Consider the following 72,089-nt stretch of genomic DNA (forward strand, 5'->3'; position numbering starts at 1 on the left):
GTGAAGTACCAATCATGCTGCTTGAACCTCTCCTGGAAGCTGTCCACACCATTAAATGGTGATCCTGTGTATGGCGACCCATCCGATATCTCAATCGGGTGGTTTGGTGTACCTGATGGTGGGAGCGAAGGGTCCGTCTCTCGTCTACGTCCATCTCGTGACCACCAGAAAAGTGGTCCTCCTGTCCAAGTGGGTTATGGCCCCACTGGCTCCTCCACATAAGCATTAGGGTTATACAAACCCTGGTAGGCTGGCGCTGGATCTGGTGCGGTGACTGGTGCAAGGGTATGTAGATCCAAGCGAATCATGGGGCCCGTTCTCCGAATGGGGCCAAACGAGTGGGGTAATGACGGAGAAGTGCTCGCGGAAACCGAATTGCCTAGCAGGCTCGGCAAAAGACCTCCAAAGGTCGTTGGCGCTGTGTTGGTGTGTAGGCAGATGGGGCCCGCCTATGCGAGGGACCAGCCTCATGATCGTGCGATGTAGGAAATCCTCCACGACCTCTCATCCTTGGCGGCATCCTGATCCTGTCAAAATCAAACAAGTTGCACAACAATATATGTAAGACAATGCATAATAATAGAAATAAATTAAACGAAATGTGAACATTTCCTAAGTTCTTTGTCTAGACTCGAAAATCGAGGAATGTGCAATTGTGTAACTGAGATTAAACACAAAAGACTAGTGTTTAATTCACTCAGCGTTGGCTCTGATACCAACCTGTCACACCCCCAATTTCCACGTGTCACCGGTGGGCCCGGTGTGGGGTACAGTGACGTAGTTGGCATCGTCATAGACAATCAACACAATATAATAATGCACAGCGGAAGCAGAATAGAAACATTTCAACTTTTAAATAAAGTGTAATAATAAATATCACAGTAGTTGAAATGGATCCACAGGCGGATCAAATAAAAATAGAAACACATAGTTCAACAGATAATTGTCGTCCGAGTTTGCGAGACTATTGTGGACGCTCTCTAGGAAACAGCCAGCCTATTTCCGTATAGTACCTGCACTTAATCTTTTGGGAAAAATACGTCAGTTTACACTGGTAAATACAAATCAACCGACTCATTTTGAAAATGATTTAAAATTTATTTAAATGCACAAGGCATAAATATTTTATTAACTTGGGATAATTATATAATATAAACTTGTGAACGAATTACATGCACTTATATCTCTGGTGGCCCGGGATCTACTGTCCGGGCTAGAGATTTAATTGACACACCACATTAAAGAGTTATACACGACGGGTGTACGCCTACACCCCGTGCTCTGGTCGTGGCCATCTCGTAAGAAAATGCCAAGGATATCCGGGACACGGTCAATAACCCCCCAAAGCCTTTAAGTAAGACAAAACTGTTTAAACGAAGTCGCACAAGCTATTCAAGACTGTACACCTATAAGGCGCAGGACTTGTGCGCCCGATCAAGCGGTATTTTAAATACCGTACCCCAAGCCCGTATAGGGAAAATAAGTCAAAATGTATTTACCTGAGCAAGTATAAGTCACAAATGATAAGTGTTGGTAGCTTTTACCGGGCTTCCTAATCTGGAACAAAGGTTTATATTTAACCTATTAGATTCCTAACGGGTCTTTTATTTAAGCCTAAGCTTTGACCGGTTAGTTTTAGGAATGATACGGTTTACGCACGATTAAGCGAAAGACTGGATAGAATGTGATTTAGACCCGACAAGTTTGAATACTTGTATAATATGGGTATACTAAATACATTCTGGATTTTGAAACAAAAATGATATCGTTTGACCCGTTTCGGTCAATTTACGCAAACTAGTTACGTAAACCGAACCGAACGCGAAAAGGGCGATACGGGTAGACCAATGATTCAAATGCAAGTTCCCTGATGTAATATGCTCAAAATATGATATTATATCAGTAAGTTATGTTCTATATTGCCCGTAATAGTTTTAAACCCAATTTATGCCTTAGAAGGGCATTTTGGTCATTTAAAAGATAGTAAAAGGGTAAAATTAGAAATCTGAGTTTCGGGTCTGGTTCATACAGTAAATATATTTAATATAACATATTATATCAGTAGGGTATGACCCATATGTCAAATTTATCATTTAAAACCAAACTATGCACCGTAGGGGTATTTTAGTAATTTCACAAGGGCTAAAAATGCCAAAACTGGAAATCTGAGTTCAAAATATTATACTTACTGTTTTTATATGAAAATATGTAATTTACATCAGTAGGTATAAGTCTTATAGGTTTAAAACAAGTACAACGCTTACTATGCGCTAAAAACGCTAAATATGCGATTCAAGGGCGTTTTCGGGTTTTCAAATAAAATCTGAGATTTTTATATTTCCAGAATACTTAAAATAATTTATTCATCATATAAAATCAGTAGAAAAAGGTTTCGGGTCAAAAGGATGTGTAAAACTCATTTTATGGCTAAAACGGTCTAAACCGACATAAGCCGAAATGACTAGGCGACCTAGGATCCGTTCAGCCAAAAATTAATTAAAAATCATCAAAATTCCCAGAATATTATAATACATCAGTTGGTAAAAAGTTTCGTATCAAAACGTGGCCAGAAACGGGTTCTACGCGAAAAGGACCGTTTATGTAAATTTATAATATAGTTTTACGCTAATGGCCATAACTCGCAATCTGGACCACCAACTGATCCGAAATTTTCGGTGCAAGTTTATATAATAAAAATAAAGATTTCTATCCTTTCACTTTTCCAAAAATCCCGTTTTAAATCAAAAAGGGCAAAATAGTCAACTTTATGCATAAACCGGAAACATGCATTCGAATAGGCTAAACATAGACTCAATCAAAGAAATTCCAGAAAGTTTAACTAAAATAAAAATAGTCAAAAATACTTTCCAATACAGATCTCGAACATGCATGTATGAATCCGAATCGATAGTCTACGAATTAATCGTTTTACAAGACTTTCGGTTCCGATTCGTGGCTATACTATAGATCGTCGAGTTGATGATGATTAGAACACATTCTTATATGTATTACAAGTCATTTTTAATGATCAATCAGTTTGCATGTCATCTATATCATTAATCATGTCATTTTTCACAAAAATCGCTTCTGTTGACTTTTTAGAAATAGGTTTGACTCGACATTAAGCATGCATGTAGTGGGAATCAGTTAGTACCCTTTAGAGGGTTTGTTTCCCACATAAATACCAATCTATAACAAGTTTCAATTCGAGAAATGACTGAAAGAAATCCGTTTAATCAGAAAGTCAAAGGTTATGAACACCCAGTTTGACTTTTAGCAATAATCACTACAAAAATGGATTAAAGAACGAATTGAAGGCTTACAAGAGTCCTATAGATGTTTAGTGGACACTAGAAGTCGGCCTTGATGATCAGATTATCTCCAGAGAAGCTTTGAGAGCTCTTGCAAGTCTTGGTGTTCTTGTTCACAATTGCAAATGATCCAAAATGAGGTGATGATCTGATTTATGGCCATAAATTCGAGGGTACTGTGGATGTAGGCATGCAAGGCTTGTTATTGGTGCAAAAGGAGGTGCAATTGAGCTGTTTACCACCCAAAATCGGACCCAAACCATCCATATTTGCGAATTCTGTCGCTGGGCAACCCACGCGGCCCGCTTGGGCTTTCCCAGGCGGGTCGCCTGACCCTGGTTCAGCAAAACAAGTTTCAATTGTTGACAGCTTTGACCCCTGAACTTGTACGTGATGTTTCGGCTACTTTTCTCGACCCGTAAACCCCCAAACTTGGTTTCTAAGAACCTTAGGACTTTTACCAACATGGTAATGCCCTCGGATAACTTTGCGCTCAACCGAAAAGCCCTGAAATTCGACGTTGACGCTTTTAGTCCCTTAAGTACGGTTTTGGCCATAACTTTCTCATACGTTAACGAAACTTCATGAAATTTTAACCACATATTCTAGTGAGTATATTTTAGCTATAAAAAGCTCCGGGTCTGCCAAAAGTTCACTCAGAGGTATAAATTGAACATGTTGACACTTTTGGCCCCTATAGTTTACAATACTTCACTTTTGGGCAATTTCCGCGTCGTATGATCCATGAGCCATCCGTTTAAGGTTATAAACATTATGTAGGGTTATCATAGAGCCTATTTATCCATTGTTGACACTTTGGACCCTTACGTTCCATAGTTTTCACTGTTTGTCACTTTTAGTCCCTCTAAAGTATGTTTTCACATAACGGAACCTTATGACACGTGTCAAGACATTATTGGGCGAAATTTTTCGAGGTGTTACATCAACACACTTCCTACATGAAACAGGGAGTTTGTTGATACACTTTCTGCTTTCAAGACGTGAAGACTTTGAAGATCCCCCGACATTGAAGACTTGAAAGGACGTCAGAGACTTGAAGACACGAAGATCGAGACAAAGCTACAGCCAAGGGGGAGTTTGTTGGTGCACTTGTGTCTGTACTTTGTCTGTCTTTTGTCGTGATATAAAACGATGTCTTTTGTTAGTCTTGTAAGTTTGACCAAGTCAACCATCCTCCTGGTTTGACTTGGCCAAACAGTTAGAACCTGGTTGTAATATGTTTGTGTCGAAGGATGAGTTGTCGAAGGATGAGTCATCGAAGGATGAGTCATCGAAGGATTGTTTAGATCCTTCGATGAACTCGAAGGATAAGCCTTCGATGGATTCAGATCGATAGATGATCTTTCGATCAGTCTATCTGATCCTTCGATCAGTCTATCTGATCCTTCGACCAGACGATCTGTCATGGGTATATATACTCATGTAGTGTTCACTTCAAAAGGAGACAGAGAATACATAGTGAGAACAGAGAGAGCATTCTGTTGAGAGCACACACACACGAGTGTTTTAGAGGGTTTGCAAAACACATTTGTAAACATAGCTTTGTAACCGAACCTTTCATTCGTATTAATACAAGTGGTGTTAATCGGTGAAGATTGTGTGTTGTGTTTGTGCGTGTTCTATCTCGGTTTGCCTTTCCGGTTGGATTCCGCACAACCGGGTTGGTTAGTATACAAGGATTGGATGACTAGATCCTCCTAGCCGGACCTACAATCTGAAGCCGTTGGATCCATGTTAGATCTTTGCGCTTCAAATGTTGGTCGAGACTCCCATTGCCTTCATACTTGTAAACAAGTATCTTCTGCCCGTTTTCATCGCAATACCCGAGGAGTGAGACAATGTTTTCATGCTTAGAGCATTCACATTCTATCCATCAAAATATGTGAGGGGGAGTTTTTATATTATAAAGGGTATAAAAAGTGGTTCTGAGTGGAGGAGAGAGAAAATGTTACTGTTCATCTGTATATTTGAGGGGACACTGTTCACCCACTATAATTTTTTTAATATATATTGAAAGTGGTTGTGAGTGAAGGAGAGAGAAAAATGTAATGATAATATTATTTAATTGAAAAGGAGAGAGAAAAAGTATTTGTTTTAGTGAAAATATATTGATATATGAGTTGTTTTTTAGTGGAATGTATGTATAATTTGATGGATTGGATGTGAATGCTCTTATAAACTGAAAGTAAAGCAATCTCTGTTTTGAATTCAGGGTCTCCTTGCCCTTTCCCTGGCCCTTCCCAAAGATACAACATCTTTATGGCGATGTTGCCATGTTTTACAGATACGCCTTTATATACCTTCCCGAACCCGCCCTTTGCAACGAGATTCTCCTCCGAAAATGCGTTAGTTGCATCTGATAATTCTTGGAGAGGAATCCGCAAGTGATTCACTTCTTCAGTGGAAGACATGAACTTTGATTTGGATATGATGAAACTCTTGAACTGAATAAAGGGATTGAAGTTACAACGCTTAGAAGGAGCTGAAGATGATTTTGAAACTGAAGAGAGCTGGCACTCTAAGGGGAGAGCTAAATAAACTTGTATAGATGAACGCGTTCTGATCCAAAAATATAAAATACATAGGTAAACGCGTTTAGTAATATAATATCCAAAAAAATAAAATACAACGCGTTTAGTAATATAATATATCCAAAAAACAAAATACATAGATAAACGCGTTTATTAATTAATATAAATCTATACTAGTGTTTAGGATCCGTGCGTTGCGCCGGGCTATTAAACCGAACAAAAAGTAGATGTAAAAAAGTTGAATTATGCACACGCGTTCAAGTGTGTTAATTCGTAGAAATTACATTAAAACGTAAAGCATAGAAAATGATAACTAACTCGAATTAGAACCCGCACATTACGACGAACCGGTTAAACCGAGGAAAAATAGACGTAAAAACGTTAAATCACAAACACGTTTTGCAGCGTGTTAACTCACAAATTGATACCAAACCGTAAAACATTCTTATTAGTAAATCTAAAATCAAATATAAGAGTTATATGGTTATTATAATTAGTTTACTCACATTATTATAAACATATGGTAAACAAAGGGGTTAACCAAGAGTTTAATTATTAGTGGTTCATCAACTTTTACTAAAATAATATAAAGTAGTAAAAAAAGGAATACTAAAAAGCACACACAAAAGAATTTTTCAAATTAGTAGTGGGTTAATTTTGTAATGTTATTTTCAGAAAACTATAATATAAATCTATATTTTATAATGTTATTTTCAGAAAGCTAAAATAAGACTAAAACAAACTGGTTGTTGAAATGTCGATTATACAATGACCGGTTCAAACACCTTCACACAATAAGGTTCAGTCAGTAATACAATGGAAACATGATGCGGGTAACCAATTTACAGACTGCGGTTACTGATGGAATTACCGGATGATCACCGACTAGGAACGTTAGCAATGGATTACCCACGGACTTTAACGCTAGTCACTATGGCAATATCACCACGGTAGCTTTGATCAACAAACATGCATAAACTCTAAAACATACGTTTTCCATGCTTGCCTCTATTGAGATAATAGTCATTGGCGAAGCTTAATATTTCCGACCGAGGGGGCGGAAGTCACTGGACCTAAAAATTTCTATAAAACCACGGGGTCTAAAACATATATACCAAAAATTTATATACGAAAACCACATACTCTCCACTACTGAGCGGAAAGTTCAGGGGGTCGGCCGCCCCTTAAAAGCTTCGCCCATGATAATAGTCACCATGGTAATCAGGGCTTTGGTTCACAGGATGCCGGAGGTTTCACCATAGATTTTGTCTGTCGCCGGCGGGAGATAATTTGTGAGAATCACAGGGCCGTAAGTGGTGTTGTTTGAGGAAAGTCAAGGACGGATAAGGTGATTTAGGGTTAAATGACAATTTTTGCCCGCACACCAACGGTGAGCGCCTTACTCCTAAACGGGATATTCTCATGGTGAGGGTACTTGATTGACTAATTTATTTATCATTGACGCGACCTGATATTAGTTATGTAGTTCAGTTTTTGAGTCAGTTCATGCATAGTCCGTGTCAGTTACATTTGAACATTGCGTTGCGGCTGTTAAGATATCTGAAACAGTCGCGTGGTAAAGGTATAGTGTTTAAAAGAACAAATGACATGAATGCATCTGGGTTTGTTATCAGCCTGAGCCAAATGTATTGTGACAAGAAAATCTGTCACTGGTTTGGAATTTTTTTGGGAGATACACTTGTTTCTTGGAAAAGTAAGAAACAAAGTGTAATTTCTAGGTCCACAGGGGAGGCTGAGTATCGAGCCATGTGCTCGGCTACTTGTGAAGTAATGTGGATTTTGAATGTTCTTCAAGAACTTAAGTTAAAATCTGTTTTACCTGTTAAATGTATTGTGATAGCAAGACTGGAATTTCTATTTCACAAAATCCTGTGTTTCATGAGAGAACGAAACATTTTGAAATAGACTTGCATTTTATGAGAGAAAAGGTTGCAAATGGTGTTGTTGAACCTAAAAAGGTTTGCATTGATGATCAGGTTGTTGATATCTTTACAAAAGGACTGAGTGTTGTGAAACACAATGTTCTTTGTGAAAGATTGGGTATGATTGACATGTTTGCCACATGAATTTAGGGGGCATGTTAAAAGGGCTGAATATGTTAAACTTTAATTCTTGTGGCTTTATAGCTTTATACCTTATACTTATGTTTTTTCTATTTTGTGAACAAAATAGAACTGGAGGGACTGTGATGAAAAAGTATTACAACTGGAGGGATTGAATATACAAAATCTCAGGGGGTCCGATCATCTCTGTCTATTGTTTGTTAGATAATCTTGATGGGTCGACGGGTACGGGTCATGAAACGGGTCAGCAGGTGTCTTTATGGGTCAAGTGAACAAGAGTTAATTTTAGTCATGTGTTTTATTAGTTTGTTGAGTCAAATGTGGTGGAATAAGTCTATCTAAACTTGGTCATGCAAGTTTACGTTGAGAGTAGTTTGTTTAGAGTTTTGTTTTAAAGGTCAGTGTTTTGTCCGGTTATTAGGGAGAGTCTAGTGGTAACTTTTGAATAAGTCTTCTATTGTTTACGTTGAGTGTTGCATGTGATTGCCTATTTAAGGCATGTGGAGTCATTGAATAAAGTAACCTGTTTCTTGTTCACTTTTCTTCTCTGCAAATTCATACCCATTTCTCTTTCATATATTTAAGTTTACAAACAGTAAATACAACCTTCTATATTCAAGAGTGTGATCGGGGTTTTAATCCAACATTTGGTATCAGAGTTTCGGCTCATACCCGGGATCGTGAAGGGTTCTTCGTGAACCGTAGAGAGAGTCGAACAAGGCACTGTGTGAGCCAAGTTCATGTGAAGAAGACAACTTTGTGGTGTTGTCTAGAGAGAGAATCGTAAGACAAGCTGTGTGCGAATCAAAGTTCTGTGTGAACTGGAAAAGAAAACCTACTGTGTGTAGTTGATCGAACCTTAGTGGTGCTGTGTGAATCGATCAAAAAAAAAAAAACAAAAAAAAGAATCTGTGTGACTCAAGTGTCTGTGTGAGAATATTAACGAGATCTGTGTGATCCGAAAAATAATTCTGTGTGAATTGGTGAAGATCTGTGTGATCAAAGGAAAAAAAAGGAGTTTTGTGTGATTGAAAAATTGAGGGGTGTTTGACTGGTGGTGAGGAACTGTACGGAAAAAAGTAGGAAAAACAACATTTATTCTATATTGCTTTTCTATTTGTTTGCTAGGTTTGAAAAAAAGGAAGCAATGGGAGATAAGAGTCCAACTAATGCAATTGTACCAGCAAATCACCAAACTAACGTTGCTTTACAGTGCCCGAAATTAACGGACACAAATTACACTTCGTGGTCGATTTTGGTCGAAACAATCCTACGGGCGAATGGTCTTTGGGAGGCGATAGATCCGGTCACTGGAGCTACTGTGGAAGACAAGAAAAATTACACAACTAAAGCCATAATTTTTCAGTCTTTACCGGAGGATGTTTTGCTTCTGGTCGCAAAACACAAGTATGCAAAGGACGTGTGGGATTCAATCAAGGTTCGTTATCTAGGGGCTGATAGAGTTCAGAAAGCTCGGCTATCAATTTTAAGAAGCGATTTGGAAAAGCTGAAAATGAAGGAGAGTGAGACACTAGACGAGTATGCGGGAAAGATAAGCGGGATTGAAGCGAAGTTCAAGAACTTAGGATCAACTCTTGAAGACGCAACTATGGTAAGAAAGTTGTTAAATTCCGTTCCTAAGAAATATATGCAGATCGTGGCGTCTATTGAACAGTACTCGGATGTCGATACGATGCCGTTTGAAGAGGCGGTCGGGCGATTGAAGACGTACGAAGAAAGGCTTAAATCCCATGATGACGAAGAAAATGATCAAGGCTAATTATTGCTTACAAAGGAAGACTGGGAGGAAAGAACTAGACGGGGTGATTTTGATCAACCCGGACAAGGACGTGGTCATGGTCAAGGTAGAGGTCGCGGTTATGGTAGAGGTCGAGGTGGTCGGTTACAAAGCAATGAAGATCGAAAGGATCATGGTTGGTATAGAGACAAGCGAAACATCAAATGCTATAATTGTCAAGAATACGGACATTATGCGAGCGAGTGCCCTAAGAAGGAAACAAAAGAAGAAGAGGTGAATTTGATTCGAGATGAAGATGAACCGACACTACTCTGAAGAAACGGGTCGACATCAAGATTATGGGGGTGAATGTTAGATAATCTTGATGGGTCGACGGGTACGGGTCATGAAACGGGTCAGCAGGTGTCTTTATGGGTCAAGTGAACAAGAGTTAATTTTAGTCATGTGTTTTATTAGTTTGTTGAGTCAAATGTGGTGGAATAAGTCTATCTAAACTTGGTCATGCAAGTTTACGTTGAGAGTAGTTTGTTTAGAGTTTTGTTTTAAAGGTCAGTGTTTTGTCCGGTTATTAGGGAGAGTCTAGTGGTAACTTTTGAATAAGTCTTCTATTGTTTACGTTGAGTGTTGCATGTGATTGCCTATTTAAGGCATGTGGAGTCATTGAATAAAGTAACCTGTTTCTTGTTCACTTTTCTTCTCTGCAAATTCATACCCATTTCTCTTTCATATATTTAAGTTTACAAACAGTAAATACAACCTTCTATATTCAAGAGTGTGATCGGGGTTTTAATCCAACATTGTTGGAGGTGCAAAGTGAAACTCTATTTGAGGCTGGTATAAAAGGAGAAAAGACTTTCAGTTTGTGCATTCTCTTAGTCATATTTTTCATTCTGTTTTCTCTCGTTCTTGTTTTAGCCATTAGGGTTTGTTCATTGTTCTGAGTTCTTGTTGATCACCTGTTTTGATCATTAGTCTGTATTTTCATCTTGTGATCAACTGATTATCATCAGTTGATAGTGTGTTTGTAATGGTATTAAGATCTTACTATCGTAAGATCTAGGGTTTGGTTTGAGGATTTTTGGGTTGGTTAATAATAAGATTTCTCCACTGGTTTTTGTCGTTATTTCCGCTGTTCAATCTTGTTCTGTGTTGATTTCATACCATTTTACACATAACATCTTGTGATTTTGATCCAATTACTTTGACTAATTTCAAGTTTGTTTGACCCGTTAGAGACAGAACACAGCCCATGTTGACCGAATAACTTTTGACTCATTTTAAGTAGAGTTAATTACTGTTTTCGTCCCTATGGTTTGTTAAAATTTTTATTTCAATCCATTAGTTTAAAAACTGCGATTTCAGTCCCTGTAGTTTCACTTGCGTAACCATTTCAGTCAACCTTGTAACCATTTCAGTCCCTGTACTAACAGAATAAATGGATTGAAGTGGTTACGAAAGTGAAACCACAGGGACTGAAATAGTTACGAAAGTGAAACCACAGGGACTGAAATCGTAATTTTTAAACTAATGGACTGAAATAGTGATTTGACAAACCACAGAGACGAAAACAGTAATTAACTCTTTTAAGTAAATGGATTGTAAATGATACCTGATATTTAAAAACAAGAAGTATTTTAATATTTTTGGATTTGACTATATTGTTATTTGCACAGACTTGAAGAAAATCATTTATCAGGCTCAAGCTCAGGAGGTTTGCGCTCTCTAATATTTTATACATGGAAAAAAAGTTACGAAAATATAATATTTAATCTCCTACGCGTTTCTTGTTTTGCAAGTTGAATCCATTGTGCTGAAAAAATATGGAAGGGAGGCTTATAGGATATTTAGGTTGCTCTCTGAACGTGAACGACGTATTGAGACAGATAAGGTAGTCAAATCTTTTGATTAGTGATGTTTCTTTTTTTCGTAAATAAGCTCGTCTGTCGTTATGCCTTTTGAAAGATAACCAGCAGTATATTTGTTAAAAAGAAAGATGCACTGAAGATTCTTTTTCAGCTATGGAAAGATCCTTATTTGAATCTTGAGGCACGTACTGTCTTAAAGCTTTGTCATTTCGGCCAAAGTGTTTTTAGACGTTTAAGACCTCTTATACAGCTTTATAAATAATAATATATATTATTATATATAAGAATATTGTTTGTATAATCCTATTGAATATAGAAAAACACCAAAGTATCATGCATGCTGCCCTCAATGTCTTTTGTTGATTTGTTTCAGAGAGTTGAAAACGAAGCTCAGAAAATGGAGATTATGTTGTGGGAGTTGAATAAATGTTCCGTTTGGGAACAAGTTTTAGATGACATGTATCATGCCGCCCTCAACTTAAAACTTCGCCTTCTACATGAGCTTGTCATGCACAAGATGTATGTATTCCAACTTCATTTTCCCCTTTGTTTTTGTTGATTGTAAAACTATTTTTTTTTTTGTAAAAAGAATAAGAATAGTGGTGGTAGTGGTAAGAATAATAAGCTACGTTTTCTTTAAAATGCGTTTGCAGTTACTTCGGGTGCTTAAAGGGAAAAGCTTTAAGGAAGGAGACGAAGCCACGAATAAACACAGAAAATACAGTACACCACAAATGGAAGGTTCTAGAATCTTATTTTATGATTCTTGATGATGCCATCATGCTATTTCATGACTTTTAAGTTTTAAGAATGATGATAGATAGTAACCCTGCTTTGTTTTTCATAATTCATTAGTTATATATTTATTTATATCTAAACATGTGGTATATTCAATTGGATGAACTTCTCTATTTCTACATGTGTTTTCATTATCCAAGGAGGCACAAGCTTTCAGCTTGTGAGGTGCTAGCTTCACATACACAAGGCATTTTGTACTAAAAGTTAGGGAAAACAGTAGTCAAATTTTCCTTTTGTTACCGCTAATTAAACCTCTCAGAAGTCATTCGACTTCCCTTGACTGTTTCAATCCCCCGTCGTTTATGTTGTCTTTATTGATTGGTATTGCAATGAACTTTTTGGGGACAATTCTCCGGTTTTATGTTTAAAGCATTTATTTTGAACAGTTGAAGAGTCTAAATGATCTGTCTAACCCGTTTTCTCTTTTGGGTTGCGTTTAGATTCATTCATACATGTAGTTGAAAAGCTGATATTTATTTTGTTTGCTTCATTGCTTATTGTGCTGGATCAAATGCTATGTCCCTCAATCCTCTTTTCAAGATTCACCGATATTGAATCAATCGAACACACATCTGACACCTGTTCCAGGAACAATTTCTGGTTTTTATCTATGTTCCATTATGGTTTTTTGCATCAAATAAAAAATAGACTACAAAATCAAACTTAGGAAATTACATAATAGCGGTAGGTTGCCTTCTTGTGTTGCTTTAAAACCTCAAGCAACTTATCCTTCTCCTCACCCGACAAGCCAGCAGAAATGATAACGGGCAAACGAGACTCGCCATCCAAGAAAGCATACTCCAAATGGTCTGGAAGCTCTTTAAGCTCAACGGAAGGCGGGTCCTCAATAAAAGGGCATGCCTTTGGCTCGACATCGCGATCCGCAACCTTGAATACCTCGGGTCACGGGGGAGACACATGACCTATCAGACAGGCCATCTCCTCGACCAATCGGTCCACAATAGGTGAGCCAAAAGACTCCCCTCCAAGCAGTTATGTGTCCAAAACATCCTCCTCGAAGGTGTCATGAAGATGATTACTCACATATGTATATGTATCGATAGTCTCAATGAAGTATAGTGTATCATCCTGACTCTGTGGGTGCTGCATGGACCTCCCAATATCAAAGGTCACCTCCTCATCATCAAACCTAAGAGTAAGTCTAACGGTGCAAACATCAATCAAGGCCCTAGCAGTGGCTAGGAATGGGCGACCTAAGATAAGTGGGACAGTTTTGTCCTCGTCCTTGTCTAAAATCACAAAATCGACATGAAACACAAACTTGTCGATTTTCACAAGCATATGTCATGTGGTTTATGCTAGCTCCAAGGTCAGCTAAAGTATTGCTGACAGACAAACTACCAATTAAGCACGAGATCGTGAAACTCCCGGGATCATTCATTATCTTTGTTAGTTTGTTCTGAAGAACCGCAGAACACTCCTTGTTCAATGTCTCATGCGAATTATCCTCAAGTTTGTTTTTGTTAGATAAAATATCTTTCAGAAACTTGGCATACTTAGGCATTTGAGCAAGTGTCTAACCATCTTGTGGATGTTATGTGATAGTTTGACTCTTGAGATGCTAGTTGGGAGCTTGGAAAAGAATGGGTCAAGTGGGTCAAAGACACGAGAAGAATGATCAGATGCAAGGTAAGTAAAGCTTACACCTCCTAGAATAGAATCACTACATAAGTGATAGGAACTATATGGTTAAGAACGGTTGCGGTTAAATAGCAAAAAATGTCAAAATGAGACCCCATGGTGTAAACCATGAAACGAGTCAAAATGGATAATATTATAGACGAACTATTGTTCGTGACAAAGGAGAAATGTTAAGATGAGACCCCCTTGGCGAAAGCCATGAAATGGGTCAAAATGGGTGGAACTACTGAAATAATAATTTGGTTATAAACAAACAATTTTAAATAGGACCCTATGGCGTAAGTCATAACGAGTCAAATAAGTAAAATGACAACTAGATCACATGATGGTGATTAAACAAAGAATTATAGAAATCGGACCCTATAGTATAAACCATAACGGGTCAAACGAGCAAAATGGCGAATAACCATATATCAGTTATTAACATAATGAATTTTAGAAATGGGACCCTATGGTGTGAACTATAACGGGTCAAACGAATAAAATGGTAAGTAATCGCGTATTAGTAATTAAATGAGGAGTCTTTTGAAGTAAGTCCCTATGGTAAACCATGACGGGTCAAATGGGTAAGATGGTAAGCAAATACCTTTTGGCAATAAAAAATACTTGGTTAGATTGAAATGCTAAAAGGGTAGGACAAGAATGTGTTAAATGGACAATCAAGTCAAATGGGTCATCACCATTTGAATATGTTATTTAATGCTTTGTTTGTTAAGTTTCATACTTACCTGTAAGCATAATGTATGGGCATGCATTGCCATGAATTAGAAAATAAAATTCGCAAGATATTGCTAGCGGGTCAATGCTTTGACCCACGTCAAATATGTGTAATGGTTATGCTCTTGGTGAGGGCTTATGAACCGAATAGAGTTGGTTGAGTCAAGGGTGGACACTAGACCACCTCAAGTGAGGTATGTCTAGTATTCAGGTAAAACGACCATTAGAGCCAAAGACATGTCCATGTGTTGATGCAGATTTTGTGTCCGATGCTTGTCGAATAGATTAGTTATTATTTTACGCTGAATTTGTAATAGTTAGTGAAACGGTCTATCGAACGTGTATAGACCCGCTCGTTTGAAGTGGTCAAACGAGAGGGTTATTCGTTTGACCGTGTGTGTTTGCTAGACAAATTATGGTTGTATAATGTTTGGTGTCGAAGGATAAGGCATCGAAGGATTGTGTATATCCTTCGATGAGCTCGAAAGATATCCATCGAAGGATGAAGATGGACCTCGAAGGATATGTCATCCTTCGAGGTATATGTGTATCTTTCGAAAGCTGAATGATCGACAGATGATCTATCGATCAGTCAGTTTGATCCTTCGACCATACAACCTGTGTTGGGTATAAATACCAACACTTTGTCATTTGCAACATAAGAGAGTGTAAGAGTTTGAGAGGAGGTTTGAGACCTCACCGGGAGAGATCACCACTTGGTCTCTCCCCGGATGTATACTTCTTTGGTATTAGTTCGGTTATCATGTAATCGGGCCGACTTGTATTGTTTTACTACCGGATTAATACAAAGTTGTTTGTTTATCATCTCTAATCTCTTCCGTCTATGAACATAATCATGAAAATCACGGTTTTGATCCCGAAACCCGGACCTACAATTGGTATCAGAGCCATGGTGCCCGATTTAGTAAATCTAACCGTTTACTAAGTCACATGTGCTCTAGATTTGTGATTTTTGTGCTTTTTGTTCAAGATGTAAAAATGGTGAAAATCAAGAAAAACTCAGATCTGGACCCGAATATTCAGATCTGTGCTGAAACGAGTGTTGGGTTTTATGTTTTTCACCTAAATATTCAAGTAATCATCATCAAAAATTGTATACAAAGTGTTTCATCAAATCTGCAAATTTACACAGCCTCCTGTGTTCTTGATGTTCTTGACATCTTCATACCCCTGTGTTCTTGATGTTCTTGACATCTTCATACCCCGAAAGATGAAAGAGATTCAGTTGATGTTTTTCGAAAGATGAAAAATGTATCGAAAGGTCATCTTGATGCTTTCGAAGGATCATTGTTTTCCGAAGGATGATCAGATGACTTCGAAGGGTCATCTCAAATCCTTTGAAAGATCAGATGACTACGAAGGGTCATCTCAATTTCCTCGAAAGATCAGTTTTGTTGTGCTTCGAAGGATCAACATCAACAACTTCGAAGGATCTTATTGCCCCTCAACAACTTCGACAGATCACCTTTACCCCTAAATAACTTCGAAAGATCACCTTGTTGTGTATCGAAGGATCATCATCTGGATAGAACAGAATCGGAAGATCAATTTTTTTTTGTTTCGAAGGATCATCATTTTGTTCATCGCAGAAAGAGAGAAAGAAGAATGGGGGCTGTACATGAGTGATGTCGGATGGTGATTTTTTTTAAAAATTAGGGTTGTTGACTTTTGAGGAGAGAGACTGTGAAAGGGTTGGCGGCTGTACCAGGTTGCAATCGACAGATGAGGACTGTTTGTGGTTGTCTAGGTTTCCTTTTATTTGGGCCCAGTTATATGACCACATAAAAGCAGACTAGAAAAGTTGGGGTTTGATGGGTCATTGGGCAGCATGATTGAAAATAAGAATGAGTGTCTTTTGGGCTCATTTTTTTTATTGGAGCCGGTTCTACTCTTTGATTTAAATTCATGATTTTAAATGTTTAGTTGAGGCATTTAAAAGTTGAATTTAAATTCAAAAGTTGTTCTAAAATCATGATTTTAAATTCAATTTTTTGAACAAATAAAAAAAAATTGAATTTAAAATTGTGGTTTGGCATTGGATAATGGACCGAATGTGTAAGTTGCAAAGTGGGGGTCAGGTATTCGCGAAGATTATTTGACCGGGCTTCTAAATGTCGACGCCAAATCCGTACGGGTTCGGAAGCGCGCGGGATGATGCGGTATGATGAAAACAAAAGATGATGATATTTTGAAAATTGTGGGGTAGTCACGGTTACCGATGCAAATGGCAAAAATGGTGACGCGACTATAATGGGCCAAAAACAACACGGTATGTTCGCTTCCGCACGTCAATATTTATGATTGTTACCGGTTATTCGTAAATGTTCGAAAGCATTTTGTTTATTGTCATATTCTCGCATTTGAAAACGAACGTATGAACCTAGAACGTCAATACCGGTCCTAACGAGTTCACAAAGTCTTTGGAGGGATACAAGTCGGATCCTACGGGGTACTAGGCGAAATTTCTTTATCAACTAGAATATGCAACGAAGAAATATTTTTGTTTATTGTCATATTCTCGCATTTGGTAACGAATGAATGAACCTAGAATGTCAATACCGGTCCTAACGAGTTCACAAAGTCTTTGGAGGGATACAAGTCGGATCATACGGGGTACTAGGGGACGTTCTTATTCAACTAGAATATGCAAAGAAGAAAGTCGTTTTCGTGAATTTTCGGAACCGAGAACATTCAATGAAGATTGATGACAGTTCCGCTCAGTGGAGGGAATTGGTGAACATTTAAAGATAAATTCTACTCAGTGGAGAGAATTTGTTATGTGAAATAGACGACAGTTTCTTTGAAGTGGAAAGAATCTGTTAAGGTTTAGAGATTTTACCAAAGAAATGGGGGGATAAAAATTTTCATATGTTGAATTTCTTCGGTAAATGTCTAAACGCAATCATAGGTGGTAGAGTTTGTGATTTTCTGGTGATACAAACGGTTCTGCGTGGAATGTTTTGCACAGACACATATTTGAGGATTTTAATTAATTCTCCAGCCAGCGTGAAGAGTTTTGCACGGAAACATACAGGTATCTAAAGTCGACAGTAGTGTCAAAGCGGTGTTTACTGAAGACCTGGGGAATCTTTATGGAAGTTGATAGTTCAAGGCTGAAGACCTGCAGGATTCGGTTTTGGGTTTGATGTTTCTTTGGGATTTTACAGGGATTTGGGGGTAACTCAATTCGTTGAGTTTGCAAACGATGTACTTGGTCAAGCTGACTTCCTGAGTACTGATGCTGAAGATCCGTAGTGCATTACGTGGTCAACTTCACAAAGGCGAGACTGTTGGTGCACTTGTGTCTGTACTTTGTCTGTATTCGGTCTGATATAAACGATGTCCTGATTTGTATTGTAAGTTGACCAAGTCAACCATCCTCCGGTTTGACTTGGACAACATTTGAAAGATGTTCAGATCGAAGGATAGCCTCGAAGGATACACCTGATCCTTCGAGGTGATCGAAAGATATGGTTCGACCATGGTTCGACCATTAGACCTCGAAGGATGATCCTTCGAGGTCCATGCTGATCTTTCGTATGAACTGTGATCGATAGATGATCCTTCGGACCATCTATCAGATCCTTCGATCCAGACCTGCTGAGCTGGGTATATATACCCATGCATGTGTTGAGTTTCGGGAGACAGACACACAGACAGAAAGAGAGAGTATTCTTTGAGAGCATTCTGTCCAAACTCACACACACATCTTAGAGAGTTTATAGAACACTTCTGTAAACATTGAGCTTGTAACCGAACCCTCATTGCATTAATACAAGTTGTGTTAATCGGTGAACTTGTGTGTTTGTTTCTCTACTTGCTACTAACTCGGTTTGCTTGCTAGCTTGGATTCCGCACTCGCTAGTAGGTTTGTATAACAAGGTTTAGGTTCGTAATCCTCCGCGAAACAGGGACCTTCAAGTGGTATCAGAGCTTGGCTCTTTACCTTGTTTAAAACCGGGTTTTTACAAGTTTTGGTGTGTTGAAACACTTGGTTTTGCACCTGTTTTTACTTGGTTTCTTGCATTTTCTTTGAGTAAAAACGTGTCTAAACTAACCGGGAGTGTTTAAAGTGGGGTTGGGTAACTTGAAAAATTGTTTTAAGTGATTTTGAATTTTCCGGCTATATTCCGGTTCAAAATTCCGGTGACTGGTGTTGTTGTCATTTTTGGCAAACTTTCAAAGTTGGTGGTGAAAGGACAGCCTGCACATCCTTTCTGCCGAAAGTTGACTTACCTACCCATCACCTTTTCACCAACCCGTCACATCTGTGTCAGTGTGTCAGTGCCCATTCGAAAGATATCCTTCGACTTCGAAAGATATCCTTCGACATCGAAAGACCATCCTTCGATCAGTGACAGCTCGATAGATAAACATCTTTCGAGTAGTCCTTCGAAGTTCGAAACATATCTTTCGATCAGGGAATCTTTTCGAAAGATAGTTGTTTTATCTCGGAAGATAAGGATCTTTCAAGTGTGAATCTTTCGAGATTTTGAGTCTTTCGAAGCCAGTGCTCGAAAGTCAACAGTGATCCTTCGAACACTGTTGATCATTCGAACAAGTGTGATCCTTCGGAAGGTAGCTATTCGAAAGATAAGTGTCCGAAAGATAGGGATTGACTCGAAAGATAAGGATCTTTCAAAAGGGAATCCTTCGAGTTCTTGAATCTTTCGAAATTATTGTTCAAGACTCAACAGTAATCTTTCGAGTACTGTTGATCCTTCGAACAAGATTATATCTTTCGATTGTGATCTGTTTATTGTTAACAATTTTCTGTGATTTCAGATCTTTCGACCAGGATCTTTCGGTTGTGTATCTTTCGGATCTTTCTTACTTAGCATTTATTTTGCTTATCTATCATGAATCCGAGTTGGTGGGGAACTCCGGCTCCAGACAATGGTGAATATACAAGATCAAATGTCACTCCTTCATGGTGGGGTACATCGGCTCCAGACGATGGAAAATACACGAATACCAGGTCATCTCCTTTATGGGCCGAGTCGCCGGTATCGACATCTTCTCAGGGAAATCAATGGGCTTTGGTATCGAATCAAACTCCGAGCATTCAAAGTATTCTACTAAGCGAAAGTGAATCAGGAAGTTTGAATCGACCTCCAAAGTTGATGCATTTGAATGAATATCCAGGATGGGTTGAGAGATTTAAAACATATGTTCTTGGTCAAAATACGGAACTGTGGATACGTTTCACCACAGATTTCGATCAAGCCATAGAGGTTGCTGCTTCAGATTCTACTACGTTTGCTGATCTTCCAGAAGATAAAAAGAAAACCTATGATCTGGAAAAGAAGGCATACGCCATTCTCACTCAGGCGTTGAGCAAGGATATCTACCATCAGTTTGTCAGCTTCAAGACAACAAAGAAGTTATGGGATGGATTGAAAAACAGAGGAGTGGGAAATGCAGCAACACGTCAAATGCGTCATGATCTTCTCAAGAAAGAATTCGAAGGCTTCACTTGTATGGATAAGGAGTCCTTGGGAGATATGACAAGCCGATTTTATCATCTGCTTACGGAATTGGATAATTACAGTGTAGTGACAACTCAAGCTGAAGTTGTGAAGAAGTTTGCTGATGCTTTGCCTCCTCAATGGAGTAGTTTCTTGGAAATCCTGTAGTACAACGGGGTGTTGAGGACCACTAATATCAACGAATTCGTTCAACTGTTGGAAAACAAGGATCAGGAGGAAACATTGAAGGCGAAGAGAGTTCCATTGCCACAGAATCCAGAAATGTACTGTGGAACTTCCAATTCTTCGTCTGCAAGAACCGGTTCACATGCTCCACTTCAAACAGCGTTTGTCACAAGCACAGATTGTTTTGGCAATCCAATACAAGTTCCTGTTAAGCCACCTCCCACCACAGACATGTATGGAAATCCAATCCAACCACCTCCACCTCCTCCTGCTCAACAACAACAACGTGCATGTTATGGAGGAACATCATCTGCTGGTCAACAATCAAAGTCAAGTACAGTACAGCTCGACACGTCAAGCTTCTCTAAAATCAGTGTAGAAGTGGCTAAGGAACACATGGAGCTGCTTAACACTGTAGTGAGCGCGTACTGTGGGTTGATAGAAGGTCAGATTGGCAACATTAATCTGACACAAGAAGATTACAGGCAGATTGATAAAGAGGAGATGGACTTGATGGACATCAAGTGGGCCTTTGCGAGTGCTGTGAGAAGAGCAAAGGATTGGATGGAGAGTACTGGAAGAACCAGCTTGGAAAGTAAGCGAGATACCAAGTATGGGTTCGATAAGCAGGCCGTTAAATGCTTCAACTGTGGTGAACGGGGTCACTTTAAACGGGAATGTACAAAGCCAGCCCAGCACGGGAATCAAAATCCCTTCAGAAACCAAGGCAATCGGCAGAACAGAAACAATGATCGTACCATGGTACCCGTCAACAACCAAACCAACCGGGCACTTGCGGTTCAGGTAGATGAAGGTTGTGACTGGTCAATCCAGTTGGGTGGTGATGCTCCAGATGGAACAGCATGTTTTGCTCAGATTGTGAAGGAGCTAGTTCACACCAGTGGTGGAGAATCTTCTGCCAGTGGTGGTGAATCGTCTGAAGATGAAGACTCTTCTGGGTACAGCAGAAGTGTTGATGAAGAATCATCCAATTCTGGTGATGATCATGTGGGTGAGACATCGAATGCAGCAATCGATGCAGATATTGATGAACTCTTGGAGGAAGCTGCAGCAGAAACTCAAAGAAGATCTATTCTGGTGGATCAAGCTGCTTATACTTCGTCTTCTCTCCATTCAGCCTTTATGGCTAATGTCGACGGTTCATCAAGTCAGGTATGTGTCGATGAACCCACTGCTGTTAATTGTGATGAATGTGCTAGGATGCATGCTAGATGTGCTGAAATGGAGAAAAGTATGTCTGAGTTGCAAGGCAAACATGATGCTTTACAAGCTAGTTTGTTTGACTTGCAAGACAAACATACTACTGTGAATGAGAATCTGAGTGACTTGCAAAGTAAGCATGACGCTTTGCAAGAAAAATATGATGTGACCTTTCTCCACAATCAGAAGTTGACTGTGGATCTCTCTAAATGCACAGAAGCCAACATGTTTTATGAAAACCATGAAAAAGAATTTAAGTCAGTAATTGAAACATTAAAGAAGGATAAAACTGAACTGACTAAAATGGTTTCAAGAAAACAAACTGATATTAATTTGTATATATCTCGCCTTGAGAGTATGCAAAAAGAGATGGCTTGTGTGAAAACCGAAAGTGATGCGATCCAACTCAAGCTAGACAGTTATTTGAGTTCTAGCTATGTGTTAGATCACATCATTGACGTTCAGAAGGAAAAGAGAGATGTCACATGCATTGGCTACAAGAAGTGTCCACCACCAGTGAGACATAATTATGATGCCATGCCTGATGAAGAGGACAGGGTTTTCTTTGAACCTTCTGTGCCTCTAGATGTTAAGGAGTTTGCTGCAGGACTCGGATACCAAAAGGAAGTATCCTCAGATTCAGATGTGTCAGCAGATACATTTGTGAGTGCTGAACAGAATCAAGATCCTCCAGTTGTGATTGAGGATGCTGATTCGTCTGATGATGAATCTGACGATACTGTCCCAGCAAAGTCTGATGCGGTAGTCAAAAATGAGGACATACCTCTTGAGAATCACATTCTATGTGATCCCCCTGTTCAACCCGCTAAGACTGTTGCAACTGAGTCCTCATCTGCAGGAGAGCCGGAGAGTGTGAATTTGCTGTACACTCTAGTTGGTGATGATAAAATTTACTCAGACAAAGATTTTCCCATTAAGAATGTTAATCAATCCTTAATCTGCAAAGTCTTTGAGAATTCGACGAGTAAGTTCTTGGGAAAGGCAGGACCTAAAGTTACAGTCACCCAGTGTCCTCCAATCCCAAAGGCTGAAGTTCGAAAGCAATTTGGCAACAAGAAATTGCCAACAGTGCCAACACAGCAAAATCACACCAAACCCAAAGATAAAGCACCGGCTCCAGTGCAAAAGAAGCCGAACCAAAAGAAGAAGAAGAATGTTAACTTTGTGAAATCGACGGGAACAGACAAAATTGAGAAGTTTGAAAATCAATCTAACTTAGATTTTGTCAAGAAAGCTTTTGTCGAGAAAAGAAATGAACCAAGTAGTTCAAAACCTAGTACCTCGGGTTCACAAAGTTCAACATCATCGGCTAGACGATCACATGATTCTTCGGGGTTTGTAGAACGAAGATCATGTTTTGAGTGTGGAACCATTGGGCACATTATTAGAAACTGCCCATATCTTCATAAGCAGAAAGGGAAGGTTGATGATCCCCGTGGTAAGACTGACCGTAAGCCATCTGTTTCCACAAAACAAGATCCCCGACTTGTAAAAGAAAGGGAAAAGAAACAGAAACGGCAACAGGTCAAGAAAATTGAAAAAGCGATTAAAACCGATGTGGTTCATAAACAATCTGTTGTTGTAAAACCAGAAAATTCTAAAACTTCAAAACATCAAGAAGTTAAAATTTTAAAGAAAAACACTGGTGAAACCAAACAGACTTGGAAACCAAAAACGGTTGTTGAATCAGGGGGACCATCACAATTCACCAACCATCAAAGACAAGAAGTTATTGTCATTGATGAAAATGGAAGACCCAAGACCACAATGGCTTGGGTCCCCATCTCCAACTAATTCATTTGAGTTCATGTGCAGGGTGCTTCAGGAGGAACTATCAGTAGTCATTGGATTGTTGATAGTGGGGCATCCAGGCACATGACAGGCGACATGAAGCTTCTCTACGACGTTAAATCTATTAGAGGAGGTTATGTTGCTTTTGCTGGAGATAAAGGAGGATACATAACGGGTGAAGGAATGATATCTAACGGGATTGTCAGCTTTGACAAGATCAATTTTGTGCAACAACTTGATCACAATCTTCTTAGTGTTTCTCAAATTTGTGACAAGAAATTTTCAGTACACTTTGATGCTAATGGATGTTATGTGCTGAAACCCGGCTTCAAAATTCCAAAAGAATGGATTCTCTTGTCGGCTCCAAGGATAAATGATTTGTACGTCCTTGACATGAGCCAGGCTATTACTACGTCTGCACAAGCAACTTGTTTCGTTTCCAAAGCCACAGAAAAAGACACTATCTCTTGGCACAGACGAATGGGTCACATTCACTTACGCAAAATGAATCATTTGGTTTCAAATGAATTGGTGAATGGTGTTCCCCTCAAAAATTTCCATCTTCAAGACATCTGTGTTTCGTGCCAGAAAGGAAAGCAAACAAAGAAGAAGCACCCTACAAAGAAGATCAACACAGTGGCAGTTCCTCTTGAACGTTTGCACATGGATTTGTTCGGTCCTGTCAAGCACAAGAGTATTCGAGGTGATCAATACTGCCTCGTGGTTACTGATGATTATTCAAGATTTTCTTGGGTTGCGTTCATGGCACACAAGAGTGAAACCTTTGGTATTATCAAAAACTTAATCATTCAGATTGAGAATTTGTATAAGTTGAAGGTTAGGCGGATACGTAGCGACAATGGTACTGAATTTAAGAATCATTCCATGATGGAGTTCTGCACTTCAAAAGGTATTCTTCATGAGTTTAGTGCAGCTTATACTCCTCAACAGAATGGTGTCGCTGAACGTAAGAACCGCACATTGATCGAGACTGCTAGGACAATGTTGGTAGAGTCACAGTTACCCATTCCATTCTGGACTGAAGCTGTGGCCTCTGCATGTTACACATTGAACAGAGTCCTTACAGTCAAAAGACACAACAAGACCTGCTTTGAGCTTCTTCAAAAACGGAAACCAGATTTGTCTTATCTAGAACCGTTTGGAGCTCCATGCACTATCATCGATCCTAATGGAAAGTTTGGGGCAAGAGCAATTGATGGATACTTTCTTGGGTATGCCACTCCCAACTTACGAGTCTGGAATCTAGAGACTAAAAGGGTCGAGGAATGGTCTGAGGTCAGAGTACAAAGGCACACTTTGCCAGTCAAAAATCCGGGTCAACCTTGGATGTTTGAGTACGATGACTTCTTCAATTCGATCAATGTTGAAGCCGTTGAAGAAAATGCTGCGGCTAGGATGTTTTTCGAGAGTGACAATGCAACAGTTTCACCGGTGGTTCGTCCAATTCTTGTGAATCAAGAACCATCCTCTTCGGTGAACAACAATACTCTCAACAATGAGGATTTTCATGATGCTGACGAATTGAACGAATCTTCAGAGGATGATGAATTTCTAGATGCAGATCAAGAAGCTCCTACAACAGCAGTTCATGGTACTTCAGAGGGTACTCCTCCAGTGGAAACACATAGAACAGCTGAGACTACTGCATCATCCTCTTCGTCAATTCCGGGTCTTGAATTGGTTGTTGATCTTAATCTTAACAACCTGGGTATAAATGTTCCAGTTCCAGACAATCCAGAAACAAGGATTCATAATACCCATCCTCAACAAAACATCATTGGAAATGTGCAAAGTGGCGTACAAACAAGAAACATGTTGCGAAACAACAACAATGCAGGCTTGTATGCAGCTATTCGAGAATCCGGGCAACAAAACGACTGGTCCTTCGCGTGTTATGTCTCACAAGAAGAACCAAGAACGTGGAAAGAAGCCTTGAAAGATAATGCTTGGGTTGAAGCAATGCAGGAAGAACTGCAACAATTCCAGAAGCTGGGTGTCTGGAAACTCGTAGAGAAACCTGCTGGATACAAGAAGATTGGTACCCGTTGGGTTTTCAAATGCAAAAAGGATGACCGCGGAGTTGTTATCCGAAACAAAGCACGTTTAGTCGTTCAAGGTTTTCGTCAGATTGAAGGGATCGACTACAACGAAGTCTATGCACCAGTGGCACGTCTCGAAGCAATTCGAATCTTTCTAGCCTATGCGTCCTTCAAAGGATTCAAGGTTTATCAGATGGACGTGAAAAGTGCATTTTTACATGGTGTGGTTGAAGAAGAGGTGTACGTCGAACAACCTCCAGGTTTTGAAGATCCTATCCATCCCGATCGGGTTTGGTTGCTCAACAAAGCTCTCTATGGTCTTCATCAAGCACCACGAGCTTGGTATGCAACCTTATCACACTATCTGCTGGAGAACGGTTTTCGTAGAGGTCTTATCGACTGTACTCTTTTCATCAAGGAACAAGATGGAGATCTTCTTCTAGTACAGGTATACGTTGATGACATTATTTTTGGTTCTACTAATGATGTCTTGTGTAGGGAATTCGAGCGCATTATGCAGGATAAATTCGAGATGAGTGCTATGGGGGAAATGACCTTCTTCTTGGGCCTACAAGTACAACAAACGGAGTCTGGGATATTCATTCATCAGACTAAATATGTTGGTGACATCTTGAGCCGGTTCCAGATGTCTGATGCAACGCCCATTGGTACCCCATTGCCAACTAATCACGGAATTACTCCAGACTTGAAGGGAGAAGCTGTTAGCCCTTCTATCTATCGCGCCATGATCGGATCTCTCATGTACCTCACAGCATCAAGGCCAGACATAATGTACCCAACGTGCCTGCTTGCTAGATATCAAGTTAACCCGAAGGCCTCACATCTTGCTGCTGTTAAAAGGATTTTTCGTTATTTGAAGGCGTACCCTGACACCGGTCTGTGGTACCCTAGGGATAATAACTTTGAACTGGTAGCCTTCAGTGATTCTGATTTTGGCGGATGTAAAATCGACGGCAAGTCCACAACGGCTGGATGTCAGTTTTTAGGAAATCGCCTAGTCACATGGCAGTGCAAGAAGCAGACGTGTGTAGCTACATCAACATGCGAAGCTGAATACATTGCTGCCTCAAGTTGTTGCTCCCAAGTTCTTTGGATCCAACAACAGATGCGGGACTACGGTTTTGAATTCCTAACTACTCCTATTTACGTTGATAATTCTGCTGCTTTAGATATCACTAGAAATCCTGTGCAGCATTCAAAGACCAAACACATCGAAATCAAATATCACTTCATACGTGATTGCTTTGAGAAAAGGCTAATCGATGTTGTTAAGGTCCACACCGATGACCAACGTGCCGACTTATTTACCAAAGCATTTGACAAATCAAGATTTGACTTTTTATTATTGGTAAACGGCATTAAGGTCAAGCAAGAGTAAAACCAACATCGGAAAATCATTTTTGTAAATACCTTTGTGTGTTTTTTAAATTTGTCTTAGTTTATTGATTTTAGGGGGAGTAAATCCAAAAATCTGAAAATCCAAAAACATCGAAAAATTTCAAAAACACAAAAACAATAGAAAAACAAAAATGAGTTTCCTGGAGAGCAAAAGAGAAAATGATAGTACATCAGTGGTCTATCCAAACCTCTTTAAACCTTAAATGAAAAACGATAAGCAGCTCTATATAAGATGTATCGGTAGGCTCACAATCATTTTAAAGTGTGCAGGGTGATATAAATCTTAATCGACTGAAGATCAGGTGGGAACCATTCATTGGCATATGGTCTTAGTACCGAAATTTCGTTTGATAGATTGCCGAGGTTCTGAGATATTCGGTCTTTATGCTGCTTATCATCTGGGTATCATGGTTGTATCTTTTACCGAAAAATAACGGGGACGCAAGTCTAGATCTTCCATGATACTATACATACGTGTACATATTGCATACTGCATTCGACCTCAATAAGTGATAAACAATCACATGTCCAAATCAAATAAGTGATAAAATATCACATTTTTCCGGGTGTCAAGTTCGTCTCTCTGCTGTACGGAAGTACTGACCTGTTCACGGACTTGCACCTGTGCCCTCATGCATACGAAAATCAAGTTCCTCATCAATAAGTGATTATATCACATAGGACTTGTTTTCAAATCAAAATAAGTGAGTATCTCACAATTTATACGGTCAAACAGATGATAATCGGTATACTCACTGGTAAGATGAACACTCGTGCATACCTTGATACGGGAATGTGTCGTGATGTGGATGAACACCGGTCGGTAAGTATAAATCATACCTTAACGTATCCCCTCGCCATGATTACATCTGATAAGTTAAGCTTAAGTGGACAACAATACCGATAATTGTTATAGGATGCTTATCTTAATATTAACTAACTGAACAACAAGAGTGTTTTGGCATGACCGTACACTGATATGATTCTCTTACCCTCGAAACTCGCAAAAAGAATGTTTGTATATATTTATTTATTTACTGCTTAACTTTTATTGTTTTTCTTTTAAACAGTTTCGTCGTTTGGTGCATATCAGCACGACATTAGCGGTGATGTCGTTTGATAACACTCAAAGGATTTTAAATTGTTATCTTTTAATTTCAAAAACACGCCTAAAATCCTTGTTTTAATATAAACTTTATAAAAGCCAAAAAGATTTTATTTCTGCTTTATTTTCGATCGTACGATGTTGGAGCTCAAGTCTTCGTTACCTGAAACCTGACTGAAAACCGAACTGACTAAATCTTCATAAACGGTCGAAATTTGCATGTTTTGAAAGTTAAAAACTAAAATTGACAAATTTATTAAACTTTCAAACTGTCGGACGGTGTTTGATTGTGACATGGTCATACGTGTGTCTTTTGTTTATGCTAACTATATTCCAAGCAGTTGTTCTCATTACGCGTTTAGATTTCTTGCATGTGCAGATTCTAAAGGCTAGGAGAACATGGTCGATGACGAGCTTTGGAATGAAGACACGAAGGCACTCAATGAATGAAGGTGATCGAGTCGCCGCTGGCCATCATCATCACCACAAGGATCTCACTTCATAAAGATAAAGTCTTTTCACGAGCATAACTCAAGGGGGAGCTTATGTTAAGGGGGAGTTTGTCAACACACTTCCTACATGATACGGGTAGTTTGTTGATACACTTTCTACTTTCAAGACGTGAAGACTTTGAAGACCCTCCGACATTGAAGACATGATAGGACATCAGAGTCTTGAAGACTTGAAAACCAAAGACCGTCGAAGTTCAAGACGAGTCTACACTTTTAGAAGAACAAGACAAAGATTAGAGATCAAAGACAAAGCTACAGCCAAGGGGGAGTTTGTTGGTGCACTTGTGTCTGTACTTTGTCTGTATTCGGTCTGATATAAACGATGTCCTGATTTGTATTGTAAGTTGACCAAGTCAACCATCCTCCGGTTTGACTTGGACAACATTTGAAAGATGTTCAGATCGAAGGATAGCCTCGAAGGATACACCTGATCCTTCGAGGTGATCGAAAGATATGGTTCGACCATGGTTCGACCATTAGACCTCGAAGGATGATCCTTCGAGGTCCATGCTGATCTTTCGTATGAACTGTGATCGATAGATGATCCTTCGGACCATCTATCAGATCCTTCGATCCAGACCTGCTGAGCTGGGTATATATACCCATGCATGTGTTGAGTTTCGGGAGACAGACACACAGACAGAAAGAGAGAGTATTCTTTGAGAGCATTCTGTCCAAACTCACACACACATCTTAGAGAGTTTATAGAACACTTCTGTAAACATTGAGCTTGTAACCGAACCCTCATTGCATTAATACAAGTTGTGTTAATCGGTGAACTTGTGTGTTTGTTTCTCTACTTGCTACTAACTCGGTTTGCTTGCTAGCTTGGATTCCGCACTCGCTAGTAGGTTTGTATAACAAGGTTTAGGTTCGTAATCCTCCGCGAAACAGGGAGAGACAATGAGATCTGGATGTAGTTCAACTAAGCGTGCCGTTTGGTTGAGCTTGCAAGGGATACACTTGGTCTAGCTGACTTTCCTGAGTGTTGATGCTGAAGATTAAAGTGCATTACTTGGTCGATTCCACAAAGACGGTTTACAGAAGACAGTTCACCAGAAATCTCTATCAATGTAGTATGCTTGAAGATCAAGACTTGATGCAGTTTTTCTAAAGAATGGAACCCTTATCAAATGCCGGTTGGAGTATTGGAAGATCAGCGGAAGATCGGTCAATTGAGCCTTTTGAGGAAATTGCACAACACCCAACACGGATACGCGTACTTTGAGGGGGAAATATTATACAAGGAGCATCAAGATACTACTTACCTGGATCATCGGTCAAGGGGGAATTTGTTAACACAGAGAAGATGAATACTTGACTGAAGATCGATTGCAGTTGCATTTTCAGCATTCGACAGCAACGGACAAGGGGGAATTTGTTGATGCAGATTTTGTGTCCGATGCTTGTCGAATAGATTAGTTATTATTTTACGCTGAATTTGTAATAGTTAGTGAAACGGTCTATCGAACGTGTATAGACCCGCTCGTTTGAAGTGGTCAAACGAGAGGGTTATTCGTTTGACCGTGTGTGTTTGCTAGACAAATTATGGTTGTATAATGTTTGGTGTCGAAGGATAAGGCATCGAAGGATTGTGTATATCCTTCGATGAGCTCGAAAGATATCCATCGAAGGATGAAGATGGACCTCGAAGGATATGTCATCCTTCGAGGTATATGTGTATCTTTCGAAAGCTGAATGATCGACAGATGATCTATCGATCAGTCAGTTTGATCCTTCGGCCATACAACCTGTGTTGGGTATAAATACCAACACTTTGTCATTTGCAACATAAGAGAGTGTAAGAGTTTGAGAGGAGGTTTGAGACCTCACCGGGAGAGATCACCACTTGGTCTCTCCCCGGATGTATACTTCTTTGGTATTAGTTCGGTTATCATGTAATCGGGCCGACTTGTATTGTTTTACTACCGGATTAATACAAAGTTGTTTGTTTATCATCTCTAATCTCTTCCGTCTATGAACATAATCATGAAAATCACGGTTTTGATCCCGAAACCCGGACCTACACCATGGTGCGAAAATACGACAAACTGAGTTTTAAAACACTACACTATTGGAATTTTTTTATGTTCTTAGGGACATAATAAATTTAGATAGGATAACAAGTTAAAAGTGCCCATTAGTCTTAATCTAAACTTTTAAAAGTTCTCCGGTTGTAAAAAAGCTAAATTTGACTAAAATAACCTCGGTTGATGAATTGGGCAAACTACCCCCAAGGGTTGAATAAAAAAGAGTCATATAATTGAGTTGATCTTTCCAGTAACATAAAAGTGGGAGGTGTAATCTTTTTGGCTTAATGACTCCTAACGGGTCGTTTTGAGTAAAACGCTATAGCGGAAGAAAATAATGAAAAACTAAGGTTTATTTAATGTAAAAAACCATAATTCAAGTTGTGGTTGGTAGAAACAACTAGTATTGATAAGAAAGTTGGAGGCATGAATTAGAATGTGAAATGCCTTCAAATGGGTCGGTTGGGTAATTAATTTCTAACCGAAAAAGTGATTTAAAGGCTAAAGAATCCGGGTTTGGATCAAGGTTTTGAACCTACAAAGGTGGGGGAAGGTTCTAACAAATGATAAAGTTGAAGTTGGGTCAAGTTTGCTGCAAAAACTGCAAAATTTTGGCTAAGTTCTGCGCAGGGATGAAAACTGCCAGTTCTGGGAACTTTCTAAAAACTTGTTTCAGCAAAACTAATCGTTTTAGATTAGTTATGCGTGGCGCGATGGGACCTTGATTCATCAATGCTGAGTGTTGCACTCGTTTTTTCAATTATTCTATAACGAGAGAAAGGGAAAGAACTCGACGATAGGGGTGTTTAAAAAACTGGTGGCTCGCAGCTTGCTCGAAACTCGCTTGAAAAAAGATTGAAGAAAGCTCGGCTCGAAATTGGCAAACGAGCCAGCTCAGCTCGGATTGGCTCGGTTTGTAAACGAGCCGAGCTCGAGCTTGGTCTGGCTCGGCTCGTGAGCTGGCTCGATAAGGTTTACATCCTTCGTTTTTTTGTCCCACATCGCTTAGAAAACAAAAACTAAGGGAGTATCTCCCCTTAAAAGAAGGTACAGACAATGTACAAAGTAAATTAACTATTCATACTTGCATATTTAGCTATATGGTTAAATTAAATGGCAATTATAGCCCTCAGTCTATTAATAAATTCATTTTTAAGGGGTTTTTAAGTTGTAAATTTTGTGGTTTTTTGTTAGTTCGAGCTAGATCGAGCCGAGCCGAGCTAACTTGTATTCTAATCGAGCCGAGCTCGAGCCTCAAATCTCAGCTCGATTTGAAATTCAAGCTCGAGCCGAGCCAGCTCGAATCGAGTTCGAGCCGAGCTCGAGCTAGGTCTAACTTGGCTCGACTCGGCTCGTTTACAGCCCTACTCGACGAGACGGATCTTCTAGCAAACCCCACAAGCGGTTTGGCTCCACTATCTGCTGACCAAAATTCAACCAATCAGGGTTCTAATTTCGTGAACCAAGAATTTTACCTAAGTTTTGCAATCTTCAATCCTTTCCTTATTTTTCCTAAACATGTGAATCACTTATTATCTTCATTTATGTCTTTATTTATTATCTTAATCTAAATAATTACGAGTTAATTTGTAATTCTAAAAATTTAGAAAACCTTCAATTTAGAATTCTTTATAACAAGGCACCTTATGCACTTGGTTTTTAATCACATTTCTTTGAGATTATTTCTCCGTTTACCTTTTGTGCTTCCGCTTTTTTTTTTTTTTGAAAACTTAACTTCATTAAAACACAATCAACCACTAATCGGGGCAACCAAAACACAAAACCTTACATAATTACAAATGTACACCAATTTCCCGAAGAGCTTACAAATAGAAGAGGCAGTGGCGGACTCAGAAATTTTTTCATGGGGGTGCGAAATATTTTTAAAGATTTTAGACCACTAAGTAGATTAAAAAAATCCGTTCATATCGGGTCGGGTCATGTAAAACAAAAAAACATCAAGCTAAAATTTATATAATCATCAAAAACATGTCAAACATCGTTACAAACATATTTAAAATGTCGTCTTACGGATTTTCATTTTTTTTAAATCTATCCAAAATAACATGTAGAGCTACTTTTCTAAGCAAGTCTTTCTCTATATAACATATACAACTAATTTTCAACACTAAACAATTAAATAATCATCACCAAACTTCATAATTTTCAACTTTAAAATCAAGCCCTAGTTTCAATTGTTAATTTCTTGTAACTAAGCATTTAAACAGAGTAAAATTTAACCAAAACAAGAAAATCAGCCAACTAAAGTTTCAAAAAACAACTAGAATTTCAAACTTGTTTAACAATTTTATTTCTTTTAAAATCCAAATAAAGCAACAAAACAACAAACTAATCAAACCATACCCCGAAAAAGTAATAAAGATGTTTTTATGTGTTTGGTGCCGTAATTTACTATTCACCGGCGAAATCCGATGCTGCTATGGCCTGATGAAGACTTGTCGTGCGCTGTTGTTGGTGTCGTGGGATTGGGATCACAAAACAAAGAGCGGAAGGAGAGAAAGGGAAACGGCGGCGGGTTGGATTATTATATTTTAATTCAAATTAGATTATTAGTTTGGGTTAGTTTTGGGTTATAGAGTATTTATTGGGCTAAAGGCTAAGAGAAGGTTAATTGTGTTAAGTGAATGTTAATTAGTTTTTTTTTTAAAAAAAAATCAGTGTTTACATAATTTTTTTAATAAATTAATAGGATTTTTTTCTAAGGGGGGACGGTTGAAAATTTTTAAGAGGTGCGGACAAAATTTTTCAAGGGGTGCAGTCATGATTTTACCCAGAATTTAGCACTAAAAAAATATTTTTCAAGAGGTGTGCCCGTCCACCTTGAAGAATATGTGGGTACGCCCCTCAGAAGAGGTCCCAACAGCTTTCCCTGTACGTAGTCCACAAGTCGAATGTGCCCCCCAGATGAATGAATGCAAGTATCAACTACAAATTACGTTGTGTTTTCAGCCATGGAATCATCTTCATGCGCATAAAAAATTTCATTCCCAAGCATACTATGGGATAACAGAAACATCTAAAAAATTTAATACCACAAGCATCACGGATGTTGGTTCAGGCCCCACTCAATTCTCAGTCACAAATTATTGATTAAAATAAATACAATGAGAATAAAAAGGTACTTCAACAAACAAACAATGCTATCCTATTTATAGCAAAACCACATGCACAAAAGAATATTCCAACGTAGTCCTCCATTTCAGCAACAATATTCCAACGTATACTTCCTCAACGTCCACTTCCCATGTTCTCGGTCAACCTTAAACTAACTCACTACCATGTGACTAAAATAAAACCCAGCTGACCCGTTTAATTATTTAACCCATTTTCTAACCCGTACTCGACCCGTAACCCATCAAGATTATCCAACAGACACGACTCCGACCCCCTAAGTAAGAAATCAAGCCAAATATTTCTTGCTAGTCCATCATCAGGAGTTTCGAACTTCTTCAGAATTTCATCAACTGGTTTACATACTAGTATATCTAAGATGCGCATCCACACACTTCTGTCTTTTCCATGTAGAAAAGAGCCCAAACTTATAAGTGCTGATGGATGCCCACCAAATTTAGAAACCATAATCAGTGAAACATCCTCGAAACCTGGTAGAGGTCTACTTTTCCCAAATGCATGCCTACTGAAGAGTTCAATAGCCTCTTTAGGTTCCAACATCAGGACATTACACGGTAGGAAACCGCGAGCCTTCGCCAAATCTTGGTTTCTAGTGGTGAATATTATTCGACTCCCATTACCAAACCAGTTGTGTGATCCAACTAGCATCTCTAGGTGAACAGTGTGGTATACGTCATCAAGGACAATTAGAACACTGTTTTGACATAAGCTTTTCATCATGTGTTTTCCTTGTTCAATGTTTGTTAACGTCACTTTTAATTTCAGGACATTTGAGAGAATTTCTTCTTGTAAAGTTTTCAAGCCATGCATTGTTGATCTAGCTGTAACGTCTTTTACAAAGCAGCAACCTTCGAACTCATGACTTATTTCATCATAAATATAAGATGCGAGAGTAGACTTACCACTACCCCACATCCCATATACTCCAACCATACGAACATCACCTGATCCAACTTCCAGAAGTGATTTCAACTCTTGCACACGGGTCTCTATACCAATTAAGTATGTATCAGAACTTGTTTCAGCACTTGCTTCATAGCGTTCCATCAAGCTAAGCAATTCATATGAAATCCGGTCAACCAACCTTGGAATATCTTTTGATTCATTCCTGCACATTGCATAAGTTGGACATGACACACGTTAACATACACTTGGCTTCTTCAAAACAAAAGGCATCCCAGATTTTACATCAAATAGAACTTGTTGAAAAAAAGTTGATAACACTAGTACATTATCATGATCAGCATATAGGAAATTGATGAAATAGTGGTTAACCAGGGAAGTTAATTCACTGGTCTCGCCAAGTAGGGTTAATCCCTTCTTTCCAAGGATCGGTGGCTGGATCGTTCGCTAACCTGTCTCCTGCACATGGAAACACACTGTGACTCATAACAAGGAGGATGGGATGGGGTGGTGCTCCTTGTTACCACTCTCCGGTGTGAGAATCAGTATTTGCTTGGGAGCAAAGTGTGTCTTTGCAGTAAGTGAGAGAGAGAGAGAGAGAGCAGGAAAACGATACCTAAAACCTGGTCCGGGATGGGTATTTATAACCGAAGAGTGAAGGAGGGTAATTGAGTGGCTAGACTGACAACGCGCAGCCCTTTGTAGGTATGTCACGCGCGTAGGTCACGGAAGTGATGCCACGTCCTGCTGTGGCTGTCGGTCTGTTCGCCAGCGTTGCATACATGTGGGCTGGACAGGTGACTGCAGTCAGTGCCACTTGCTGTTTTGGACACTTAAGTCAAAGTGTCAGTCCCACTTGCGTCGTCAATAGGATGCGGTGCTGGGCCGCATTGCTATGTGCGGTAACCGCGGTTGTTTCTGCGTCCCTTGTCATGACGAAAATATCTATAGGGTGCGGTGCTGAGCCGCATCGCTATGTGCGGTAACCGCAGTTGTTACCGCATCGCTTGTCGTGACGAAAACAATCGTTTTCATACACAAGGTAAGTCTTCTCATCACTAGACCGATTGGAACAATTAACCGCGTTCGCGCGTGCCCGCACGGACGCAGATAAGTCCTTGGTGATGGGAGTGTTTGATAAGGGTGATGGTCACATGCGTCTGTCTTAGTGCGAGGAATATTGGATTATTTGGTCATGCAAGTTGCAGGTGGGAGGAATATTGGATTATTTGGTCGACTGGGTAACTTTGAAATCGGTTTGGAGAAGATTCTAGTCCCGGCCCTTCGCTCCTGCTTCAAGTAAATCAATTCATGGATTGAGTATTACTTGTGTAGGTAGGTGGGTAGAGTTGTGTAACGACTCTTCCGGGGCGGTGAGTAAGTTCAGGTTGGTTGATACTGAAACATCACCCGGTAGTTGTGGGCTGGTAGTGTGGTCTACCTTTTTCTGATGTCATCAAACATGATCGCCACCTGTTGGTGTGCTGAACCAACCTTTGAGACGGTGACGGACGATGAGTATGAACTCGCCGTTACCCGCAACTCCAATTGTAACCTTTGCGGTTGCTGATGCAATGTTCTTGGTGCCGCGTTGGCACTTTATGTTCATCAGTTGGACATGAAACGACGATCCTTATCTTGTGGGGCGTTCGTGTTCAGCAGTTTAACTCTCAAGTAATCGCACGTCCTTTGCGGTTACCTCTTTTCGTGGCATTGTCGGCCGTGTTTGGTCGAACAATGTGAGTAGTTTTGATGAAAATAATGGGCAAATAAACATGGTCATAAGTAGGCATGTTCCACCATTGTTTATTCTATGCGGACAATCGGTAAGTAAACAAAGTCATAAGCAGACTTGTTACCACCATTGTTGAGTTCACCACTGATGATTAGGAATATGGGTGACACTCGTTCGAGGCATTCATTCTGTAGCCACTTCATGTTCATGATCTTGAACCTAGTTTACCTTGAAGTAGCCTTCTACACCTTGGCCTATCGCGTGGTAGGTCGTGATGCAGTGTTGTGGTCCACCATCTTTGTGATGCAAAGGCGTGGCTTTGTTTGTGGACCATGTAACACACTTGGTGATGGGCTATCTCTCCGTAACCATCGTTCCCATGATTACAGATCTATCGCAGCTCCTAATGCGTGTCTGCGGTTTTGTAACGCATCTCGTCTTTAAAAGAGTTGTGTGTTCGATGTGGCTCTTGAAGGTTCAGGAATGTTTAGCCACGATCCCCTTGGTGGGAAACTTGTTAATATCCCATATGTGGTTGTGAACTGGAGACAAGAGATTTGAAGCTTGAAGGGAGCTCTTAGAAGTACTGCGTCATGTGCTGCTGAGATGCGGTTTTTGCAGTCCAAAGAACATCGCTGGTTCTGAGTATCTGACACACCTACGCGGGGCGCGTGTGTGTGTGAGCTCTCTGCATATTCCACGTGTTGAACTAAAGCTAGAAGGAGCTTTGTTATCCCCCTTTAATAAGTATATATTATAATTTCTTAGGGGGTGTGTAAAGCGACATGCGGTATGGGTTGCGGTATGAGATACCAGATAAACCGCATGCCGCGTGGATGAATTTGTCTTCATTTTGTCGTTTACTGTAGACGTTGTAGACCGCATGTGCGAGTTGGTGGAAGTTGGTGACATTTAGCTGGCATGTGCTTATATGAAAGGACGTTGCACTGTCCGAGGCAATAAATGCACTGTAGCAGGAGTGCAAAGGTCGTCTGTTGTTAGGCGCGTGGGCGGCCACACGCGCGTGGTAACTATTAGAGAACCTTCGTCTGACACGTGGCGATCTGCGATAGGCGCAGAAATCGCATGTCTGTTCGGTTACCGTGATCGCATTAATTGCTATGGGTATAAAAGGGGAAACCTTTTAGGGTTTCCCCTCACTTGTTCGAATTTTCAAAATTTTCTGGCGATAATTTCAGTTTTTCTCTGTCTTCTCCGATAAAAAAACCTTGAGTTTTCCGGTGAGAGTATCGAAGTTTCTTTTGCCTCTTCATCGTTCTTTATTGTGATGGCTAGTCCATCTAAACCATCTTCTCCATCTCCTGCAAATCCTGATCCACCGTCGTCGTCGGCGGAGGAGGAGACGGAGGTTAAACCTCCTGGCAAGTTCTTGCCGATTTTGAAGTGGAAAGAATTTTAATTCCGGACTCTGATGACGAATACTCAAATGCCGACTATTTTTGGGGCAAGGTATCAACAAGAGGGCGATACAGCCGGTGATGCTTCGACCGGTTACGTCAGCATGTTTGCCGATTGGTTCGGTATTTGCAATCTCCGTCTTCCTTTGATGGTTTTCATGGTGGATTTGTTGGAGTACTACAATATCCACATTTCCCAACTCAGTCCCATGGGAATGGTACGTGCTCGTCACTTTGAGTATTGTTTCCGTTGCCAGAATATTGTTCCACTGGTGGAGGATTTCCGACGTTTCTACCAGATGACGGTGATGCTTGGCTTCTTTTCCTTTAGCCAACGGAAGGTTCCCCCAAGCTTATGATCGCACCAAAGGGCCTAACTGCGTGGAAGGCCAAGTTTTTCTATGTGAAGGCGGCTGCGGTCGTTGCTAGATTGCATTTTTGGAATGTGACCGATAATATTGCTACGGAGCAGTTGAATACCCCTGAACAGGGAAAACAAACCTGGTTTCAGCACCTGCATCTTGTCCCTTTGAAAAAATTGGGGAGCAGGGAGTTGCAATGTTTGGGGATGATGTTAGGGGGCAAGCCGGGGCAGAAGACGAGACTTGTGTTGAAGGTGAAAAACGAAGGTAAGTGCCTATGCGTTTTGCTCTTTATGAACCACGTTTATTGCTTTAATGATTGAATGAGTTACTTTGTTGTAGTGGTTCCATTTTTGAGATATTCTACTCGGACTTCGAAGGAAAGGTTGAAGTTGTTGAGTGCGGCCCGGGTGAGGAAGGGTGGTATCAGAGCATTGTTGGAAACTTCCGGGTTCCCGATGCAGCCGCACTAAATGCCTTGGTTCCGGAAGGAAAAGGTGTTGTATTTCTGTCTGCCCTCGTTATTCTTCTTGTTGTATAGATAGTTTATGACTGTTTGTATTAACCGCAGGTAATCTTGGGGCTCTTGGAGAACCCGATGCCACGGGTGTTCCGTCCGCACCTTCTGCGGTTGTGATTGACAAGTAGAAGAGAAAAAAGAAGACGCATGACCCTATTACCATTCCAAAATTGGTACCGGGTGCATCAGGTACCTTCCTCCCTCGATTTCGCAAATCTAAAGATTACGTGATAGTATCTGATACTCTTGAGGGCTTAGGTGTTCCAGGTTCCTTTTCTCACGCGAGTGGCGCGACTGTAGGTGCTAAGCCTCGTGCTGGTGTAAAGAGGAAAGAGGATACCGCCGCTGCTGGTAGGGAGAAGCCACCGAAATTTCGGAAGACTAGGGTGGCGGTACTTCCAAAACAGAAGCCTGCTGGCTCTGTTGGTAAGTTGTTACATGTTTTGCAAATTTGTGCCAGAACTTTGCCTGATAGGTATTCCTTATTTTGTAGAAACTGTGAAGGAACCGAACCCCGCATCTACCCTACACTCCTCCCACCGAAGACTGCGGGTGCGGAAGAGCAGAAAAAGGTTGCGGAGGAACCTGTGATTGAGGTGGTGAGCAATGAAGGTACCCCCACTGCCGTGCATGCGGAGCAGTTATTTAGGAGATAAGGGGGGCAAAAAGCCAGAGTCCCCTATTCATGAAAATGTTTCCACCTTTGGTGCTCTGGGCAAGGGGGCTGAAGAACAAACTCCAATTTAGCTGCACGAGATGGAATTGGATTATTACTATTGCTCCTACTCGGCGGGGCGTAGTTTTGATGTCAACTCTCCCCCTTGGGGTATTTTACAGGGGGATGAGATCATGAACGATCCCTCAGTTTGTAGGGAAGCTCTGAGGGGGTTTGGGACCCCTGCTGAGACCCTACGGGCACGGGGCTTTGGTCATCAGAGCTTGCAGAACCAGCTTGCCTTCTTTCTTGTTAGGGGCTCCATAGTCGCGAATGCGATTTTGGAGGACTATTCTTCCCTGGCTCGCAGGGAAGAAGAAACCATCCGGCTAAGGGAAGAAGTTGATGCTTTGATGAAGACTGCACAAGCGGCTGAGGAGCACTTGAATAAGCAGAAAACCGAGTTTGAGACTTTGAAGAAGACTGAAGAGTGGGCAGCATCCTCTAGCCTTAAACAGGTTCGTTCACTTTCCAACCTTCTTGCTAAAGTACGCAAGCTTTAGAAAGAAGCTTGTGCTAGAGAGAATGAAAAGTTTTTTCGTCTTCATCAGGAGTTGAATAATTTGAAGGCAGCAAACGCCACTCTTGTCAAGGAAAAAACCGCAGCTGTGGCGGCCGTGAAGGAAACAGAAGCACGTGGTGCTGCTGTACTGAAAGAGGCAGAATCGCGTTTTGCGGCTGTGGTGAAGGAGCTTACGGATGTAAACGCTGATCGCTCCAAGTTGGGCAAGATTGTAGAGGATCTCAAGGTATGAACTCATCCTTTCCTGAGTTGTTTTCTTATTTGGACAACTGTTGGAGACTTCCTCTTCATACTTGTGTTTTTTCTTTGCGAACAGGAAGAAGTAAAAACTCGAGAGATGATCCTTTCGGATGTGAATCTCCGTGTTACAGAGGCTGAGACGCGGGCTAGGCAGGCTGAAGAGGATAGAGATGGGTTGGCTACCTCAAATGCCAACTCATTAGTGATTGCGCGTGGATGCGGCAGTTTAGTATTGTGCATGTAAGTGCCTTATGTCTGTTTATTCCTTGTGTTTGCCTTAGTAACTCTTTTCATGTAATATGATTAGATTGTGGACGCCATCCTTGAAGCCCCTGAGAACATGACTGCGGTTGCTGAAGTGAATGAACATGCGCGTGAGGCTGGGTTCAAGGCTGGCTATAATCAGTGCCTTAAAGATGTGAATCCCTTTTTCTCGAGCAAATTTACCGATGAACGGTGTGCGTTTCACGGTGTAGATACTGAAGTTGCTTGTTCTGCTGTGGTAGACGTGTATAACAGTCTGACCATTCCTGCCCTTGATCAGATTGAAGCATGCTTGGATGTAGATGACTATGTTGACTGTTTATGCATGCAATTTGAACCAAGGAAAGAGGGTGAAGGCACCAGCAGTGGAAATGTAGAAGAAGTTGGGCCTGTGTGCCCTGTTGCCTTTTTTCTTTTTGTTTGTAACTTTGTTGAAAAAATGTAAAGGTTGTCTTTTATGCACCTTGCAGGTGCATAAGTATTTTGATTATATAATTATTTTTGGCTCAAAGTTTGTAAGTAAATGGTGTTTTACTGTTTGACTTTGTGTGAGCGCGAGTGAGTTACTATTATGTAAGGCCAATGTTTAAGGCGCGTGTAAATAATAGTAAGTCGAGATTTTTCCATTTATATGTCTAGATGACACGCAAGTAAGTTAATGTGTGACTAAGTTGGCATTAGAGCACGAGTGAGTCAAACACCTTTCACTATTTCCGTTTCACTGGTTAGGCAACGTGTGAAATAATGAGTATACTGTACACCATTGTCGTGTAAGTAGTAGTTATTTCCCGTTTTATCCCGTTAGGGTCTAGGAAATGTGTTCAGGTTTGAAAAAACCTTAAGTGTTCCGTTGTATGCGTCCGGTCGGATACATTGCACCGTTTGCTCTTGTTTAACTGTTACAATATTTGTGTGTGACTGGCACTTTGTAAAGGTATTGCAAACGAAGATTTTGCCAATCTGTTTTTGTAGATACCACAAAGTGTAACACGCATTTGTAATAGACTTAAGAGATAAACAATGTTGTAGCAACTGTTTGTTTATTTATGAACAAATGGCCCGCGGGCCATTAAGTACATGGGAAAAACGTAAGTTACAGTCTTACATATAGCAACGTCTGAGCTGCTGTGCGTTCCAAGTCCTTGCGATAAGGTCACCTTCTAACGTCTGTAGTTTGTACGCACCTTTGCCCAAGACCTCGTGGATGAGGTATGGGCCTTCCCATTTAGGGGCGAGTTTGCCTGGGCGTTCTGCGTTAAAGGCTTCGTTATCGCGAAGGATATAGTCTCTTGGATTGAACGTGCAAATTCGCACGCGAGCATTGTAGTATTTTTCTAACTTAGTTTGGTACTTAGCCTCGTTGATAGCTGCATTTTCGCGCCTTTCCTCAAGAGGTCTAAGTCAAGCACGCGCTCCCTGCTGTTGTCAATTTTGTTAACAGCCAACATTCTTGGTGAAGGGGGATCAATTTCGGTAGAGCCATAGACCAGGCTGAAGGGTGTCTCGCCATTGCTTGTTTTTGGGTTGGTCCTATGTGCCCATAGGATACTTGGGAGTTCATCGACCCAACCTCGTCTGGCCGTTCCAACCGTGCCTTTGTTCCTTCGACTAAACTTTTGTTAACGCTTTCTACCTGGCCGCTCCCTTGGGGATGCGCCATGGAAGAGAAGATGTGTTTGATGTTTAGTTCTTCAGCCATTTTTGGAAATCGTCAACAGCGAAGTTGGTGCCGTTGTCTGTCACGATGCACATTGGTAAACCGAAACGACATATGATGTGTTCCTAGACAAACTTTCGTGTTATCATAGCGGTGGTGGAGGCTAGGGGTTTTGCTTCCACCCATTTAGTAAAGTAATCGACCGCCATTATGATAAATTTAACCGCACCTGTTGCGTCTGGAAAAGATCCCACCACGTCTATGGCCCATTTCTGAAAAGGCCAAGCGCTGGTGACTAGAATCAGGTTGTACTTTGGGCGCAATGTTTTTGGTGCGTTTCGTTGACAGTTGATGTACTTGCGCAAGTTCATAACAGCATCCAGATGCATGCCAGGCCAATAATACCCAACATTCATGATTTTGGCCACTACCATGTGCGGTCCTGCGTGGATACCACATATTCCTTCTTATATTTCTCGGACTAGATATGTGGCATATTGAGGGTCGACGTAGTGTAGAAGTGGCCCCAGGTATGACTTACGGTATAAGATACCTCCCCCATTTGAGAGTGGCACGCTTTGTATTGCAGTTTACGTGCTTCCGCTTTGTTTTCTGCGGCAACTCCTGATTGCAGCTATCTTATAATTGGTGTCATCTAGGACGTTGTCCCGTATTGGATGACGTTGACCTGGCGCAAGGGTACTGAAAGGTTCTTGAGAACTTTAATACGTATATCCTAAGCCAGGTGCTGGAAGCTGGTTGATGCCAATTTGGAAAGAGCATCAGCTGGTTTGTTTTCACTCCTGTTGATATGTACTATGTTGAAGGAGGTGAATTATGATGCTAGCTGCTTGGCTTGTTCGAGGTAGAGGATCATGATGTCTCCTTTGCAGCGTATTCCCCATTAATCTGCCCCGCAACCAGTAATGAATCGATGTGCGCTTTCAGATATCGTACGCCGAGTTTGACTGCCAGCCGTAGCCCTGCGAGCAATGCCTCGTAGTTAGCTTCGTTATTTGTACTTTTGAAGTCGAGGCGTATGGCGTAAGTAAGCTCTTGACCGTCAGGGCCGATGAGCCGCAGTCCTACACCCGCGCCATTCTCGTTGGACTCACCATCAGTATATAGTGCCCAGATGTCTGTCGGGGATGGCGGAGGTGTAGGGTTTTGCTCTTCCTCGCATTCTTGGATGCGGTTCACCGGCACTTCCACGGCGAAGTCAGCTAAAACTTGCCCTTTGATTGCCGGGCGTGGCTTGTAAACTAGGTTGTGCCCACCTTGTTCAATAGCCCACTTAGCAAGTCGTTCAGAGATTTCGGGCTTGGAGAGGATTTGCCAGATCCTGTAATTTGTTAAGACGATGATGACATAGCCTGCAAAGTATCGGCGCAGTCGCATTGAGGCATGTACCAATGCTAGGACCAATTTCTCCATGATGGAGTATCTTGTCTTTGGGTCGTTGAGCATCTTGCTGACGTAGTAGATTGGTGTTTGAACCCCCTCTCGATCGACTATGAGTACCGCGCACACGGCCTTGTCTAAGGCGGACAGGTACATGATGAGTGGTTCCTTTTCGCGAGGTACGGTGAGAGTGGGTAGTTGGATCAAACACTCTTTCATTTCCCGAAAGGCACGTTCTAGCTCCGCAGTCCATTAGAATTGTTCTTTCTTTAGGCAGTTGCGCAAGGTGCTGATAAAGGGATAGGATTTTGCTACGTGACTGGGCAAGAACCTATTTAGCGCGGCCAGTCCGCCGACCAACCTTTGCATCTCCTTTATCGTGGAAGGCGATGGCATGCGCTTGATCACCTGAACCTTTTCCAGGTTAACTTTGAATCCATCTTTGGTGACGATGAATCCAAGGAATTTTCCTTCTTCCATTCCAAATGAGCATTTCCTTGGATTAAGCTTCATGTTAATGCCTCGCAGAGTTTGGAATGTCCTTTCGATGTCTTGGAGCATGGTGTCTTCTTCCATACTCATGACGACAAGGTCGTCCATATAAATCTCAACACTCTTGCTGATCTGATCACCAAAAGTGTCGTTCATCAGTTCCTGGTAGGTTGCGCCTGCATTACGCAACCCAAACGACATCTTCATATAGCAATAATTTCCCATAAGGGTGCGGAAGGCCGTTTTGTCTTCATCTTCGATTGCCATTTGTACCTGATGGTACCCTTTGCAGTAATCGAGGAAGCACTTCCATCGGAATGGCGCGAGATTGTCGACCTTTTTGTCGATCTCTGGAAGTGATTAGTAGCAGTCTTTGGGGCAAGCTTTGTTGAGGTCTTTGTAATCGACGCACATGCGCCAGCCCCCGCTTGCCTTCTCTACCATAACCGGGTTTGCCAACCAGGTTTGGTATTTGACTTCCTGCAGGATCCCTGCGGAGAGCAGTTCTTTGACCTAGTCATTCATTGCGATGTTTATTGCGGGTCCCAGGTTACGTCTTGCTTGGACCACGTGTTTGATACCTGGTAGGGTATTTAAGAAATGTTTTGCTACTTCATGTGGGACTCTTGTCATGTCTGAAGGGGTCCACACGAAAAAGTCCTTGTTCCTGAAGAGGAACTGCTTCAGGCGTGCTTTGATGTTGGTGGATAAGGCATGACCCAAACTGACCGTTTGTTCGGGGTGCTTTGTATTAAGTACCCATTTCTTCGGTTCAGTGCTAGGGGTCAGCCTTGCTGTTTTCGTCGGACGTAGCTCGTCCGTTGACATGACTTCTCTACGGGCGTAAATGACTGCGATTCTCGATTCGGTTGGAAAACCGACAACGGAGTGGGGAACAGATGTTATTATGTTAATGTCGCCCTGTGATTCTTTGCCGAGAAGCACGTCGTATCTGGAGGTGTGGGGTAAGACCATCCGGTTTTCCTCCTCCGTCCGCGTGTGTCTACAATTGGGGGAACACTGTCTCCCCTGCAAACCCGGCCAACGGGTAATCAACCGGCTGCAACTGATCTTTATCCTCCTGATCGAACTGACTGAAACATTGTTCGTAGATAATGTCGGAGGTACTGCCCGGTTCTATAAATAGACGCTCGGTGCAATAATGTGTTTGGTAGCTGGTGATTACGACGGCGCGTCTGTCGCGCTGTCCACGTCGAACCTTGGGGAAGACGACCTGTTCGTCGCACCAGTCGTCCTCCCCTCTCCTTGCCGCTTTTCGCGGTTATTTGTGGCCCCTTCTGCTTATGTGGGTGGTTGCCACATACATGGCTTTCTTGCTACTAGAGGTGCCCTCATCATGTGGAGCGATGCGCTTTGTTTGCTTTGTCGCATTCGACAACAAGTGTTGCAACTTTCCCTCCTTTAGGGTTCGTTCAATCCCCAAGCGGAGACTGATGCAATTGTTTGTGGAGTGACCCGAGTCTTTATGATATTCACAATATAGGGTTGTGTCTTGCCCTTTCTTAGACTTCATTGGTAGGGCCGATCGCAAGTACTATTCTTCTGCAAGAAGAACATCCCTTCGCGACTTTGTGAGCTCGGTCCAATTGCGCTTCCGAGGCTCTTTCTTTGATGCCCGTTGATCTCTCTAGGCATTTATTGGCGTCATGCTGGGACCCGCGCGGGGCATATGGCTTGGAATCGTAGTAGCGGTTCCATGCATCCCGGTTGCACTTGTTGTTGTTGCGCCTGGGCTCTTGGCGGGAGGATTATCCTTCCGCCTGGGGATGAGCTTTACCGGTGCCGGGTCTCAGAGACCGCGTTGTTTGGGCGTATGTCTTTACTGCCGCTATGACGTCGTCCCACTTTTCTGGCAAGCCGTCCCGGCCCGATATGGTCATGATCATTTCGTCTTGTTTGACTGCTCGGACGAAATGACCTCGGGCCAGTTGGTCTGTTGCCCCACCAATTTCGAGGCATTCGGTGTTGTAGCGGTAACAAAGGCTTCCAAGCCTTCGTTCTCCCCGCGCAAGATGTTCATTACGTCCACTAGGTCTCTCTTGTGACGTCTTTACTGGCTGAAATGGGCAAGAAATTTTTCTTGTAGGTCCTCAATGAGGCTAGTATCCCACTGGCAAAGAATCAAACCAGGCCCTCGCGATTCCGGTGAGGGTCTGGGCAAATAAATGGCACCAAACGGGTTCTGACCAACCTCCGATGACCCCAGTGCCAGAAAAAGCATTCATATGGTCGTCGGGATCCGACGAACCATTGTACTTGCCCACGGTGAGCGGGAGTCTGGTCCTGGTGAGTGGGGCTGAGGCAATCTCCTTTGCGAACTTGGAGCTGCTAGCGGCGGACTTCGGCCAGTAGGCTGAACCCTGATCATGCTTTATGGCGCGATCGTATGTTGTGCGAGGTTGTGCGGGGGTATAGTAATTGTAGTCCCCAGATTGGCTATAAGCCGACTGGGAATCCTCGCGGTATGTGTGGTCGTCTGAGTTGGGTTGGTCGTATCCCTCGTTGTTGGGATGCGGTCCCAGAAGACTATGTATGTCGAACACTCGGCGAGCAGCTGATTCTCGCATGTGTTCTCCGTGCGGGCCAAGGCGGTCGCGCACCGGTGCTCTGGCCCGGGACCCGTATGTGGAATCGTCTTCATTGAGCGTATGGACACTTACGTTGGAAGTTCCATACGGTCCGCGCCTACCACGGGATGCGGGATGTGTTGGTGCCCGACCCTCGTATTGTAAAACACGAGCTGCAGGTGTAAATGGCACTGGTGTGGGCCCTCCGGGTGCTTGCGCGCTTGCCCAAGCTCGGGTATAGGCTGCATTTAGAGCAGCCTGTTGTTGTAAGAACCAGGTGTGAAGATCCACTCCTGGTGGTAGTATTGAAGTGTACTGTGAAAAGTCCAGCACAAACACGGGGAGAGTGCCCCCTTATGCGGATGTGCCGCATGGCCTATTGGTTGGACAGGGGGAGTATTCCCCGTATGTCCTATGTTTATTGGGGTAATGTTTTCCCCTGTAGGATGGTTTTGACGATCAACCATGATCTTTAAGAAAGAAGAGATGGAAAAAAGTTCTAAGAGTAGCGGTGGGCGCCAATGATGAAACAGTGGTTAACCGGGGAGGTTAATTCACTGGTCTCGCCAAGTAGGGTTAATCCCTTCTTTCCGAGGATCGTTGGCTGGATCGTCCGCTAACCTGTCTCCTGTACAAGGAAACACACCGTGACTCGTAACAAGGAGGATGGGGTGGGATGGTGCTCCTTGTTACCACTCTCCGGTGTGAGAATCAGTATTTGCTTGGGAGCAAAGTGTGTGTTTGTAGTAAGTGTGAGAGAGAGAGAGCAAGAAAACGATACCTCAAACCTGGCCGAGATGGGTATTTATAACCGAAGAGTGAAGGAGGGTAATTGAGTGGATAGACTGACAACGCGCAGCCCTTTGCAGGTAGGTCACGGAAGTGATGCCACGTCCTGTTGTGGTTGTCAGTCTATTCGCCAGCGTTGCATACATGTGGGTTGGACAGGTGACTACTGTCAGTGCCACTTGCTGTTTTGGACACTTAAGTCAAAGTGTCAGTCCCACTTGCGTCATCAATAGGATGCGGTGCTGGGCCGCATCGCTATGTGCGGTAACCGCGGTTGTTTTCGCACCCCTTGTCGTGACGAAAATATCTATTGGGTGCGGTGTTGAGCCGCATCGCTATGTGCGGTAACCGTAGTTGTTACCGCATCCCTTGTCGTGATGAAAACAGGCGTTTTCATACACAACGTAAGTCTTCTCATCACTAGACCGATTGAAATAGTTAACTGCGTTCACGCGTGCCCGCACAGACACAGATAAGTCCTTGTTTATGGGAGTGTTTGATAAGGGTGATGGTCACTTACGTCCGTCTTAGTGCGAGATCTGGGACCATATCCCTTCAGAAATTATTTCATTTGTTTAGCTTAACTGTAAATTCAAAGATAAATTGTAAATACAAATTGCCATTACAAATCTGATCATTGTTATTATTAATATAGTATGAAGGAATATAAATTGTTGTTATAGAGTAGTTTGTAAGTAAATATAAACTAGGAATAACACCAGCGCGTGTTGCGGCGCCGGTACATTACAAATATCGAATGGATTAGTCTAAACGTTATATGATGCGTTAACTATATGAAAACGTGCATTTCGACATATCTGATCGAAGTCAATGTAACCTGTATAAGCTTTGCGATTAGATCAAAACATAAAGTAAATCAAATTTATACCGTACAATCGTAACCTATTATATAGGATCCGACTCATACATAGAAAACACAACGGGTACAGCGGAAAAGCTAACACGTATAATCAAAAGAGATAAATTAGAACTTTTGAATAAAAGAAACCAAAATTTGACTCCACTCTGTTCGAAACAAAATTAACGAAACATTCATAAAATAAGCACGGAAACATAATATATTTGACCTCACTCATTTCCCAAAAAAGTTTACGTCGAAACATACGCCAACTCGAATTTATACTGAAACGTACATAAAATATGCACATAAAAGATGTTTTTTTAAACAAAAAGTATTATTTTTGATCTGACTCGTTTCCAGAAAAAAGTTTACGTCAAAACGTAGAGCAAATCGAATTCATACCGACACGTACATAAAAATATGCACGTAAAAATAGGTTTTTTTTTTTTAATTGAAGGAGGTATAGGGGGAACTCGAAACAAATTATTTTTAGTAAAAAAATTAATAGGTTAAATACGTTTGTAAAATTGTGCCAAGTATCGCCAATGCCACACAACCAACAACAGAAGAGTTCGTAAAATAAAATAAATAAAAAAAGAAAAAATAACACCAAGCGAAAAACATACATAAAATCGTTGAGTCACGCACACCCGTTGCGGTGTGTTCATGCGAAGAAATTAGACCGAAAAACGTAGAAAGAAAAAAAACCAAGTTGATTTAGGGCCCCACGCATTGGAACGAACTTGTCAAACGTAGAATAATATACGTGTTGCGAAGGGTTTGTCAAACGGGGAAAACAGACAAAAAACGTTGAACCACAGAGACACACAGTTAAGACGTGTTGACTCGTGAAATTTTAAACCAAACATAAAACAAAAAATTTGGAAAAGATGAAAAATATAGAGAATAAAAGTTGAAAATAAAAAAAAGTTTGTTGGAATTAAATTGCAAATAATAAAAAACATTGAGTTAAAAGTTTAAAACCTAAATGGATTAAAATAATAAAAAATAAAAACCTTTGGATTGAAAATGAAAAATCAATTTTTTTTGAAACACTCTCTGTCATAACAACAAAATGTTGCTTATTTATATGTGGTAATAACTCTTAGATTACAAATAACTTATGTATATATATTTTTGAAGAACTGTAAAAAGATAATTACCCATAGTCCGCGTCCCATCCAGCAATATCAGTTACATTCCGAAGTGCTTTTCTCCAAGATTCAACTTTGTTTTTGTTGTCGTTCAACTCATGCTTGTGGAACGCCTCTCCATAATAACCTGTTTGCCTTCTCACGTCAGAGGGTTTAACATCATAAAAGATAGGGATAACAATTTGCCCTCTCTCTTCCCTATTTTTCATAATAAATATAAGTTCATCCAAGCACCAAGAAGACCAAGCATAATATTTTGAGAACATGATGATGGCAATCTGTGATTCTTGAATAGCCTTTAGGTGGGATGGACCAATGGATTCATTCTGAGGGCGTGTTTCGTCGTCCTTGTAAGGGAAGATTAGCCTTCGTACCAAAGCCGAGTAGAGATGATTTACAAATGCCATGTGGGTGTCTTCTGCTCGAAAACTAATAAAGACATCATACTTCCACGACTGAGAAGAAGAAGAGGAAAGAAAGGATTGAGAAGACGATTCCAATGGCCTGTTTCGTTGTTTGAGATTAGTATACAGAGGCAATCTTTGTAAATAAGGTTCAAAGCAAAGCTTTTGTACCTCAATAAATAAATGATTAGTTGAAGTAAATAGTTGAGGAAATTCTCCTTGTTCTCTTATAAAGGGCAAAACAATGAACCCGAACACACACACATATTCATTTAGTTGACAAGAACATGACCCGATTAACCCGAAAAAAATATATATTTTTTTTTTGCAATTAAGGAATATGGTTGGGAAAGCCCTTTTTTATATATATATTTTTATATATCATTTTAAAAATGCACATTTCTACATCTGCAATTTGGATAAATATCTTTAAGCATGACGAGAAACTGAAATAAATCAGTTTCTGAATAATTACCCGGCAGATTGTCCTTGGTGATGATGAGCAGCAAAGCCATGATTATCATCCAACCGTAAACCCATAGGTGCCTATGACAAATAACGTCCAAACAAAAGGATTTTAGAGGCCGAGCATACAAAATTTTCAATTTGAAATAAACTGATGTCCTTAGGCATTATAATTGATTATTAAATGCTTTAATGCAACAACTTACTATTTGATTATCAAGAGCTTTCTGAAGTTGTTCCACGACCTTCTTCATTGTTGGACGTTCATTTCCGCTCTTCAAACATTGGTAGGCAATGCGTGAAAACGTAACTAAGGAAGCTTTGTTTATCTGTCTTTGTAGATCAGAATAGATGATCTCATCTAATGTGTTATTTTTCCAATGTATTGTGATCAAATTAGTTAAAAACTGACGCTCATCCTTGTATGCCATAACACGTGCAAGCCTTCCACACAAAACCTCAAACAACACAACCCCAAATGAGTAAACATCAGATTTTTGTGTGAGGTAACCCGTAGTCGTGTATTCTGGATCGATATATCCATACGTTCCACATGGATTGGATATAAGAAAGGTAGACTCTATATTAGCAGGACCTATTCTAGACAACCCAAAATCTGAGATTTTAGCTTTCCAGTTTTCATCCAAAAGAATGTTCGAGCTCTTGACGTCACGGTGCAGAATTCTACTTTGAGGTTCAACATCATGATGTAGATATTGTAACCCATTGGCAGCATCTAGGCAAATCTGAAGTCGTTGAATCCAGGTTAGATCTGTGCTGCTTAAATGTTTGTCGAGACTCCCATTGCTCTCATAATTATAAACAAGAATTTTTTGCCCTTCTTCATCGCAAAATCCTAGAAGTGAGACAATATTTTCATGTTTATAAACTGAAAGTAAGGCAATCTCGGTTTTAAATTCATGAACTCCTTGGCCTAACTGAGGATCCAACATCTTTATGGCCATGTGGCCATGTTTTACAGATACGCCTCTATAAACCTTCCCAAATCCACCCCTTGCAATGATATTCTGATCAGAAAATCCGTTAGTTGCATCTGATAATTCTTGGAGAGGAATATGCAAGTGCTTCACTTCTTCAACGGAAGACATGATTTTTTTATTAAATATGATGCAAGTCTGGAGCAGAAAAAAAGGGTGATAGCAATTAAAAGTTTTGAAGGAGCTGATGATGGTTTTAAATCTGAAGAGAGATACTCTTATTCATAGGGGTGGGGATGAGGTAAATGATAGACCTATGTGTTACACACACATATAAGTCAAGAATGGAAACACTTGTTTATTTTGATTTAAAAGTGACACATAGTCATCATCTTTCTAACTTGCATTATATGTACCAAAAAATACTCACAAATGTATTACACGGTTTTACGAAGCTCTGCTTAAAATTGGTTGTGTAATAAGCGTCCCTATTGTTCGCTCATATCAAACATTCGTCATATAAATCTGAACTCATAGTGTGATGTTTCCCTCTCCCACTACACCTTACCTACCAACACTCATACAAGTGGTTCTAAAATTGATTTCGTTTTGAAAGCGTCTACATATCATTCTTAAGAAAAAAAATCCTTAATAAAGTAAGTAATATGATCATTGTCAAACTCTTAAAATATATATCGAAATATAATACATTATTATCTATAGGTAAAGCTATTTTAAAAAGGCTCCTAAAAATAAGAAGTGTACAAAGACACAATGGATCGCAAAATATAACACAATGTCAAACAAAATATAATACAATGCCTAAAAATATAACACAATGTCGAAGAAAAAAGACAAAATGAGTCACAAAAAACACACAATGATGCAAATATAGAAAAGACACAATAATGTAAACAAAAAGTCTAAAATCTACAAGCTAGACATCTAAAAACGAAAACCTAAAATCTCACATCGTAGAGTTCGATGAGACAGTTCTAATACCGCTTGAATGAGGTCAATCTGAGTCCTTGATACCCTTCTTACGAATTCTTATATTAAGGAGATTTTATATTTGATCCTAACTCTAGTATCTATAAAGCAAACTGAGCAAACTATGTTTTACTAGGTTGGAGGTTTGGGTTAACATTGTGGGGATCATCAACATAGTATGATATTGTTGTTTTTATGGATTCAAAATAAACTACTTTAACCTTACTTGGCCGGCCTCACGTGTCCTGATAATGTTGTTTTTATCGATAAAGAAACAACTCAAATACAAGTGTAATTTATAGTTTTGATCAAGAATGCAAATATAAAAGAATCATTCATTTTATTTAAGGGACTCAATTCACCCATGTTTAGATTATCATCAAACTTGTTAAACACATAATAGAACTTTCAATCTTTCATTCTTTCCTGAAATCACTTTTTGAAGAAACACCAAACTAATCTGGTGATTAGTTTGTGGTATGTGCCTCAACAAATAAGGTTAATCTTCTTAATCTTCTCCAAGCTGTAGCCATGATCTTCCTGTAAAACACTAAACACCTCGTTAAGCTCGTTAAGAGGAGGGGAATAGGGGGGGGGGGGGTTCTCCTCTTAACCACTCTCCGGCGTGAGAATAAGTATGTGTTTTGAGGAAATAAGTGTGTGATTAATAGTGAGAGAGCAAGGAACATAATGAATAAACCCGTAGATGAAGACACCTATTTATAGCCGGAGTAGTGAAGAAGTAGATGGGCTGATGGGCCTTGGGCCTGGAGTCGACAACAATGAATATCCTTCTTGTCCCCTCTGTAGCAACCGTTAGTTCTTCCGAGTGAGGACGGAGTTGATGCACGTTGAATGGATCCACGTGTCCTGACCGTTGTCCTTGTTGTCTCTCTGCCATCAGCGGCTGAGTGGAGATCGTGTAGAAGATGTCGGTGCACGCTGATTGGTGCCACGTATGCGTCCTTGTGTACTCTCCTGTCTCCTGTACGATTGCTAATCATGGAGCACGATCGAATACAGCTTGTCGGACGCTCATTGGTCCACTGCTCTGCCACTTGTACCTTTAGTACTCGTCCTAAGATGACCTGCGCTTCTGTCCTCGGCGCGACCCATGCGGAAGTCCCATGTGGTCAGCGCAAGGTCCAAGAAGTGATGCCCTTTATACAGGAAGCTAAGTGTGAAATCTGGGCTTGTCTTTGCTTGGACCTCGCACGCGACCTAGGTTTCATCTGCTTAGCCGGCGCTGGGTTGAGAAAGATGCCAGATTAGTAAAATAGGAGTATGGTCCCGCACGCGACGTGATTGGTCAGCGCAGGTTTATGGGACCATACCCCTTCAAGTCCCCCCAGTCCAGTGCTGCTTCCATGCGCGAGGCAAGTGGTTGGAGCTCTGGACTAGAAAAAAGAAGAAGTTAGGCTTGGTCTTGCTTGGGTCTCTGGTAAGCATCTTCTAAGCCCTGGGAGATGGCGCGCGTGTAATGTGTTGTAATTACTACGACGCACCTGCCAGGGTTGTTGAAGAGTTATGCTACCCTGCGCTTAAACAAATCCTATGGTCATTATCTTAGAGAAGGTGGCGCGTGTGTAAGAATACTGGAGCACACGGAGCGACTCTCTTAGCTTGTTAAAGTAACTTGATTTTGCGCGGGAAATTCCTTGAAATTTGAATTCTGACAGGTTGGTGCGATTGTCGTTAATGTTGACGTTTGAGTTGACCGCTGACACAGTGATGATCATACAATCACTGTGTCAGGCATGCCTTTTCGTCTTTTATCAGGCGAGTGAGGACCACGCGTGCGTGGTAACCGTCACCCCGTAAATCCTTCCTTTCGTGTCAAAATCTGATTGGATACGCGCGCGGCGTGTCAGGCATGGTTACCCATCACATTAAATGCCATGGGTATAAATAGATGGAGAGGAAGAGAGAACGATTACTATTCCTTTGAATTCTCTCCTTATCTCTCTGATTTCTTCTTGAAGATCTTCAAAACTTCAAGCAATTCTTCAAATCTTCAAGACTGTTTCCAGAACTTCCCTTGAATCTTCATCAAAGTCCTCAGTTCTTCGAGTATTTCTTATATCAAAATAACGACGGAGGAACCTGTTACAGTTGAAGAAACTGATAGTCCATTACCGGTGTTAAAATGGGACCAGGGGTTATTCGAACAAGTTACAAGAGGGCAACAGTTTCCGGTGGAGTGGGATGCCTGATATCCTTCTCAAGGCCAAACGGCGGCAGATGTACCACCAGGCTACATCACGTTATATGCCGATTTCTTCGGAGAAGGCAACTTCCGGCTGCCGGCGACCCACTTCATGGCGGCGATACTGCATCCTTATGCCTTTCACATCTCCCAGCTTAGCCCAATAGGTATGGTGAGAATTCGTCACTTCGAATTCGTTTACCGATCTCAAGGGTTAGAGCCAACTGTGGAGAAATTCAGGGTCTTCTATCAGTTGATCGTCACACTAGGGTTTTTCTCCTTTTCCCTACGCAATGTGAAGAAAATATTGATCAACCCACCGAAGAGCTTCAATGATTGGAAGATGAAATTCTTCTTCATTTGTGAAGAAGTTATCCCTATCGTCATGGAGTTTCGTCCATCTAGCCTGATTGACAAGGAGGATACCACGATTCGTAAGAAGGCGGCCTTGTATGATAAGTTGACGGCGACTCCCAATAGGGTATTCGACGAGCAAGTATTGGTCGCAACCGGTATGAGCGACAAGTGGTCGACGCAATGCAAGGATGTGCATGTTTTGCTTTTGAATGGAGAAGGTAAGTTCCCAAGTTTGTTGTTTCTCTTCGAAGAAGTTTTAAGTTGTTTCTGAATTTTGTTTACCAAACGCAGAGGCTGCACTTTATCTGAGCGCATTCCAAACTTTTTTCTGGGGCCATGGGCATGAGGCCCCTATGCGATGATGAAGAATTCTAGTATGAACAGATCAAGCCCAATTTTATCTATGCAGGCGCGGAGCTGTTTGCCCCTCCTCCTACGACAACCGAAGGTGCGCGCATTCTAAAACCAAGGCCATGTCACGCCATGACTCCTGCTGGGAAAGAGATTGTCTATCTTTCCAGCTATGTCACACCCCGATATTTTCACATATTTTCGGTGGGCCCGGTGGGGAGTATCGTGACATAGTTGATATCATCATAGACAATTAAACACAATTATAGCACAGCGGAAGGCTTGGAAGTTATTACTATTACAACCTGAAATGTTCAAAGTTCAAAATGAAAGAATAAACAGACGGTTGTAAAAGAGATCCACATGCGGACCATTAAAACAAATACATAAAACAGAATTTAACAGACTTCAGGCATCTAGGGATTTGCAAGATCCTCTTAATTTATGCCAAGTAGCTTCAGCCTAGTTCGAGAGGTACCTGTCACTTAGTCTTTGGAAAATACGTCAGTTTTCATTGTTAAATACAATTAACTGACTCATTTGAAAATATTTATAAAAATTGGTTTAGGCGCACAAGGCACAAAATCTTTTATAACTTGGGACAATTTTTATTTAAATTCTTGTATACAGATTTACATGTTTGTCATACATTTGGGGCCGGTTTGGAAACCGGACATGATTAACTGACTCACCACTTATAAAACCCACAAAGGAGTTATCCCCAACTTGTGGGTAATTTATTATTTAGCATTTGCATCTGTGAGGTGTATGCCTACACCCCGTGCATAGGTCGTGGCCATTAACAATTTAAATGAGCCAAGTATATCCAGGACACGGTCGTTAACCCCCAATGTTTATATTATCAAACAAAACAGATTAAAACGGGTTATGCGGATTTATTAATCACAATCCGACTAAATGATCCCATACCCGACCAAGCGGTAATAATTTACGGTATCCCAAGCCCGTATAAGTGAAAATAAGTTAAAAAGTATTTACTTCAGTTAATTATGCAAGAAATGCTACTCAGCCGTATATCTTTAAGACTTTGTGCAAGTATCTTCTACTGAGGCTACTTAATCTGAAAGGAAGGTTTTATTGACCTATTAGGATACTAACGGGTCTTATTTAAGTCAAAGACTTAGACCGGTTAATTTGAAGGATACTTTACGGTTCGAAACGCTAGATTAAGCGGAGATTGGAATGGAATGTAATTTAGACCTAACAAGTATGAAGACTTGTATAATATGGGTAAACCAAATGCATTCTGGATTTTGAAGTTTAGATGATAAGGTTAAACCCGTTTCGGTTAATTTATTCAAACAAGTTACAAAAACCGAACTGAACGCGTATAAGCATAACGGGTAACCGAATGAGTCATATATAAGTCCCATATGTTATTATGCTTAAAATATGTTAAGACATCAGTAGGATGTCAACATGTATGCCCAAAAAGATTTTAAAACCGAATTTGGCCCCGTAAGGGCATTTTGGTCATTTTAGGATTTATAAAAGAGCTTCATAGTTAAACTGAAGTTCTGGTCAAAAACATTCTGTAAAAATATTTATTTTATGATGTTATAATAGTAGGATATCTTACATATGTGTATTTTACCATTTATGGCTAAACTATACCCCGAAAGGGCATTTTGGTCGTTTCACATATGCTTTTAAGGACATAATTGGAATTCTGAGTTCATGACTTATACTTACTGTAAAAATATTAAAAATCATTTATAAAATCAGTAGGTAATAAGTCGTGGGTGCTAAATATGGTTTTAAACCATACTATGCACCTAATTAGCGTAAAAGCCGATATTTGACGATAATTGCAAGGTTTAAGTGATTCTGAGATTTTGACCAGCTTTGAATCGTCAAAATATTTTATTTTTCATGTTAGATCAGTAGCAAAAAGTTTTGCATGTTAATTATATGTAAAACTCATTTTATTCGCAAAAATGGCATTATCGTCAATTATAAGCTTTATACAAGAACTCAATGTTAAGGTCAGTGTATAATCTGACCCGACATTCCAAAAATTCCTAAAAATGATATCACAACAGTAGGTAAAGAGTTTTGAGTCAACTTTATGTTTTAAGCATGATTTATACACCAAAGGGTCTTTTAGTCTTTATAAAAACTTAATTTACGATCATTTGCATAACATCAGTTTGTCCAGAATGTAAGTGTTAAAATACTTTAATTATGTTTGCTAATCAGTACCTAATCCATTTGCATGTTCATTTATTTAAAAATCTCATTTTTAGACCATAAGGGCATATTAGTCAACAATAAGCATAATAACGGAAACATGCATATAATTCAGATTTCTAAGTGACCATGTATTATAACCTCAGAGGAATATACTACAACATTTTATGGTAGCCCAGACGAGGAGCCCAAGCGGGGATCCTCGTCGTCAAGTCATCCTTAGTCCCAGTCTATTCACTCATGAATGGGCACATGACTTGTTCCAGTCCCTGACAATCTAGGCGGGCCGTTATCCGCCCTTCAACCGTTCCCCCTATCCGTCGGGTAAGCATAGTCTAAGGCACGTCATGCCAAACCAATCTACTTTGTTGTCCTTGGGGTGACCTTGCATTTAGTACTTAAAATAGCCAGGTGACCCCTTAAGTAGGGTAGCACAATACCTTACTTCAATTTTGTGCCTCCTTGAAGGCATTTTTCCAATGCACTTGTTCGATAGTGCTTTTTTATAGCGTTTATGCTATTTAGACCATCTTTGCATATACTTCTTAGATGCATTTCGATCAAAGTACTCGTTCGAGAGTAATTTCTCAAAGGGCATCGACCGGGATGCCTTGTTTACCGTTTTGTACTCTTTGTATTGTGTTCCTCTAATGAGGGTTTTTGTATTGCTTGAACTGTTAAAACTTTCACATGAATTTTCTTTGTACCCTGCTTAAGCCGTTAAGACTTTCTATGGGTCGCTTCGTAACTTTTTAAGTTGTTAAAGCTTTGTATAGACCTGCTTTGTGACTCATTTGAAACTTTGCATAAGTTTGCTTCGTAGCTTGCTTGAGTTGTTAAAACTTTTCTATGAGTTTGCCTTGTAACGTGTTTGGGTTACTAAAGCTTTCTATAGTTTGCTTTGTCGCTCGTTTAAGTTGTTAAAGCTTTATATAAGTTTGCTCTGTCACTGGTTTAAGTTGTTAAAGCTTTGTACAAGTTTTTGTACAAGTTTGCTACGTAACCTGCTTGGGTTGTTAAAGCTTTCTATAGTTTGCTTTGTCACTCGTTTAAGTTGTTAAAGCTTTATATAGGTTTGCTTTGTCACTCGTTTAAGTTGTTAAAACTTTATATAAGTTTGCTTTGTCACTCGTTTAAGTTGTTAAAGCTTTATATAAGTTTGCTTTGTCACTCGTTTAAGTTGGTAAAGCTTTATATAAGTTTGCTTCGTAACTTGCTTGAGTTGTTAAAGCTTTGTACAAGTTTGCTTCGTAACCTGCTTGGGTTGTTAAAGCTCTCTATAGTTTGCTTCGTAACTTGCTCAAGTTGTAAAGGCTTTGCCTAGGCCCGCTTTGTAACTTGTTTTAAGTTGTTAAAGTTTCTGTTGGGCCTGTTGTCCAATGGCGTTTGGGCCACTTGGACTTTCATATGCCTGCTTCGGCATTTTTTGGACGTAGTCGACTTAGTCCTAGCCCCACGGCTGGGCTTTGCCTTGTTTTGATTAAGGCGGCATATCTGTATGCCTATGTACATGTTCATTTTATTGTAAGATCGTACGGCACGTCTGCCTAGATGATCCTGTTTGACCCGTTAGCAAGGTCCTCAAACCGTTCAGGTTTTTTGTTCTTCAAGAAGGGGTGCCATCTTCTCCTTTTGGAGGGGTTTTATGAAGCCTTTAAAAACACTTGTTATGTAAGGGGAAACTTCCTATGTGAGTCCTTGTTAAGGGCTCTTTCCTCCCTTGAGGGGTGTTGTAATTCTCTAAAAATGGGTGCCCATGGAGTGTGCAACCCTCTACTCTTGGAGAGACTTCTTTAAACGTATGCGACCCCGAGATGGGGTATGCGACCCCGAGATGGGGTATGCGACCCCGAGATGGGGCTCCTCTTCTTTGGAGAGATACTTTCTAAAACACAGACCTGTGGCGGAGATCTTTTCTTTTCAAGGAAAGGATTCTTTAGATTCAAAGTCCTTTGTCAAGGGGGCTCTCCCCCCCCCTTTTTTTTGAATAAGTTGTTCAGGTGCGAAATTTCAAGGAGGATTTTTCTCATATATCAAATCCCAGGGATGTACTTTCCCGTCCTTAGAAGGTACTTTACCAATACTTGATCCCGTAGCCGGGTGCACTTCTGTTCGTTGAATAGACTTCTGCAATACTTAATCCCATGGGAGGGGATACCCTCCTTTTCTTGGGAGAAACTTGTTCCTGTTCGTTGAAGAGACTTACGAGACCCCTAATCACATAGGAGGGACATCCTCATTTTTTCGGAGGTGGCTCCTCCAAAACTTAATCCTCAGATATACTAATCCGCATCGTGAAACTCCCACTTTAATTACCTCCCACATTTAAGTTTCAAATAATGACACATTGGATCCCTGACTCATTTACTCCCACTTTAGAGTTAATTACTGTTTTCGTCCCTGTGGTTTGTCAAAAATCACTATTTCAGTCCATTAGTTTAATAATTGTGATTTCAGTCCCTGTGGTTTCATTTCGTAACCATTTCAGTCCATCTCGTAACCATTTCAGTCCCTGTACTCAATAGAATAATGGACTGAAATGGTTACGAAAGTGAAACCACAGGGACTGAAATGGTTACGAAAGTGAAACCACAGGGACTGAAATCGCAATTTTTAAACTAATGGACTGAAATAGTGATTTTTGACAAACCACAGGGACAAAAACAGTAATTAACTCCCCACTTTAATTACCTCCCACATTCCTCTTGTATTTTCATTCAATTCAACTTTTGATTAATGACCGAACGACCCCTGTACTTCCTCATTTCATATTCTTGGAAGGAGCTTCTTCAAGGCTGAATCTCGGGTGAGGGATATGTTCCTTCCTATTCTTGGAAGGAGTTTCTTTAAGACTGGATACCGCTGGAGGGATGTGTTCCTTCCTATTCTTGGAAGGGGCTTCTTTAAGACTGGATCCCGCTAGAGGGATATGTTCCTTCCTATTCTTGGAATGAGTTTCCTCAAGACTTAGTCTTGAGGAAGAGGTATGTTCCTATTTACGATAGGGACTTCAAAAATGCTTGATCTCAGATAATGGGATATTCTTCATATTCTTGGATGGAACTTTTCCTGGACGTAGTTCCATGGAAAGTATACGTTCCTGTTCTTGTAAGCGACTGCTGAGGTACCTTGTCCACAAGAGAAAGGATTTTCTTGTTGATGGAAGGGACTTCCGAAATGTTTTAGTCTTTAGGAGAGAATATCGCTTTGTTCAAGGAGACCAGGGTTTCTTGAGCACGAAAGACCGTAGAAGGACTTCACTTTCCCATCAAAGCGAGGATATGCTTATTAAGGTTTCCCTCTTTTTCTTTTTCCTAGTAGAATCTTTGTAGATGCTAGCTGATGGGAGGAGCTCATTTCCCCCTAAGGTATAGAGTATAAGTATTGGGAACTTATTGTGCGGAATATTTTTCTCCATGGAAGAGACTGAATTATCGGCTCGCAGGAGGGGGTTCTTCCTTCCTTCAACGAGTGAGTGACCCGGTTTATGGAGGGGGTTCTTCCTTCCTTCCCATTTCTTCAAGTAAAGGAGTAGTGACATAGCCCACTGATTCTTTTTCCCTTAAGGGTAGGAGCCAGATACACATCCTTGGCTTTTCCCTGTCTTCAAGCGGAGGACGAATGGTGTAGCTTACTGATTCTTTTTTCCTTCAGGGAAGGAGCCAAATACACATCCCAGGCTTTTCTTTTCTTCCAGTGGAGGAGTTAGTAAGGCAGTTCATGCCCATTCCCCCTCCCCCCCCCCCTTTTCTTTTGTTTTTGAGATCTTCGAACATGAGAACTTATGGAGGTGCTTAATCCTTTTCGGAGGAGGTAATACAAAAATAAAGATCCTTTCGAGAAGCTTCAACGTAGGACCCAATGGTGTTATACCATGCTAGCTCCCTAGTTCAGTGTTGTCAAGCGTAGTTGGTAATACTGAACTTATGAAATAGGCAATCCTTGAGCCCGTCTGTCTAGACCCTCGGTTGTGAATGAAGAACATAGTTACTTTTGATGAGTATCGAAAGTCTTCTAAATCATAATCACTTCTAATGAGTGATGTCTTTATCCGAGACATGATAGCACGCAAGGATATAACCGATAGATGTATCCGGCAGATGATTCTTTGTTGAATGAGAGTAGCCCGTGGTTAGCAAAAACTCTGTCCCACAATATCCCCCTAGACATATTAGTCCCCCAGTTTAATGTTGCACAAAGGTATTTCTTGCTTTTACTAATTTTGTGTCACTTTCCTCCTACCCAAAGCTATATCCTTGTTTAAGGATGTTTAAGGTGATCACTATTTTTCAATGTCTTTTCAAAGATCATGCCTGGTTTCTCTGGTGCACATCATCCAGTCCAATATTAGCCTTTGTCGACCTATCCCGTAGGTCATGACTAATAGCTTCTTGTGTTGTTCATGTTCATGCTTCGATACTTGCCACGAAAACACTTTCAAAGAGGTAAGTCATACCAAAGATCAATTTACCCATGTGTTAAACATGTTGTGTTGTGTGTACAAGTACTTGTGCCTCATGCTTTATTTTGTGAAGACATGTGATCATCATATCGTTAATGGGGGTAGCCTACGTACCCTAACAACGATGTAATGGGAACAATAAATCTGTGTCTAGAAGTGGTGTATGATGCAAGACTTCGGAGAAGGGCCTTGCGTAAATATTTTGTGTTAGGGTCTAGAAAAGGACTTGGCGGAAGGGCCTGAGGAAAGACCTTGTGAAGAGACCTGAGGAAGGGGTCAGTGGAAGGGACCCCGTGAAAGGACCTGGAGAAGGACCGTGTAGAAAGGACCTGAGGAAAGGCCAGGTGGAAGGGCCTGAGGAAGCACCCTGCAAAAGGACCTGAGGAAAGGCCAGGTGGAAGGGCCGGAGGAAGGACCCGATGAAGGACCCTGTGGAAGGATCTGGGGAAAGGCCAGGTGGAAGGGCCTGAGAAAAGACCCGGGGAAGGACCCTGTGGAAGGACCTGGGGAAAGGCCAGGTGGAAGGGCCTTGTACTAGTAAAATATTATTATTTTACGTTGGTAAGAGTGAATCATCATTACTCTGTTTTCTTTTTCAAAAAGTATGGTCACATCACTCTGTCACCCTAGTTAATACACACAAGTTACTTTTGTGTGTAGTTCAATTTTTCAACTAGAAAGTTAAGTTGTCACTTTTACCAATGAAGTTGTACCACAAAATATATATATATATATATATATATATATATATATATATATATATATATATATATATATATATATATATATATATATATATATATTAGTAAAAGAAGAAGGCATGCTTCTGACACTTTTACATAGGAAATGAGATCCAGTATCATTGGGAAATAAAACATCTTTATTAAGAGTTGTACCTTATGTAGTAAAACTTGTAACTATGCTCTTTGTGAATTTTGTTACACGGGAATATTGTATCATGAGACAAAGTCATGTAATACACACTTGCACATGTGCATTGTTTTATCGGATCTACACCTGCTGTCAAATGGGCGAACCAATGTTCCATTCACATATTTTGTTTTGCTAAAATTTTTGTGTAAAAAGGATGGTCAACATCCTTATTATATATTTATATTTTCCACAAATATAGCATTATTAAATGATCTTTGTTTCCTAAGAATTGTATACATGTACCCGGTGTATCAGAGAGACGTATACTTGTAAAGCACATAAACTAAATTGTTTAGGGCAAAAAGTCAAACCATATGTGACTCATGCGCATGGCAGAATGAAAACTTAGCAGATCCCTTTCTTTTGTTTTATATGTTTATGATGTACAACGCCTTTCTTTTTTTTATTTTAGTGAAGGTCATCTCTCTTGCTGTAGAGTGTTTCACCTATGTGATTATGATGTCACCATGAATTCTTCTAAGCAGACTTCGATGGTAAAGAAGCATAAGGGCCAACATTGGACACCAGTTCTTAATTTTTTGAAGAGATTACACAACCAGTAAGTTTGGTTTTCAGATCCTTTCTTTTTATCTCTCAAAAAATTAAATCCTCTAGAGCTAGAGAACCTGTGGGGGGGGGGGTCTCTAGGCTCACGGCCATGCGTTTCGAACATTATAAAGAGAGTATGAGATTTGAAACCTGGTAACCGGAGTTAAGAATGCAGATCTAAACTTTGCGCACCTTACACGGAGGGAACAGATCCGGCCGTTTGTATGAAGAGACCAAGACATGCTCGTACTCAGTCCCACGGATGGCGCCAATGTCGAATCCCCAAATCCCTGAAGTCGTTCAAAGGGTTTGGCGGCACTAACCTTAGATTCGGTGAGCTCCGGTTCAGGTTCGTCCTCTCGTCGTCACGGTGTCGGTTCCTCTTGAGGGATGTCGGGTCTTGGGCTGCAGCCACAGGTAGATCTAGTTAGAGGGCCCGAGGGGGTTCACCCCGTGGGCACTCCGACGCTCAAGTCAGTATCATGGATCGCAATGATAATTATAAGTGCAAGTAAAATGTATATATCCAGGAAGAGGGAGCAGAGATATTGTATATGAGAGGGGGAAGTAACCTTTTTTGTGGGGAAAATATGTTCTGCCCCTTCTTGGAGAAGGGAGTTCTCTTTATATAGTGAGACGTTTAGGCCATAGCCCTAATGGGCCGATCCAAGAGTGGGCTTATCAAGACATGGCCCACTCAAACCAACTAAACATACCGAGAAAGACACAAGTGGGCTCGAGCCCAGACACCAATCTAGGGTGATGAGCCTAGACGAGGAGCCCAAGCGGGGATCCTCGTCGTCAAGTCATCCTTAGTCCCAATCTATTCACTCATGAATGGGCGCAGGACTTGTTCCAGTCCCTGACAATCTAGGCGGGTCGTTATCCGCCCTTCAACCGTTCCCCCTATCCGTCGGGTAAGCATAGTCTAAGGCACGTCATGCCAAACCAATCTACTTTGTTGTCCTTGGGGTGACCTTGCATTTAGTACTTAAAATAGCCAGGTGACCCCTTAAGTAGGGTAGCACAATACCTTACTTCAATTTATGCCTCCTTGAAGGCATTTTTTCCAATGCACTTGTTCGATAGTGCTTTTTTTATAGCGTTTATGCTATTTAGAACATCTTTGCATATACTTCTTAGATGCATTTCGACCAGAGTACTCGTTCGAGAGTATATATATCCAGGAAGAGGGAGCAGAGATATTCTATATGAGAGGGAGAAGTAACCTTTTTTGTGGGGAAAATATGTTCTGCCCCTTCTTGGAGAAGGGAGTTCTCTTTATATAGTGAGACATTTGGGCCATAGCCCTAATGGGCCGATCCAAGAGTGGGCTTATCAGGACATGGCCCACTCAAACCAACTAAACATACCGAGAAAGACACAAGTGGGCTCGAGCCCAGCCACCAATCTAGGGCGATGAGCCCAGACGAGGAGCCCAAGCGGGGATCCTCTTCGTCAATTACAACTGTGGTCTGTGTTCTTGATGTAAAAATAACAAACACTATGATTAATTTTCTTTGAAAGAACTAGCAAAAAAAAAACTATGTTTCAGATGGACCAGGAAATATTATGATTGGGCTTATTTTTCTCATGAAAGAACTGAAAAAAACCTACTTTCAAATTTCTATATTGTAATATGCGTTTAAAAAATTGTTGTACATAGGGTTAATGAGAGTGAAGACGATAATCAAGCACATCCCGTGATCCGGAACTTGGGCCGCTCATATGTTTTTATTTATTAGTTATAATGGATCGAACAATTGTGTTTTCTATTTGTTTCGTATTGGGCCGTAGGCCATCTATTTGTTGGGTCGAACACTTAGTTTTAGAGCCCATTAGTTTATTGTGTTGTTTGGGCTTGTTTGAATGGATGTGAATGTACGAAGGGATATAACCGTGGAAACGGTTATGGGGATTGACAATTGTGTTTTCTATTTGTTTCGTATTGGGCCGTAGGCCATCTATTTGTTGGGTCGAACACTTAGTTTTAGAGTCCATTAGGTTATTGTGTTGTTTGGGCTTGTTTGAACGGATGTGAATGTACGAAGGGATATAACCGTGGAAACGGTTATGGGATTGACACATCCCTTCATCGAATAACACGTCCTTCTACATACCCTTTCAACTAGTCTTTAAAGGGTCTCAAGCTCTTTGTAACCGTACAGGTTTCAAGTTCTAGTTTCATATTTTTGGTTAGTTTATTCTAGGTTTGTTAATTTCGGTTGATCATGAAGTGGTGTGATATATGTGGCGATTACAAGTATCTATGTGATCATCTTTCTTCTCGGTCCGATTGGTCCTAGTAACTCGTTAACTGTGATACCAACATTGGTATAAGAGCCAAAGGTTCTTTAAAGGTCGAGAACGAAGACGATGGTTTTGGAAACCGTCTGAGGGATAAAGGCAAGTCGTTTGGTGCCGATTTCGGTGATGCCGGAATGAACATTGGAAAGTGCGGCCAGGGCAACGAAAAAGGTAAACAGTACGCGCAGGGGAAACCATCCGGTCGTTCATAGAAATCTCCAGTCAAAAACTTTCCTAAAAAGATGGTTCCAAGGGGTTTTGCGAAGAAGTTTGGCTTGAAGGGAAGTACACCGGTCGGGAGATCGAGGAAGACCGGGATTCACCGTCTCACATGCAAGTAATATAGGCATATCACTTCCATATGTTAAAGTAAGTACATTAACCTAAGCCCTTTCTCATTAGAAAGTGATTATCTGTTAGTGATACTTGCTGAGGATGTTAGGATTCAATTTAGGTAGTGGATCCAAGTTTTAAGACACGCATGATGGGAAATAGGAACGTGTTCAAGTGCTTTAAGAGAAACTTCGTTGTGACGACTAATGATAAGAAAAAAGAATTTTCATTTGTTCATGGGGTTGGCGAAGTTAAGATTTTCCGGTGGACGGGAAAAGTAAAACCATACCGTGTGTAAGTTACGTTCCGAGCCTCAAGAAAAAATGTCCTAAGTTTAGAGCAATTATTGTTTCAAGGAATTGAAGCAGTCACCACGGCTGACACTTGTGTTTTAAAGAAAATGTTCGGTAGTCGTGTGAAAGGGTTTGATGTTTTCGAGAATAAGTCGGAAGTAGAATTGGAAGAGGAGTATCTAAATAAATTCTATGAGGGTCTTGATGTTGAAAATGGGCACCACAAGGAAAAGGAAAAACTTAAGGAATATGTTGAGGAGTATTACGAGAAGGAATTCAAGAAGGAAAGAGAGAAGAATAGAAAGAAGAACGGAGAAGGTACTCCGGGCACTAAAAAGAAAGAGATTGTTTACTCGAAAAAAGCAAAGGTCTGGTTCATGATTTACTATGAGGGTATAAAGGATAATTCGTTGCAATTTCGAGAAGAGTTACGTCAAAGGGCAGTGGTTCTTTCCCAACTCGAAGAGGATGTCATTGAAATTGAAATTGAAATGATTGTTGAAAGCTTCCTAGAAGCGTTGGATTTTATGTTGTTACATGAAGAGTTGGTCAGGCATGAAAGGTTCTATAGCGCCACTTTTGAGGAAATTCTCATGTGGTTCATACCATGTTTCCTCGTGAAATTCAAAGAGAATACTATTCCACCAACATTGATTGACGGTAGGGAAATAAGTCTCATCTTGCTACACCGAGTGGTAACCGTTAAAGGTGGGATCAAGAAAGTGATTGAAGATGATATATGGGATGAAGTAGCATTCGAGTTTGACTTTGCACCAGACGATGCTCATGTAGTGAAGATCGCCTACATCTACTACATAGCATTAATCGAGTGGTACTTCGATCTAATGAAGAAAAGGCAAGACAAGAATGCACCAGACGCGAATGAAGCAAGCTCAAAGAAGGCACAATAAGAAGCTGTCGAAAGTGAAGAAGAACCAAACTTGGTGATAACCATTGAAGTCACCGACAACAACGACGACTAGAGGAAGCAAGTAGACTATGAATGTTCATGATTAGGAGGGAGATTGAAGACGATAATCAAGCACATCCAGTGATCCGGAACTTAGGCCGCTCATATGTTTTTATTTATTAGTTATAATGGGTCGAATAATTATGTTTTCTATGTGTTTTGTATTGGGCCGCAGGCCATCTATTTGTTGGGTCGAACACTTGGTTTTAGATTCCATTAGGTTATTGTGTTGTTTGGGTTTGTTTGAACGGACGTGTATCTACGAAGGGATATAACTCTGGAACGGTTATCATGGGGATCGACATGTCCCTTCATCGAACGACACGTCCCTTTTTCATACCCTTTCAACTAGTATTTAAAGGGTCTCAGATCTCTGTAACTGTACAGGTTTCAAGTGCTAGTATTAAATATTTTCGGTTAGTTTATTTTCGGTTGATCATGAAGTGGGGTGATATATGTTGCGATTACAAGTATCTATGTGATCATCTTTCTACTGGGTCGTATTGGTCCTGGGAACCCGTTAACTGTGATACCAACAGAGAGCTACGGGGCATTCTTGGAATATGGGACCGACAAGGAGGAACGAAACAAGGGGAAGGCGGAAGTCCGTGGCGGTGGTTGCGGAACCCCGCCTCCTGCCGCCTCCCCACCGCCGCCGCCATTGTCGGAGGTGATAGGATTGGAGGAAAGAAGCCTAACGGGGTGGGGGAAGACGACTAGACGTCCTCGGAGACAATGGTGTGCTGCGGGTACTTCTGTGGCTGTCCTGCTAACCTAATTTTGGTGCACTGATTATTATTACATCTACATGAACTCTAAATTAAAGAGGAAGGTAAATCAATTTAGGGAGAGTTTTTTAGGCTTGGTGAGAGTGAACTTGTTGTGGATATTGCCATTGTACATTTCTGTCACATCCCAAAATATTGTAGGTACAGTTCAACCTGACCCGATCCGTGTTTGTGTGTTTTGTTATGCTAACCTGGTGATTCTGAACCAACCTCGTGTTTTCATCGTGACATAAATATTTTATTCCTTATAATCTCTGTAGGATCACCAGTAAGCATACTGAAGTGGTTGTTTCTTTTTTAGTAATTTAAATCTTAGGGTATGTGGCAATGGAATGGACGAGTAAATGAAATGGTCGGGGTAATGGAATGGATAAGAGAATGCAATGGATCATTACCATTCCATGTCTTGTTTGGTTACCATGTGTGAATGGAATGAATTATTATTGTGTATTGTTTGGTAGGCAAGAAAAACAAAGGAATAAAATCAGCGGTGAGTGGTGATGGTGGTGGTGGTGGTCGGTGGTAGTGATTGTGGGTGGTTATAGGTGGCGGCGGCAGCGATGGGTGGTGGTGGCGGTGGCGAGTGGTGATGCGGCGGCGACTGCGGGTGGTGGTGGGTGGCGACGGTGGTGGTGCTTGGTGGTGGCGGTGGTGGTGGGTGGCAGCGGCGAGTGGCGTTGACGGTAGTGGTGGTTTGTGGCGGCGGTGGGTGGCAACGGTGGTGGGTTGGTAGCGACGACGATGGAGGCTGTCGGGGGGGGGGGGGGGGGGCGACGAAGGCGGTGGTGGGTTGCGGCTGGCGGCAGAGATAACGTCAGTGGTGGGTGGTGGCTGTGATGGCGGCGGCGGTGGTGGTGGTTGTGGGTGGTGGCGAAGGTGGTTGGTTGTGGTGTTGTTGATGAATGGTGTAAGAGGGGATGGAATGAAAAAAAAACATGGGGGTGGATGGAATGATTTTTAGGGAATGAAATGCCTTATGAAATGGGTTATTCCATTCCATTGACCAACCAAACACCATTTTCTTCATTCCTAATTCGTAATGATGCATTCTATTCTGCCTCTCATTCCTGCATACCAAACAGTACCTTATAGTTAGAAAGAGTTAGTGCTTAATCATGAATTCATAAATAAGCATTTCATACGTATATTTGAGGGGGAAAAGGTAAAGGAATCAATAATTAATTGTACCACATTTAGTTTGTCTTTGTTAGTCACTTTGTGTAGTTGAAAGTAAAACACGAAGATAGTGAAGAACTTAATCAAAACGATCTCCGGGTTTTATTAGTCGTCTTTTTTAATCGTTTGTTATGTCTAGTTTGATAATGGGTCGAATTTTATTAAACACATGTTATGTTTTTGGTATTGGGCCGTAGGCCACTTGGCGTTTGGTCGAACAAAGTCAGGAGTCCATTAGGTTACAGATTAATGAAGCGGCGTGTATCATTAAATAATTGCATGGCCGTTATTCTTGGAACGTGCTAACGATAATCACGTCCCCTCCAAGACGCGATGTTTCATAGGGTATAAGTAGGGTTGTTTGTTTCGGATCTTGAAATCACAAACGCTGCACAGTTTCATTTGTATATCGAAGTACAAGCTATGTTCCTTGTTATCGGTTAATGTTTGTTTTTTTGTTTCAAGCTATTTTCGATTACAAGATGTATTGGTGTGATGCTTGTGGTGATTATGGTGATGATTGTTATCACCCGTCTTCGCCTCGATCATGGTCCTGGGAGAATTGTGACTTTGATACCAACGGATAGTGGGCTATTTTGGTAGGGGATGGACGATTACTGATACTATATGGTGGTGGTTAGTGAACTCTTATTTCAGAAAAATGTTATTCTAATGAATAATTTCATGCATAAGATATAAGATATATATGTCTTTAAATATACATCTACTTTTACCTAGATCCAAAATACTTTCATCCTATATATGAATAATACTAACACATAAAGCAAATTATTACATGAATAATAATATAGAAAATCCTTCTAATGAAGAAAATCCATTTGGAATGGGGCATTTGCACCACATCCAAATCTGCCACCAAATAGCTTTAACCATCAAACAACATATGCATTTCGTTCTGCTCGATCTCTGAAGATAGTTGCCTTTACCCACGTCTAGTTTCTCTACGCACCTTCACCAATACAATACCGATAGATGCTGACGAATCATTAAGATTCTAACTTTCACCGGATCTAAGCAATTTATATGATATGTCGTCACAAATTTTTTTGATGAGTTTTAATTCATTCCTGCACAGTGCATAAATGGGATAATTAGCTCATTGCACACAAAAAGAAGCATCCACTCCATGAATTACTTAAACATACACATTATGTTTCACTATAATCTAAACGTATAAAGTCCCTTCCCTTTGGAACAAAATGCATCATTGGTTTTACTTTAGTACAAAACATGATGGACAAAATTGTTTTCTATATAAACTTCTGTAATTGTTGTTGAGAAATGAGAAAGGAAAATTACACAAATCCTACTCCCTAGCCTAGATAATTCTTGGCTAGCTTCAATTATCTTTGTCATATGTAAAAATGTATAATTGACTCGTAGATTAAACATCTTATTTAATATTTATATGCATTTAAAGAAAGAAAAGAAGAAAATTACCAGTCCGCGTCCCATCCAGAAAGGTTAGTTGCCTCCACAAGTGCTTTTCTCCAGGATTCAACTTTGTTCATGTTCAACTCAGGCATGGCAAGCGCTTTTAAATAATACGATGTCTGTAATACTACTTCTGAGGGTTCAACACCATAGAATACAGGTATCACGATTTGCCCTCTCTTATGCCTATTTTCCATTATAAGTTCAAGTTCATCCAAGCACCAGGAAGAACTAGCATAGTTCAGTGAGAATATGACGATGACTATTTGTGAATCTTGAATCGCCTCAAAGAGGGATGGACGAATGGTTTTTCCCTGAGGAAGTAAAGTGAAGATTTGTCGATGTACTAGAGCCGAGTAAAGATGATCTGCAAATGTATCTTCTTCTCTAGAACTAATGAAGACATCATACTTTAGTGAAGAAGAGGCAGGACTGGGTTGAGAAGAAGAGGATGCCACTAACCTGTTGACTTGTTTGGATTAGTATAGAAGCAATCCATGTAAATTAGGTTCAAAACAAGGTGACTTTTGTACTCCAATAAGTAAATAAAAGAAATGAAATGAAGTAGATAATTGAGGAAATTCTCCTTGTTCTCTTTCTCATCATAAGAAATATCTCAAAGGAATTCTTTGCAAGATGACATAAGAATATAAGTATTATACACCAGATAAAAATTACAATTTTAATGCACCATATGAAAATTTATAATTCACCAAATACAACTATACCCATTTCGAATCCCACCTATAGTCAATTTTTCAGTAGGGTCTATGGGAGGGTGGGATGTACTGACCCTCAACTCCAAAAAAACCTTTTATACACCAAATGAATATATAAAAAAGAGTAAATTTCAAAGTTCGTCCTTTATGTATGTCTAATATATCAAAGTATGTCCTTTATCTTTAATAACCTCAGAAAACATCCTTAATGTTTGAAAAACCAATCAGGTTATGTCCTTTACCCTAAACCTTGTTTGTTTTCCCAGTTAAGTTAAATGAGGTCATGTGAGAAGCACATGAGGGTATATTGGTCTTTACCTTAATACTAGAAAAATAAAATTATAAAAAATTCAAATCTTCTTTCTCTTAACTATAAGCTTCATAATCTGCACATTATATCTTCAAAACTTCAAACAAAACCCAGATCTTCAAAACACAAAGAAAAAAATATTCAAAACTTCAAAACCCAGATATTCAAAACTTCAAAACCCGGATATTCAAAACTTCAAAACCCAGATTATCATCAACATTATCATCAATAACCCATGAACAAAAAAACCCCCAATTTCTTACAACTCACCAAAATTAGGGCAACAAAGTGGTTTATTGAGATCTAACAATCTACCACCACCACAACCTACCTGCCGCCACCACCGCCACCACGACCCACCTGTCGCCGCCATCACCACCGCCACCACGACCCACCTGTCGCCGCCATCACCACCGCCACCACGACCCACCTGTCGCCGCCATCACCGCCACCATGACCCACCTGTCGCCGCCATCACCACCGCCACTACGACCCACCCGTGTTGACTGTTTGA

At 40.7% G+C, this 72,089-nt stretch overlaps 3 protein-coding genes and 1 long non-coding RNA gene across 4 annotated transcripts in view; 1 reads left to right on the forward strand and 3 right to left on the reverse strand.

The window, feature by feature from the left end:
* Window positions 1-11,391: 11,391 nt before the first annotated feature.
* Window positions 11,392-12,511, forward strand: LOC118481157. Its single transcript, XR_004864600.1, has 3 exons — window positions 11,392-11,594; window positions 11,945-12,090; window positions 12,225-12,511. It is a non-coding gene; the product is annotated as an uncharacterized LOC118481157 (long non-coding RNA).
* A 21,401-nt stretch (window positions 12,512-33,912) lies between these two features.
* LOC110869467 (TMV resistance protein N-like) lies at window positions 33,913-34,851 on the reverse strand. Its single transcript, XM_022118720.1, has one exon. The coding sequence runs from the start codon at window positions 34,849-34,851 to the stop codon at window positions 33,913-33,915; it is 939 nt and encodes a 312-aa protein (XP_021974412.1).
* Window positions 34,852-49,363: 14,512 nt separating this feature from the next.
* On the reverse strand, window positions 49,364-51,336 carry LOC110869468 (putative receptor-like protein kinase At5g39000). Its single transcript, XM_022118721.1, has 3 exons — window positions 50,434-51,336; window positions 50,238-50,308; window positions 49,364-49,862 (listed from the first exon to the last, which is right to left on the reverse strand). The coding sequence occupies exons 1-3, from the start codon at window positions 51,334-51,336 to the stop codon at window positions 49,364-49,366; spliced, it is 1,473 nt and encodes a 490-aa protein (XP_021974413.1).
* Window positions 51,337-69,830: 18,494 nt separating this feature from the next.
* Window positions 69,831-72,089, reverse strand: part of LOC110871884 (receptor-like protein kinase ANXUR2) — a 4,159-nt gene continuing 1,900 nt past the window's right edge. Inside the window, exons 3-4 of the mRNA XM_022120634.2 lie at window positions 70,553-71,008; window positions 69,831-70,179 (exon numbers count right to left, since the gene is read on the reverse strand). Of these exons, the coding sequence (XP_021976326.2) occupies window positions 70,107-70,179; window positions 70,553-71,008 (529 nt within the window). The 3' untranslated portion in view covers window positions 69,831-70,106. The remainder of the gene's footprint in view (window positions 70,180-70,552; window positions 71,009-72,089) is intronic.

Source organism: Helianthus annuus, chromosome 8 (assembly GCF_002127325.2).
Source record: "Helianthus annuus cultivar XRQ/B chromosome 8, HanXRQr2.0-SUNRISE, whole genome shotgun sequence".
In the NCBI taxonomy this organism is placed as follows: domain Eukaryota; kingdom Viridiplantae; phylum Streptophyta; class Magnoliopsida; order Asterales; family Asteraceae; genus Helianthus; species Helianthus annuus.

Coding starts and splice junctions, on each gene's coding strand:
- LOC110869467 (XM_022118720.1), bottom strand. CDS start 34,851: ATGTGCAGGAATGAATCAAAAGATATTCCAAGGTTGGTTGACCGGATT.
- LOC110869468 (XM_022118721.1), bottom strand. CDS start 51,336: ATGTCTTCCGTTGAAGAAGTGAAGCACTTGCATATTCCTCTCCAAGAA. Junction 50,309..50,433: donor AAGCTCTTGATAATCAAATA/GTAAGTTGTTGC, acceptor TATTTGTCATAG/GCACCTATGGGTTTACGGTT. Junction 49,863..50,237: donor CACCAAGGACAATCTGCCGG/GTAATTATTCAG, acceptor ACAACGAAACAG/GCCATTGGAATCGTCTTCTC.